Source organism: Crocodylus siamensis, chromosome 2, assembly GCF_052110815.1.
Source record: "Crocodylus siamensis isolate JL-2025a chromosome 2, ASM5211081v1, whole genome shotgun sequence".
NCBI lineage: Eukaryota > Metazoa > Chordata > Crocodylia > Crocodylidae > Crocodylus > Crocodylus siamensis.
Genome location: NC_143396.1, coordinates 170,240,110 through 170,310,398, shown reverse-complemented (window position 1 = coordinate 170,310,398; position 70,289 = coordinate 170,240,110). Strand labels below are relative to the sequence as shown.

Sequence of the window (70,289 nt, the reverse complement as noted above, 5' to 3'; positions counted from 1 at the left end):
GCACCAGAGGGGTGCAGCTACAGGAGACCAAGGGCCCAGCACTAGAGGGACACAGCAGACAAAGTCCAGAGGCCTGGTGATGAGAGGAGATTGATTAGAGATAGTACCACAAAGCCGGGCCTGACACAGTGGGTCTAGGCTAGAAGGTTTAGCTACATAAAAGGGGCCGAGGCTGAGTAGGCTGAGACCCCAACAGAGAAAACAATATTCATGTAACACCTGTGAAGCACAGGGCATGATAAAGGGAAGGTTTTGGAGCCATGCAATTAGCCATAAGGCTTGAGGTGCCCTATGTGGCACAGTACTGAGGAGAGGTCCAACGAAGGGCTGAAGGACCAGTGAGTACTGGTGCCATCCAGCAGACTGAAGCCGTGGGAAAGCCTGTGAGCAGCCCCCAATTTACTTTATGAGGAAGATGTGGCAGGTGAGACAAGAGGGCACCTTCAGGGTGGAGCTGGCATGGTTGCAGAGCCGCCGGGGCATCACAGTTACACTTAGGGATCCTGCCCCCATGACAGTCACCCACTGCCCTGGCTACAAGTGCAGCCTGCTGCTCCATGGCCTTCACTTGCCACTCCTCCAGGGCCGCCAGCTGTGCCCTGGACACCCTGTCCACCCAGTCCCATGCCTCCTCATAGGCCAGGTCCTCCATCCTCCACGTGTCCTACTGGGCCAGATCCTCCGCATACCATGCGCCCTGCCAGGCAACATCCTCCACCTGCCAGGCCCATGAATCCACCAGTCACTCCTCTGATGCTGTCACCAGCCAGTTCAGGAGGAGGGTCCTGTCTTGAGACCTTTTCTGGCAGAGCTGGCTCATCTGCAGGGCCCTGGCCAAGAGCAGTGGTGACCTTGAGCCACCATCCTGCCTGCCAACTGCTGTCTCCCCCCACACACAGCTGTATGACCTGTGGAGCCATGAGAAAAAAACTGTTTGTGAGTGTTTGCAATATTTCTGAGATAAGATGCTCTGTACTAGGGGGCTTTGCACTACCCAGCCTCAAATTGGGGGTCATGCATGCATGGGTGCCCATGGACCATAGTAAGTCGGCTGGGCCTGGTAAGTTGGCCAGCCAAGGAGTCTGCTGCCTGAGCCCTCTGTCCCCACTCCTTAGGAATTAGTGGACTGCTGGGTTCTGGCTGTAGGCAGCCTGTTTCCCCAACCTGTTCCCAGGCTGGGATAAGCCAGGCTCATCTGGGTTCTTTGCAATGCAAGGTAAACAATTATAGATAAAATGTTCTATCTCCTCTCTTACACTGGGCCACCATCCTGCTGCTTCTAGTTTCTCTAGTGTCTTTTCAACCCCAAACTGCCCTTCCCTGTGAGCTATTTCAAGAAACATGAGATATACTAAACATGCTCCATTTTGCTTTGCAATCTGTGGACAGTAAGCCTGACTCTACACATCATACCCTTATTGAAGAGCCAGAATTCCCCTTCCTGTATCCCCTCCATAAATCCTGTCTCATCTCCTTTAATCTTCTTTCATAATTAAGCCTGATTGTGGAACTCTGCTTTGTTCTTCTGCTGGTGAGTATGGTTCTCTCCAAGATCCACCTGCTTAACATGCAGAGTGATTCTCATTATCATTCAGCAATCTGTAAATTGGGGGTAGGGGGCTTCTACACATTGCTCTTTATAGAGCTCTACAGACACAGCTACTCCTAGGTCATCCCATACCAATGCTTATCCAACCTCTTCTTCAACATGTCCCATATTGGGAGTTCCACAACTTCCCTAGGCAGTCTATTTCACTGTCTTGCTATTCTAACAGTGCAGAGACTTTTTCTTATATCAAATCTCAACCTATGTTGCTGAAGATTTTTCTGGCTGGTGCCCTACCTTGGATTCACCACTGGATGCATAGGTTGTGCAACCAGCAATGCAACAGGAGTGACAGGCACTGGTCAACAAACCCGTCTCCCCTTGGGAAGCCCAAATGGCTCCTGGCAGAGGAGTGCCTAAGGGTGGGGTAGTGGAACCCCCTTGGTGAAGGAAATGTCCCCAGAAAAGCATAAGAGCCAGAATTATGTTGGCCTATGGCATAATCAGTCAGGAGTTTAACACGGAATACACCTCACACCATTCAATTTAACTAACATATAACTTTTATTAATACATTAGCTGTTAACTTAATAATTTAGAGAAAGAGAGAGAGAGAAAGAGAGAGAGAGAGAGAGAGAAACACACTTAATCCAGGGGTCTTACCCAATACCAGATGTTACTCTACCTAAGGTCTGATGGCCGGTTAGCTTTCCTGAAAGTAGAGAGTGGTCATCTGTAGGAAGTCTTTTTGGCTGTTGTTCAGTCCAGATGTTATTAGATGACGACACACCCTTAACTTCCTTGTTGCTACCCTTTTACGCTTTTTCTTTAACTTCACTCCTCTCATAACTCTTCATTTCTAGGTACCATTGATTGGTTTCCCTGTAATCATCATGTTGTTCATGCTTTTATCCTGTCAGCATATTCCTTTGTTTCAACAAACCCATCAAATGCACATATCTTAATTTGGTCATTTACCAGTGTCTTAATTTGGGCATACCCCAGACTCCTAATTTGCTATATCGATCAAAACTGGAAATTCCTAGGACTCTGCAGTTGGGCACTGTCCAACTGGTCCCCTTTTATCACCTTTCATTAACATTTCCAATCATGTCATCCCTCTGATTTAGTTGGTTAGTTCTAGGTTCAGGTAATTTGAGCTAATAACAAGGCTGATATTTTGATAGTGCCAGAACATAAGCTTCCTGTGAAAGCAAACTCAAGACTATAGCTAATAGTGCAGACACAAAATGCAAAAGAAAAGTTCAAATAATAATAAGGCTATACAAAAGCTTAAGCAATGGCTAAATAAGGCTGAATATAAAAGAAAAGTTCTAATAATACTATAATTCACCACACAAGCAGGTGCAACTAACACTAAATGTGACAAGCTACCCTAACACAATGGCACCCACACTCCTGCGATCAGACCCATTCAGAAAAGGTGCAGTTGTGGACGCAATAAGGCAGGCGCTTCCTTCAACTCAGAGTGGTGTTCTGGTTAGAAGCTGCAGCAGATCTATACCAATCATCTTGACCTTCATCTTGCCACTGGAGTCCTATAGTCCCTGCTGAGAGAAGTTGGAGGTCCCATGGCAACCCCTTCCTTCTTTGTTTTGCCTAGGCATATGCATCAAAAGTCTGTGCTCGATGGTTGATCATCCTGGTGAAGGACCTAAGTGTTGGGCAGAGGCTCAGCTGTCCAAGCAGCCCTATTTAAAGTAATCATTGCTTGTTGGAATGTTTGCATTATGTTAACTGGACTTAAACTGAATGAATTTTGGAAAACAGCCATAATTGACAGAAAACTCATCAACTGGGCATTGATATTGCAGTTCTAAATGAGACAAGACTTTCAGAAACTGGATCACTAGATGAAGTAAACTACCACTTCTGCTAGTTTGGGAAATCTGACAATAAACCAAAGATACATGGTGTCAGGTTTGCTGTTAAGAAGTCTGTTCTCAGTGCATTTACCCCACTGGTATCTATTAATGAGAGGATCATGTGGCAGAATGTGAACATGAACTCAGTAACCTTGACTCTTCTGTCCAACTACAGACCAAAACTTGACTACTCCAAATGGCAAAAAGCTGAGTTCTATTCTCAACTGGAATAAATGATCAAGAATGTCCTTGCAAGGAACAGCCTCACTGTTCTCAGTGATTTCATCACCTGTGTGGGAAAGGACTGGGTGCACTGGGGACACATCATTGGCCAACACAGCACAGGTAGCCTCAACAAAAATGGCCAGTCTTTGAGCTTTGTGCCTCTTGTGAGCTGATAGTCTTGAACATCTATTTTGCTGACAGCAGCTGCAGCAAGGTCACATGGAAGCACCCCCCTGAGCACATTTGCATCAGCTTGACCTCACTTTGATCCATTGCAGAAACATTTGCAATGTACTGTATTTTCAATGAATGCATAGTGCTGATTGTGATATTGACCATGCCCCTGTCAGGGCCAAGCTCCAATTACACCCTAAAAAGATCCATAATGTGAAGTGAAATGGCAAACCTCACCCCAACATCACTAACATGAAGAACTCTGACACTTGTGCAAAGTTTCAACGTGCACTTGAGCAGGTTTCTGAAAATGATCAACTTGATTCCCCTGATTCTGACAGCTTGTGGGAAAATTTCAAGAACAAGACACTGGCTCTCCCTTTTCAAGTAGTTCCATGAGGGAATGAAGGCAACCATCCAGGATGAAAATGAAACATCATCTGAGTTTAGTATTGATACTGGCACGAAGCAAGGCTGTGTTTTAGCACCTACCAACTTTGGCATTTTTTTCTCTATCCTTCTCAAGTACATGTTTAAAAATGATCAATTTGCTGTACTAATTGAATCAAGGATGGACAGCAACTTGTACAATATCAGATCATTTTAGAGCAAAAGACATGTCATCCAGCTCACTATTGGAGATCAGCTCTTTGTAGATGACACTGCATTCGTATCCAACTCCCCTAATGAATTGTAGATCATGAAGAACAAGTTCTGTGATGCATGCACCAAGTTTGGCATGGCAACCAGTATCAAGAAAACAGCTGTCACGTCACAGGGTGCTAACATTCTACCCAAAATCTACATCAGTAATAAAGCTCTGGATAACATAGATCAGTTCTGCCTATCTTGGCTCAATTCTTACCAATTCACTTAGCCTTGATAGAGAATTTGATGCAAGAATCAGCAAAGCCTCTGTCACCTTTGGCAAATTTAGATCACGTGTCTGGAACAACAACCTGCTAACCCTGAACACAAAGGTGTCCATCTATCAGGCTTGTGTCCTCGGTACCCTACTTTATGGCTATGAAAGCTGGGTCATGTACTCGAAGCAGGAGGGGAGATTGAACAGCTTCCACCTTCATTGTCTGAGAAAAATCCTTGGAGTCATTTTGGGACCAATGGATCACCAACAATGAGATCCTTGGGAGGACTGATCTACAGTCTATGCAGACTACACTGGACACTTGCAGGCTTCACTGGCTGGGACATGTGGAGTGCATGTGTCAAGATCATTTACCAAAGGCTGTGTTCTATGGCCAATTCAAGAACTGCCCATGATGCAGAGGAAGGCCAAAGCTCCAATGACATGATAAAGTCAAGGAAGGTTTCAAGAAATTCAGCATTCCCACTGACATCTGGGAGAACCCTCCCCACAACCGCTCAGTCTGGAACAGCCAGGTCAAGGCTGGTGTAGTCACCATGGAGAGCCATCAGAGAGCCCAGGCTGAGGCCTGCAGGTGAGCCAGGAAGCAGAATGTACATCAGCCTCCATCAGACAAGTGGATCTGTAGTTTCTGTAGGAAGGCTTGCTGCTTGCACATTGGGCTCTTCCCCTACACCACTGCTAAGCAAACTGACTGACTGACTGACTTTGCTGTGTTCCCTTTCATCTGTTAAGATGTTGCGTGGCCGTATAGTTGCTGCAGCTTCAAACTACTGGTCTGCATCCTGCTTTCTGCAGCAAGAAAGGAAAGGTTTTCTCCCTCTTCTTTATGTTATGGCAGCGTAACAGGATGGTCTGTCCCTTTAAGAGGGACCAGACAGACTTGTTGAGAGAACTCAGCTGAAGGACATTTGGATGGAGAGGGGATGTCAGGCTAGGAGCTATGGAAAGCTCCCAGAAGGGGAAGCAGGTGGAGGAAGAAGCAATAGTGATTTCAGTTGCTTGCTGCCAGAAGGAGCCAGAGCCAAAGGGTTCCTCCTTGAATTCCCGGGGTTTGATTTTGTTTGCTGGTGTGTGACTTAAGGACTGTGTTATTTGAAGGACTGGCTGAGGAGCTACTCAGGGACAAAGCCTGCCTGCAAAATCCAGCACACTAGATAACCCAATTACAGCTTACAGGCAGACCTTCAGATATTTGAATATGGGTATCATGTCCTCTCATAATCACATTTTCTGCAAGCTAAACATGCCAGTTTTCTTCAGCCTCTTCTCATATGGCCCTTAATAATTTCTGTCACCCAACTCTGGACACTTCCCCACTTCTCCATATCCTTTTTAAAATGTGGAGCCCAAAACTGCACACAGGGCCAAACCAGTGCGAAAAGGGGAACTATTGCCTCCTGTGTCTTGTACTTAATGCTTCCATTGAGGCAGCCCAAAACCACATTCACCTTTTGTGTGGCTGTATCATACTGCAGACTCCTGTTGAGTCTGTCATCTTTCAAGAGTCCTAGTTCCTTCTCCCTAGTGCTGCCATCCAGCCAGGTGCCACTTTTGTCAGCACTGAACTTCATTCTCTTAGCTCCAGCCTAGTTTTCCAATCTGTTGACATCCTTCTGAATTGGGCTCTTTTCCTCCAGTGTGTATAAGAAGTGCTCATCTCCAAGGGTGGCCATGGTGCCCCTTTGTGGCCATGTTACACATACCTTTGTACTCTGGCTTCCCAATTTGGCCATGCCCTCTTGTCTGCCATACTTTGATGTTTAAGTTAACATATTATTTTAAGAGGCTGCTTTCAGAGAACTGAAGTTTGAGTCTTGGTGCTTTACTCTACCGTGTTCATCATCAGGCTGCCAGCCTGCATGATTCTCACACCCTATCCTGAGTGGGACATGGTCTCATTCTTCTCTGGGGCTGCCTGGCCCTTGCAGGCTTTAGCTCTTCTCCCTAGGTTTTGGCCCCAAGCAACCGACTAGGTTTGAAACCCTGGTAAGGCTCTGCCAGGGCCTTGGCCCCTTACAACACAGAGTGTCTCCTAGGTGCTCCATCTCTGACTTCCTTTAGTTCTGATCACCTTGCACAGGTATTGACACCCTTGGCCTCAGCCCTGCCTGTGCCTGGTTGTCAGCCCCCTTGGCCTCAGCCTCACATGTACTACTTTTTTGGGTCACTTGCCCCTCTAGACCTTCTCCTTTTGCCAGTTCCAGGTTGCCTTTTGGGGTACCTACCCCAGCTCAATGATCTGGGCTGCAGCCCAGGTTGGGCATGTCAGGCCTGAGTCCATAGTCCAAGACACTGGCATGTGCCTTTGGCTTATGCCACTCCCCTTTTTGCTGGGCCCCCAGGCCAGCCTCACTGCAATGGACCCTTGGAACACAGTGAAGGATCCCCAAACTCTAGGGGTACTTTCCTGGCACACTTTGTAATGGTAGCTTCCCTCAGGCATCCATTTGTGGCCTTCTTCTCCCCTTTAAGCCACCCCAAACCTCACGGTAAGCAAACTCAAAACCAAAACATGTAACCTCCCCCTCTGTTCTCTATTTACAGCTCCCCGCAGAGCTCCTGCACTTGTGAAGAACTGAGTCAAATTGGTCTTCTAGCCTTTGGCTGGTTAGGTATATGTATGGAGCAAGCCAAGGGCTATGGTGGCATGTGCGTTAAAGGGCAGAGGAGCTGCAGTGTGTGGAGGAAGTAGAAAAGGAGAAGGGAATTCTGTTTGCATGTGTGTTGGGAGGGCACAATGTAAAATGGCAGGGCTCTGGGCTGCACATGAATAAATGTGTGAAAGGCTGGGGCCACATGCATAGTGTGTGTGTGTGGGATTTCACAAGGATAGGAGCTTTGGGATGTGTATGTAAAGGCCAGGGTACATGCGTGTATGTGTGTGAATGGGCAAGGGCACTCTCTAGTGGTGTTAATGGGATATAAGGAAAGAAGGCTCTGATCCGTGTGCCTGCATGGGTGATAGTGGTGAACTGTATGTGTGTATGTATATGTGTGTAAGAACATTGGGTTCCTGTGTAGAATTGTGTAAGGGCGGGGGGGGGTCTTCTGTGTGTGTAAGCTCAGGGCCCCAAGGACCTGGGGAAACTCAGCTGATAGGGCTTGCACAGAGGCAGGGAACTCAGGCAGCCTTGGCTTGGAGACAGGGACTGTACCTGGCCTTCAGCCAGGGGCAGCCCAGAGGCCTTTTGCTCCCCAGCCCACCAGCTGTGCCCTGAGAGTTACCCTGCTGAGAACACTGCACAGCATCTCTTAATGCTGGGAGAATGCTGTCAGTGCAGCCGGTTTGTCTTGCTGCTGAGGGGATGAGCAGTCCTGCTTAGCCCTGCAGCCAAAGCTCAGATTTACCAGACCTGACTGCCATTCCCCTGCAACTTCCTGACTGCCGCTTCCACCTCAGGAACCCCTGACCCCAGGTCCTTTATAGCAGTGTGCTCCTGGAGACTTTTCCCAATGTGCATCAATACAAGTGGCAGCTGTTCATTCGAAAGAGTAAGGTTTTCTGTTTCTATCTTCAACGATTGCTGTACTATTCCCTGCTCTGGGTAGAAGAGTAGGTAGAATTCCCAACTCCACAGGATACCACCTGCACTGGCTACTGCCTGTCCTGGGCTGGGAAAGGCATATACCTATTGGCATATAGCTGACCCTTCAGTGGGAGATGCTTTCCATGGACTCTGTGAATATGTCTACATGTGCATTTGATCCAGGACCAGTTAACTGGTCCTAGTCAGGCATCTACACATGCAGCAGTTGGCAGCCATCTTTTCGAGGCAGCCCTGCTCTCTGCTCCCTGGCCAGCTGCTTTTCTGGCTAGGGCCAGCACACAGTGGTCCTCTTGCAACAGCCTCTGCCTCTCTGTGCCATGGCTGCTCCAGCCCCTGCCCCTGGAAGTGATGCTCAGCACCCCAGGCTTCTGCTGACCAAGGTGCTGGCCCTGCTGGCCCCAACTTCCAAGGTCCCAGGTGAGTTGCACACCCACCACTGGGGGCCAGGGCACCAGATGCAAGAGGCAGTGGCCGACAACCTCCTCCTGCACTCCCAGCTGTAGTCTGCTTGGACAGCTGCCCACGGAACCCCACCCACTGCCCACCTCCAGCACCATGCTCACTGCAGACGGTTCTCTGCAAAACACTACTGCCCTCACAACAAGCAGACTCCCTCTCCCCACTCTCTTCCCAACACCAGAGCCCCTCCACCACCCACCCCATCCACCACCCACAAAACACCCCCTTCCTCATACAAACTACTTACAAGTGAAGCGTTGTGGTTGTGTGCATGCCCTCCCGGGGTGTGTGACCATGGGATGGCGGTCCCCAGGGGGTGAAGCCTGGGGACAGGTGGCCAGCACCCCAGCACAGGGGTGCGCATACCATGATGAGCTTGGCAGGGGGCGGGATGGGGCTTGCCCATGGGCAACAGCAGCTGCTTCTTCCCTTTCTGGGAGCTGGTGGCCAAGGCCAGCAGGGCTGGCATGCAGTTTTGGTTCTGCTGCAGGCAGCTCCAGCTTCATGGAGCCAGGGTGAACAGCAGACCCAGGTGAGGGGGCTGTGTGGTGCAGGACCCGGGGAGGGAGCCAGGGCAGGGGCTCCTGACCTGTGGGGGTGGTGCCAGACCTCTCCTTAGGCCCACGGAGGTGTCTGCTGCTGGGCAGCAGGAGGCTGCCAGGAGGCAGGCTGTGCTAGGCAGTGAGCCCTGCAAAGCACAAAGGTGAGTGCCAAGGCCAGGACAGTGTCCAGCACCTGATGGTCCTCTTTCATAGCTTCTACTTCTCTGGCTATGAGTGCACCCTGCTTCTGCAGGGCTGCCACGTGCTCCCACTCCAGGGCCAGGAGCTGTTGTCTGAATTATGAGTAAATTTAGGAGTAAATTTGCTATGTGGATTTGCAGGTAGCAAATTTTCTCACAAATAGCAACATTTACCATGCAGTAAGACTGTGCACGTGAAGACATCAACGCTTACTGTGCAGTAAAGTATCTCATGTAGGCTCACCCTGTGAGTTATTTGTGCTATGGATGTACCCAGTGTTCCCACTATATCCCTTGTGCCAGAAGAGATCACCTTGCTGCTAAGAGCCCTTGATCAAAACAGGAAGAAGTGTGGAGGATAAGAGTTATTATCTGTCACTATTCCATGAATGCACAGGCAGGCTAGAGACACAAGCAGGTGCAGTGAGATGCTCAAGGCCACCAGAAGAGTTTGTAATAGAGTCAAGGCCTGAACCAAGGTGTCTTGAGACTCAGTCTAGTGTCATAGCCCAGGACCAGGAGTGTAAAGACCCCTCCTTCCACATAAATGGATAATTACTCTTCCAGGCACAGAAAGCCTCATCAGATGAAGGATTCCACTGAGTTTTGGATGCTTTAAGACCATTAGTATTGGGCTTTTCTCAATGCAGCAGGGACCGGTCATGGGAGACCTTGGCCACCCTGCACTCCATGCCTGATGGGGTGTGGTAATTAGTCTGTAAAGTGATATGAAAATTAAGTCCCAAATTTATTTCCCAGCTCTAGCAGTCCCTAGTAGCATCAGCTCAAACTGCACTGGACCCACCTCCCATGCCAACCCCCTGATCCAGCTCGTGCCCACCAGTGCACTAGGAGGGGCAATAAAGAATGTATCCTTTCCTAGCCTCAGAGTACCTTCCAGCCCCTTGAGGTCTAGACACTTGGATGAGGACATGTGAGAATATGTAGATCACTGGAGCCAGGGAGCATCCAATGGGCCCTAGGCTGGTGAGCTGGGAAACTATGTAGCTCAAACCAGATGCAACTGGCAAGACTCACTGCGCATGTCCTGTTCACGATGAATGGGGTCTTCTGTAGTGTAGGGCCATATGGCAAATCTACAACTGTCCTGTGCTTGTTGGATTGTGTTGTGTCAGGAACTAACTCCACCCACAGAATATGACTGAGCGGCACTGGCAGAGGCCACTAGGGTGCAGCAAGACAGGAATAAAAAAGGTAACGCTACAAGTTGGGACTGAGGGGCATAGACAGAACTGTGCATGCATGGAGCCTGGGCTGAAATAACAGAGGAGGATCAATTAAGAAGTAATCCTTACATTGGAAGACAAGGACGTGTATACCATACTTCATCAATGGAGTGCAGGGACTATATGCAATCTGTTAGAGACCAAAGAGACATGCCAATGATTTTATACTGCTTTATTCTGTTGCTGTTATTGTTACAGGAGGAAAGGGTGAGTCAGGGGTGTAGAAAAGCTTGTGGACATTGAACTAGCAATGAGGTGTGGGATCACCTGACTGATAAACTGTGTTGAGGCTCCGGAAAAGTGGAAACTGTCCAGGGTCAATACTCTGGCACTTTTCCAAAGGAAAGAATTGCGTGCTCACGCCATGGCAGCCAGGCCTATCTGGTTGTTAGCTCTGTCAAAGACAGCGTAGTACAGGCGGATGAAGACATCACCAAGGATCCAGAGCTCTCCGGAATTGGTGGGAACGTCAATACCTTCAAAGCCACTTGTGCAACTGCCTTGTGACTGCATCAGAAAAAATGCAAGGTGACTATCGAGCTTGAGATCCATCAACCCCCTGATTTAGCACTCCAGATGAACTGGATGTGTTGGCACTTTTGCTATCTCATAAGACATCCATTGGGATTGGGCAATGGCATGAATGAGGGATGTCTAAGGTGGGGCTGGAGGCTGAAGAAAATGGTGCTGGTGGGTACAGCATTTCCTCACCCAACCAGATAGTGTTCCTGGGAGCTGTTACAATAGCTCCATTCTTCCCTTACAGTGGGGAAAATGCTTTTATTATGGAAGAAGGCATCTCCAGCCTTTCCCAATACACACTTGTGGAGCACAAGGGGGTGACAATGCTTAATCTAGTTTTCCAGCTGGGGTAGTTGTTTGTTTCACACCTATAACATCCCACCAAGCCCTTCACCTTGGTGATATCATGAGAAAAGAAGCTCTAAGGGCTGCCTCTGTCAGCTACTTTGACATCATCTTCATTCTGGGCTCTCTTGCTCCTGACCCTTTATCCTTACAACCCCCCTGTAGGAAAGGCTCAGTGCATCCCTGGCACTTAGGGCAGACCCTGAACTGCATCTCAGTGCTGCTCCTGAAGCCCTGCAATCTATATTTCCAGGGGGCAGGTATCTGTGTGCTCAGCACAACCATCTGAAGCACAAGCCCTCATGAGGAAATCCCAAGGTGGCTTTCTGCATAGGAAACTCACCTCAATAATGTAGGCACTGGCAGGCACAGGGAAGTCAATGCCATTGATGGTGAAGACGATGCTGGGCAGGCTGTCAATGGCACTGCAACTAATGATGTACTGCAGGGAGGAAGACAATGAACAGAGAAAAGAACCAGTCACTAAAATCCCCTGTGAGTGCCATCAGGCCAAGGGAGGAGGTACAAGGCTAGAAATAGGGTGTGGGTGAGATAGAAGGATCATGGATAATGACCAGATCAAATCACTTCTAAGGAGTGATTCTGGTACCAGAGTATCTAAAACCCCCTGTGGCCAGAGCTAATGGACTGGCTTGATCAGTTCAGAGAGAGGAGACTTGTGAGCCATGGACCATGACCTGGCTTTCACCAGAGAGGAAAAAGCTTGTCCTGTGCTCACATGGGTGACTCACACAGGATGCTGAAAATGTCAGAGTAAGTGATGAAGGGATAGCATCCTGTGGGCAGGTGCACAGGGAAGCAAATTCCCATAGATCCAGGGGGCTCAGTTACATCTGTGCACAGCAGAGCCCTCTGTCTATATCTACCCCTCCCCACTGCACTAACCTGGCCATCGGAGTCCTGGGTGACACCGATGTCGCTCTGGATGTTAGAAATGGCACTAGAGGGCCCAGCCAGCAGAGAGGTGCCAGTGTCAATAACAGCCTGGCAACCAGAGGTACAAGCGATGGTTTGGCCGCCCATGGTGATGCTGCAAGAAAAGAAGTCAGGTGAACACCCCCCACAAGACTTCTGATCTCATACCCCCTCAGCCTTTAATGAGTCCAGTCAGAGGGAGCTGACTCTTGGCTCTGTCTGCCAAGAACTTTCTCTTGCTTTCTCATCCTAGACTTCTTGCTTTGCTTTTGGCTCTTGCTCCTTGTCCTTCCACATTCTGAGACTGAAAAGGGTCGCAAGCAGGTGTAGGTGGATTCTGCAACTAGCCTGGACTCTGCCTATTGCTATGGAAATTTGGGCAAATCAGAGTGGGCTCCTTGTGTGAAAGAGGTTTGGGTCACTGGCCTACCCTTCTAGCTGGACAGCCCTCTGCCCAGAGACCTTTGCTGCTATGCTTTTCCTGTCCCTTCTTTTGTCTGAGCTCCATACATGGAGCTCCCTCTGTCTCCCGGAAGCAACTCATGCCTATTTGCTTGTTGTTTGCAAGAACCCCAGGGGACTCGGTGAGTGGGAAGGACCAAGTGGTGGGAGTTACCTGTCCACAGTGATTTGCCAATAGGTTTCAGCAGATAGAGGAATCCAGTTCAGGCTCCCAGAGTAGTAAGATTGGTCGATGCCTCCAAACATGACGAAGCTCCCTTCCTGGTCATTACTAGAGAAAGGGTAGGGGAGAGTCGTGCAGTTAAGAGAGAGTCTGGTTACAGAGACAATGGCAAATGCCTGGCCTGTTAAAGAAGAACCAGGGCAGTGGAGTGCTGCAACAAAGTCAGAACAGGGCATTTGACAGTGGAGGTAAGCACATCATCATCTCATGTGGAGACAGGGCATGATGGTAGGGGACAGGGGTGCTGCAGTTGAGGATACATTCTTGCTTTGAGTCATAGAGAAGTAGAGCTAGTAGAGACTGCAAGAGGTCACCTAGTCCACTCCCCTGCCCGAGGCAGGATCATCTGTATTCAAACCATTCTATACAATCCCTAATTAAACTCTATATAAGATGACTGCCAACCTTTGCACAACACAGACATAACACCTTAACCTGCCACGGTTGAAGGGGGGAAATTGTGGCAGCTAAAGTCTTGTTTCTATAAAATGTTATCATTCTGCACTCAAGACGTCCCAGGCAGAGGGCCACAACCTCACTATAGAGCAGGACAATAACCCCCACAGTTTTTACAAATCTGGGCAGGGGGTAAAATTTCTTCCTGACCCCAGATATAGGTATCAATCTGCCTCTGAGCAGACAGACAAGACCCTTGAGTCAAGATTCTGCAGCTTTGCTCTTAGTAGGAGCATTAATGTTGCCCTAAAGTGAGATCTTTTCAGATCTCAAGAAAAAAATGGTTGGGCCCCACCACTAATTGAATGGAAGACATGCAGGTAAAACCCAACATTTGCAGCTTGTGGTGCTGGTGATGTAGTATGTGATCTCCCTCAAAGTTAATCCTGAGCAGCTGGTTAAGTCTGGTGTTAACCATTGCAGAGATGCTAGGTTTGATATGAGAGTACTTCTGCCTCTCAGAGTCAGTACATCAGTGACTTAGCATGGCATCAGGCAGGCCTATGAGGCTTTTCTTTACTGTGGCCACATAAAAGAAATAGACCATGATGCTCTGAATTAGCTAGTGCATAGACCTTCCACAGGCATGGGGGAATGACCAGTATATTGACCAAATTCCATTCTGGGGAACTGCTAGAGCTAGAGAAGCACTTTCCATATACATTGTTCTTCTGAGATAACACAGGGTTTTAACATAAACAGTATTACTAAAAGAAAAATGTCCATCTTTCATAGGGCATTCCCTCATCAGCCCCAAATAATAAACAATGGAAAACTATTTTGTCATCAAACTAAGGTGTTTTGATTCAGATATGCCACAATGATGGCTCATTAGAGTTGTATATTAGGGTTTTTTTTCCCCAACCCTTTTCAGTAGGTGGGGCTGACTACTTCCCATTCTGCACCTTAACTACAGTCTCCCACTATGCTATTTCCTTATTTTCCCATGAGGGGAAATAATGTCACACTTTGGAAGATATAACCCAACAAGGGGGAGCAACGGATACACAAGAATGAACGCACAAGGTGTCCAAACTACAATTACTATGCAGCAGAATGACAGCATTTTCAAATGAAAATGTTTTGGTTTGGAATTTTTGCTGGAAAGTCTAAATTTGCCATGAAACAAAACTGGTGAGGTCTAAAACTAGGTTCTTCCTTAAGGAAACTCCCATCTTTGCTTTTCATTGTAAATATTATTACTTTTTCATTGTAGGTATTAACTTCTGCTGCCAACAGTGTGCTTTGCCCCTGCCAGAGAACTGACACGTTCCACCTCAGAGCTGATTGCATTGTGTATTTTCTGAAGAAAACCTCTGACTCCCTTTTTATGACAGGATCTACACAATTGTAACTCTCACTTCTGGCAGAGGAGCTATCTCTAGCCCTGACTTACGAGCTCAGGTAGACAGAGAAGAGGTCCTGGGACACCAGGTCTTGGCTCATCATGTTGTCAAAGACAGGGGTGGCTCCAGAGGAAGAAATGCTGGGGAAGGCCAGACCCAGGATCCCATCGAAGGATGCATATTCAAGGAAGGTGCCGGGCTCAGACTCGCTCAAACCAAAGATCTGGTTGACCACTTGAATACTTCCAACCTTGTGGGAGAGATGGGGAGGATAAGACACAAGCCACCTCCTGGGAAGAGCTGTCCACTCCTTATGGGGCCTTGCAAGCTGGGGAGTTCTCTGCCTTATCTCAGAAGCCACTATTTCCTCCATTCTGCTCTCCACAAAATGAGTATTTACTGTTTCTTGTTAAGGCAGAGAAGACCTTTCTGTTGTGTGGGTATCTTAAGTGCTCTAATATTCATGCACTTACTTGGATTCTCTTTAATTTGCTTTGGGTGGTGCTCCATAGGCTGTGATCCAAATTTTGGGTCCTTCTGAGCAAGAGACCCCAAGACACAGCTCTGTGAGAATGCAGCTTCAAAAGATTCTGCACCCCTTTCTAATCCTTCCTCAAGTGTTCCCTGTCAGTAGAGTTTATCTCAGTTGGTGTGTGGGACTCATTGCCTCTTTTGTGCTGGAGGCAGAATACCAAAAGCCATACTGGAGGAAGAAGTTAGCACTCGACTGAAATGTGGTAAACATACATGCCCTAGTGTGATTGTAGGATACTGTATCTGCATACAGCAAATGTTGTAGATGGCTGAAGCTGTTTCAGATAAGAACCAGGAGGCTATATAGTGTTGCAGGTTGGGAGAGGACAGGGAGCAGAGGAAGGATAGTTAGCAGGGGCTTCAAAACAATGACAAGGACATGTTGCAAAGAACAGTATTCCTGGGAATGGGTGGCAGGGGAGGAGAAAGGAGTTTGGTGCTGTAGAAATGAAAGCAATAGGACACTAGAGCATGACAGCGAGTGGCAGAGACAGAGGGGAGAGACAACTGATCCTCTGTGTCTGGCAGAATCAGAAGGGAAACTCTATTAACAGCTCTCTTGGTTTCATCATATGAGTCTGGATCTGCAAGAGCCCTGAAGGGATCTTGACTTTAAACTTCTTAAAACCAGGAAATATAAATGAAGAGTCAATCCTCAGAAGGAAGAATGAGGGCCTAGTGGGAACCAGGTGGCTTGAGGCACCCTTGGGGAAAACTCCAGGCGTGCAGCGTGGGGCCTGGCCCAGTCTATAGCTCAGGCTCCAGAATCAAGAAAGTGTCACAGTCTATTAGGATACTGCCTGTGATGGGTGTCCACAGCAGTAGAGGGCACCAGAAACAAGGAGTAGGGGTTTTACATGCTAAGGGGTTTCATAGTACTAATGGTTTCATGGGCTGGCTTGACATTTTTCTGGGGAACTTGCAGAACATGGGGGCTGCAAAAGCTGGAGGGAAGTGTGCCTATCTTCCTGTATCTTTAAATTTACTGTAACCAACATGGCACACAACTCTTGGGATGGGGGATAGTTGCTATGCCTGTGATTTCTTTCCTGGCCCAGTCACCACAACTCCCTGCTTCTAATATGCCCTGTGTTTATGAGGAAAAAGGTAACTAAGTGGGCAAAAGTAGGCAAAACACAATAATCCTTGGCTGTCTTTCTCCAACATTCATTCTCTGGCTTCATCCTGTCCCTACCTTCCATCTCTCTTTGCTATTCTTTCGGTTCCACACCTCAGGTGCTCCTCACCAATCCCTATCCTTGGCTAAGGTACTTAACGCCTTCCTTATCATTTACCTCAACAGTGTCATAGGCCAGGAAACCAGTCATGCTGCCAGTGCCATACTGGATGGAGACGCTTTTGTTGGTGGCCTGGTATGTAGAAGAATCGTCTGGGTTGAACTGGTTGTGTTTGCCTGCAAGGAGAGAAGAATTGGATGATTACACACTGGATCCTCCTGGAGCTAAGGACAAGGCAGTGTTAACTGTTGGAAGACCTGGGTGATGAAGTTGTTTAATATTTTGCCACCCAAGGTGGGCATAAAAACCTGTGCTCCTGGTCACAGTCTCTGTTGAATGCTGCTCTGGACACAATGTACTGCCAGCACATTCTACAAGGAGGAAGTCTTTTCTACTGGGCTCTTTGATCTGGGTTGGGCTTCTCACTCCTTGCTCTTCTGGGAGGAAGTTTCATCCTCGGCACTGAATGAGGCAGGTTTTCTAGTGTTACTGAATGGGGCCTTGTTACCTGCTTCATGTAGGTTGCAGATGGTCCTGCTTTGAGCAGGGGGTTGGACTAGATGACCTCCCGAGGTTCCTTCCAACCCTAATTTTCATGATTCTGTGATTCTGTGTCAGAGAGATCATCACATGCATGAGTTGCCAGGCACCCTCACCATTATACAAGGGTTGGCAAAGTCTAAACTGCTTCACAGGCCCCCTCCATCACTACCAAATCAACTGATCAAGCTGCAGGCCTCCCCCAGGATCTCACACCCTTCATAAAGCAGACAGCTGTGACCCAGGATACATCAGCACTCCCCACATGCTGGCTCACAGAAGTGGGCTTCCCAGCATGCCTGGAATGCCCATGGGGAATGTCATATTGGTCCCTCCCCATCTCACTCATCCTGATAGATCTTTTTTTTTTTTGCGGGGGGAGGGTCCAGCTGATATCAGTCATAGGTGCATAGCCTGGGAGTGAGGCAATCTCTAGACAGACAGGACAAAACTGCAGCTCATCTTCAAAGGATGCCTAGTTTTACTTGAGGATGACACCTGTTTCTGATCTCCACAGGAAACTCTCTTCTATCTTGTTTCTGAAAAGTCCATGCCCTATAGGATACTGTAATATGGAACATGCTTGCGTGTGGAAAAGTCCCAGCACTGACCATCTTGGGCTGAGTTGGTCTTTGACATGGCAAGCCTGTGGGAGAACAGTAGAGAGAGACAGCTCTCCAGTGGTCTGAAGCAAGAGGCTTTGCAAGTGACTTACTGCAGGCTGGGCTGGAGCAGTACACAGAGGGCACCCACAGGTTGGAGGAGCCAGTGTCAAAGAGGACGGTGAACTGCTGGGGTGGGGTGCCAATAGAGATGGTCCCATAATACTCCATCTGTAAAAGCAGGAGAATCATATGTTAGCAGGAGGAAAACATTGCCATCCAGGAGTTATAGCCTCCACAGGGATAACCAGGAGTTTCTTCCCCACCTAATTTACACTGTCTGGGGGTCTGAGGTAAAGAGCTCTTGCTATAGACAAAGTCTGAGCTGGCATTTCTCTGGCACTGCATTGTCCAGATCTATTTCTAGTAGTTGCTGACAGTCCAACACTGAGAACCTTCATCCCCATCAGGGTCCGCCTGCGTGAGCGCATGCTGAGAGTAGGTAAACCCAGCAAACTTGTGGTATTCTATGCTGAGTGCCTTACTTCTTCCCTTTCTAAATACCATGGGGCACATAGTGTCTTGGTGCAGGACTGGGATTGTCCCTGGCTTGGTTGGAAGCACTCTATTGAGGAAGTGGGCTGCGGTAATTTCAGGAGAAGAGGAAGAGATGAAGGGTTGTCAGAAGACTGGGAAGGCTGTACAGAGCAGAGGGAGAGCTAAGCAGTTGCAGCGGGACATTTTGGAACCGGGCACCAGCAGGCTCAGCGGCTCACAGGAATGGATGGGAGTGAAGGTGAATGTACCAGAATTTGTCTTCCAAGAAGAGAAGTAGACTCATTAAAGCAACTTCCCTGCCAACATGGGGCACTGTCCTAGTCTGCCAGATGCTGCCTATAGCTGGAAGGAGGGGCTAAATAGTGCAGCCATACAGCCCTGCCATACTCACATCCATGTAGTTTGTCATGGACTCAGTGGCATCCTCATTGATGATGTTGGGAAAATACTTGAAGGCCAGATTGCGTGGATGATCCTTCAAATAATCTTTCAGCTTGCCATGCTCCTTAAGACTCTGCCTCATGGATTTCCCTTTCTTCAGGGGGACCCTAAAGAACAAGAGAACAGAGAGAGACTGCTCAGTCCCTAACATCCCACTTACCTAGAGAGGACAGAGGGACAGTGACTTGTACAAAGATATACCAAGAGCCTCTGGGGAGTTTGGATCAGAGTCCTCAGTGTCTGGGTCACAACCCCATCCTTCCTAGAGTGCATTGCATGGCCAAAGGACAATGTCTCATCTACTGCCCATTCAAGGATGGATAATAGATCAGAGGGAGAGAGAAGGTGTTTTATGAGCTCCTATATTCCTGTAGTGCTGGGCAGAGAGCTGAGCTCAGCAGCCCACAGTCAGGCTTCCCCAATACTCACTTTGTCACCAGGCATTGGGACAGTCCCACCAAGCTCAGGAGCAGAAGCCACTTCATGATGCGCCTTTCTGCCCAGCCCACTGGTAAAGCAAGAAGTGAGTACACTGACCTGCATGCTGCTCCTTATATACCATTATGGCAGAGCCTTTCTTATCTCATTAATAGCTCCGATAAGAAATGAAAACCTTCCCCATAGTTGCTATCAGAAAGTCCGGAAGGGAAACATTGGGAGAAATAATGAAAGTTATCAATTTCCAGCTTCACAGGGCCTGAAAAATGGGGCAGCAATCAGTGAGGAGGAGGTAAACTTCCTGGATGTTTTCTGTGTATGTTTCATATAATAAAGCCTCTACTTAGCTTTAAATAACAACATGGAAGGCACAGAGGTTTTGGAACGGGAGATGGAAATGTTTAGATCTCAGTCATTTGTTTTGATTATTTTATTATATAGATATTATTTATTATATTTTATCATAGAGCATAGGAGCCATACTCTTGTACCAGCACCTGTGGTACAAGGTACTGCACAGACAAGGAATAAAAAGATGATTCACATGCATACAACAAAAATGACATTTATATGTAGAGAGATACCTCAGTGGGATTGGAGAATTGGATAAGGACCCTCCACAACTTCAATATTAATTTCAGTGCAGCTGTGGATTGAAGAATGGGTTTCATGATGGGCATTGGAACTGGACTATATAGGTTTTCCCTGGTGTTACACTGGATCCAAGTCAGGAAACATATGAAGGCACAGGACTGGGAATAGAAAGCAGGGTATCCTTTAGTCATAGTAACTGTTTTTTTTAAGTGCAGTGTCTATAATTTTCCCAATTAAATGAAGAAGTCTCTCTCACCTGGCAGTTCCAGGAGTTAATATGTGGGCTTCCTCTTCCCACTCTAGATGAGGGTTAGGGAGGATGATGCTTGAGGACTTGTTTTGGGAGTTATGGTGGATGAGTGAAATGAGACTGCCCTCAATATATCTGAGAGCAGATCGTAAGTTTTGGTTTTGAGTGAGATTTCTAGCCCTCCTTGGAGAGAGGGGAAGTCATTAGCAATTAGTAGGGGGTGCATATGGGTGCATGTGCACCCCCTGAGATTGGCCGTGTACACCCTGGAAACCCATCACTGCTGGGGGACCCCCCCAGACTCGAGAGGCATCATCAGTTGCCTAGAAGGTCACCATAAAAGATACTGCATGGACCCAAAATGGACCTGGAACAGATTATAGGTTCATATTCCAATGCCATAAATGTATGGGGAGGCCCTGATGCTAAACCCTGACCTTTAAGCAATCAAAGTCCTGGCAGGAGATCATCCAATGGATTGGGGCAGTCCAGGTTCAGACCTGTGTTTGAGGAGCAGCCATTCTGTCTGAAATCACAGGGAGAATCTCATGAGATTAGACAACAGCATTTACTTTCCATTTGGCCCTATCACATTCCTGACCCCACTAGGATGAGATTTTCTACAAGGCTAAGTATGATGTTATATAAAGTAAAAAACAACCATTATAAAGGGGTCTGGCACTGAACTTGTTATGCTGTGTATTAAAAACTCTTTATTCCTTATCTGAGCAAAGCAAGCACAGAGTCATATCTCTTGTCCTGAAAATCACCTTAGTTAGATACCAAAAATAAATGGACACAGGCATTTGCTATTAGATTTGAGATGGAAAAAGTGTATTTTCCGTTCCTTGTTCCAAGTCCTTCAACTGAAAGGGAAGACAAGGTCACAGCTTTGGAGGAGAAAACCCGCAGCTCCCTGCCATTCCAAAATGTAACCTCTTTTTACAAAGTTAGCTGAACATAACTAGTCAAGTTATTCTCTGTAAAGAAATTTGTAGTGGGTATTAGTAATGGTACAATGATAAAACCCCCTACCTGAGAGAAACTCAAGGAGCATCTTGGGGTTGGACTGCAGGGCCCTAGCAGTCAGAGGGTATTATAAAAACTTGCGCTTTTGCTACTACAGCCAGGGGCTCCATGTTATCCAACCAGCAATCAGTCTAATAATTTGAATCTGCATGTCAGAATTACTGGCTTGACACAAAGAGCCTTGAAAAGCATTGTAACCAAGGGAAGTGGCCTGACCTGGCAAGGTTCAGGAACAGGAAGTGGAGTCATTCAGATATTAATTTTATTAATTTCCATCTTGCCATAAGCTGGGGAAACGGCTGGTTCAAGAACAATGGGGTTTCCACAGAGAATCTTCCACCTTTATGCCCTTGGGTTTCATCTAATCCCAGGACACTTGTGGAAAGAGTGGGTAAGGATTGTCCTTCAGTCCAAGAACCTGGTGGGAAAGGGGCCCATATTGCATAACTAACTAATCACAGTTGGCACCTAGTTGATCCCTTTACCTGTAGAGAAGCTAAAGATCAATTCAGTCATAAAGACTAGTCCCTTTCCCTTTCATCTTTAAAGACTAGCCTTCCACATCAGTGCTGGAGCAGGCTGGGGAAACAGGGGGCTAAAGGACTTCTGGGTGCTGGGAATGTTCTCTATCACTGAATTCACCAAGAGAAAGAAGTATTTCCTTCCCTTCAGTTTTTTGTCTGAGTGATGCTGTTTGCATTATATCCACCATCTCACTGGCAAACTTGTTAACACTGAAGACCTAGGAATCTGTTCCAATGACTTGACAGAAAATTAGATGTGGAAGGGACCTCAGGAGGTCATCTAGTCTCTAGTTCAACTCTCTGCTTAAAAAAAACACCCACCGCCACCCAACAAACCACAACCCAAATTGGGACTAATTATTTCTAAATCTTGAACAGGGTTGACAACTACTTATAAATTTACAAACACTTAAAATGCTTGTCCATAAAAGTAATTAAACTGTCTAAAAAACTAAGAAACCATGAACTTGATTGAAGATCCTTTGTCAGAATGAGGCTGGATATGAATGCTGATGGACAGATGTAGCAGAGCAGTGCTACCTTGTATCTGACCAGAAGTGCAGGCTGGCATTCTGCAGGGAGTGCTTCATCAGGACTTTGTGGCTATTAGGAGCCTCCCCTAATTTCTTGGCAGGAGCAGCATATTTTCCCCTAATTCCCCTGAAATTCTTGGCAGGAGCAGGATAAAAAGTTGCAGGGCTGGCTGGCTTTGATAAGTGGCAGTGGGGAAAGCGACAGAGGGAAAAAGGCCAGCCAGAAGTGAAGTACATGAGAAAACAGGGACCTTTTTTTTTTCAATTGTATTTTTCATTACAATCTGAAATAACCAATAAACATTTGCCAGATTAGCACCTGGTGTCTTGTTGAATCATTGCAAGAGAAATTCCATGGATTTTCATGGATTTAAGAGTGAACCCAAGTGGCACCTGGTGGTGAAATTGTTCGAAAGCAGGGAGAATCCCATTTTCGGCCATAAATCAGATACGTGTTGAAAATTTAATACAATAAAAAGACTCTTGTGGAAGAAATTCAGGAGCTAAAAATAAAACGTCAGCGGTGATTTAAATGCTCATGATAAAAAACCCTAAAGTGATAAAGTCAGCTGACAACATGGATCTGCAGATGAGATTTAGCTAACTTAATGATGATTTTTGTCACATGGACACAAGAAAAGCACAACATGGACAAGTGCCCTATATAACTCCCCCCCACCATCCATATGCTGCCACTGTACCCTATCACCATTGCCTGCGCGTAATGGCTGTTCACTTCCAAAGTAGGCAGGACTGCTCAACCCTTGGCAGTCTGAGGCACAGGGCAAGACAGGCATGGGGGGGAGGAATTCATTTTCCTAGGTTTCTGGGTTGGGCCTCAAGTCAGATTTAGAACATTGCTATTAAATCTGTAAACATGAATCCAGCCTCTCTTACTAGCATGCAGGGCCTGGCAAAAGGGCTACATTTACATCGTGTAAAACATTTGTCAGTACAAAAAAAATCCTTGGGTTGGCGATACTGATCTTAGATATTTTTGTTCTCGTTACCAATTTTTACACTAACTTCTTTTTGCTGTGGCCGGTTTAGCTACTGAGGTAGAGCTGCACTTTAGCACCTGTATTTGCTGCTTCTGATGTTTCTCATTCTGAGCAATAGGATGAAGGTGTGTTGTTTTTGTCCAGCCAGCAGCATCCTGGATGACATTTAAATAACAGATGTTGCTTTGCCTCCTATGAGACTTAACTTGCTTTCTTTTTGGAACATGATATTTGCCCGTATTGCAATGTGAGAGGCAGTCTGCCATGTTACCATTCTGCTTGTTTTATTTTTCTAGCTCTTCTGTCACTGTTTCAAAACTAATTGTTTTGCATCAAGAAGCTGTTAGATATTTGCATTCTTTCTCATGAGTCTCTGAACTGGGGATTCTAGTGAAGCCATTGTGATAGTCTAACAATGCTAAGCATTGTTTGAATACAGTAGGATTTTTTAATTACTTTGTCAGTAACTGAAAATGACATTTTTTCTCTCAAAATGATGGCTTTCAATGTCTGAGTGACACCACATCACTGTTCTGGATACCTTTGCATTATGATTGTCTCTTTTTTCACAGATGACAGATCTGGTACCATGTTTATTCTTGCAATCTGTCTTTATCCTAGGAGTACATAATTAGATGAGGTTCAGTCCTCCAGTCATTTATAAAGCAGTTTTCACTGGTCTTGAAAACATGCTCTGTGCTTTGGGAAGTCAAGTTAATTTTTTGAACTAACATTGCTTTGACCTGATTATCAGCTATACCACAAATAATTCAGGCTCTGAGTGATAAGTTAATGTGGTAACTGCCCACATGTATGTGACCTCATGTTATATAATGGTCAGTGGTCTCACATGATGACTTGTTTCTTATAGAGACAAACATGCCTTTCCCAGGTAACAGATCCATGGATCACAGTACATTTGTAATAGCTAAATGCCTGTCCAGCAGTTTGCACTCCGTTATACACCCTCAGTGTAAATCAGGGCTGTCCAACTGGTGACCTGCAAGGCACATCTGGCCCACAGGCGACCACTCTCCCCATTGTTCCTGCTGCTGCGGTGGCCATGGTGGGTGACTTCCCACTGGTGGTGGGAGGGCATACTCATGCTGCTTGGATGGTACCAGCAGCAGGTGCTGGCATGCCAGATTGGTTCTAGCTGCTTGTGCAGCAATAAAGTAGGGGCTCACACTGCTGGTAGGGTGACAGGCAGGGACAGGTTACCTGCACAACACTGGAGGGCTTTGGCAGCAGTGAAGAAGGTGCTTATGTTGCCCATGTGTTAGCAAGAGGGGCCTTGCACTGCCTACATGGAAGGGATCCCAAGAAGCCTGGGCATCATGCAGCCCCCCCCATGGCACGTGGCCTGCAGTGTGTGGCCCCAGGCTGAAGTCAAACAGCCCTGATGCAAATTTTTAGTGTTGCTGGGTCTGGTGCATGGAGCAAGATGGAGTATTTTAAGCTCTGAGTTTTTTCACAGTAACATTTGTTTCCACAGTAATCTGGAAGGAATAGCAGAACACAAGATAACAAAACTTTCCTTGGAGACTGACAGTTGTGGAAGAAATCAAACTTCGCGCTGTGGTTGAATCAGAACTGACAGAGCCAGCTTTTCTTTATTTAAGGCTATACTGTGATCACAGGGAGAATTCCACACAGCAAGGGGAATCACCCTTGTCTGTTTCAAAGGATTTCTCAGACTCTCTAAGTTTACAAGCGTATTTATACTAAAGACAGAGAAAGAGATAAAAAATACACCTTGGAGAAACAAAACAATAGTAAATTACACAGAAACTTAGAACGTTTACTTAAACAACTATCTATGCATAGGGCTATCCCAAGGCATGCAGGAATGCGGATTCCTTATCTCAGAACATTTGAATTAAGCAGTATCAGCACTTCTGGTCTTTGTCTGTTTTTTTTCTAGTCAAGTAAGCCAATTACTTCTACACAGTCAAGGGCTCCATTTTCTTTATTTCTGCCAGAGCTAATTCCTAACTCAGCATAATAAAGATCTAATAGTTATTCTGAGAATACATTTCCTGACTCCCATCATATAGACTGAAGATTATACATATTTTTGTCATACAGCAGAAATCTGTATCCACTGTCTGCAGTGACTATCATCTTATTCTTTTTATTGCCAGGAGGGAGGAGGGGACCTTGGAACCAGTTGTGGGCCATCTTGCCATTGAGAAAAGAACACTACACTCAGATCCTCATCATTCCTTTATTTTCCCTCCTCTTTCCTATCACACCACCATGTACATCAGCCCTTTTTAAAAATCTTTGCTTCCCAAATACATTTTCCTCATGGACACTTTGCCTGAAGCCCTTTGCCTCAAAAGTGAACTTTCTTGCTGATTACTCTCATTGATGATAGAACTGGAGTTGCCAGGAAAAAGTCCAGTTGAAGTTGGCTGTACTGTATAATGGTCGTGCCTACACAAGACGCTTTAAAGCATCACCATCTAGACGTGCAGGCGCTTACTGCACAAATTAGTCTTCTGTGCAGTAAAGCCAAATAGCATTAATTGCATGTGTAGAGCCTAGAGGTGTGCATAGAAGCCTGACAAGTCAGTCAGCACAAAACAACTTTTTAGGGTAATCTAGCTTTACAGGGAATCTCTACTCTGGGACGTCTTTAAAAAAACCCAACAAGAAATGCTGTGAGGAGGCTGGTCTAATGGAAGATGCTAGCTGGGAGGTCATCATCCAGCTTTTGAGAAATAGTGGCAAAAGGGTATAGGCAGGAAAGTGGTAGTATGGGGTTAGGGCGAAATTGGAGGTCTCAGGTTTGGGGAATCCTATCTGTGAGTTATTTGTCCATTGACTGTAACAGAGGACTCAGTATCCGCTGAGCCTTTTGGATAGGGCAGGATATAAATCTAAGCAATAAATAAATAATGGCCTTGTCTGTATTTGCCGATTGCAGCCACCACTGTTTGCTGCAGCTGCACAAACCTCTGATCATAGAGTCAGAGAATTTATGGCTGATCCAATACTACTGTAAATGATAAACCATGAGATTTCATCCAGGTACCCCTGCATTGATCCTATATTTTGTGTCTGAGTAATGCATATATTTCAGAAAGACACTCAATCTTGACCTGAAGATATGCACCACCACTACCTACCTTCCCCTTGTGAGTTCATTCCAGTGGTTTATCACATTCACTGTTAAAAATATCTGCACCTTCTAATTTGAGTTGATTTCATTTCAGGTCCCAGTCATTGGTTTTTGTATTGCCTTTCTCTGCTAAAAAGCCATTTATAGATTCATAGATGCTAGGCTTTAGAAGAAACCTCTCGAGATCATCATGTCCAGCCTCCCTACACTTGGGGAGGAAAGACTGCTGGGATCAGATAACCCCAGCAAGGTGTGATATCCAGAGTAGGAGATTATACCACCTTTGGGGGGAGTCGATTCCAGACCCTGGACACTCACGTTAAAACAAGTTTTTCCTTATTTCTAACCTAAAGCAATCTTCTAGCAATTTATGACTGTTAGTCCTAATGTGGATGAACCCTGGTGAAGAGATGTTTTCCCAGTTCCTGATGTGGGCCCCTTATATACTTATAGGCTGCCACCAAGTCCCCTCTGAGTCTTCTCTTCTCCAGACTGAACATCCCAGGTCTCTCAGCCTCTCATTGTATAGCCTGCTCTCCATACCTCTAACCATATGCGTGGCCTTCCTTTGGACTCTCTCAATCTTCTCCATTTCCTTCTTGAAGTGTTTTTTTTTTTTAAGGTAGCAGGCCATATCCCCTTAACTCTTCCTAACCCAGATGCAACAAGTGACTGTAACACTCTAATCATTCATATCATCCCACCATGTTCCAGGAAGGCTATTATAAAAACATTTCTGTTTATTAATGAGAATTTCCAATTCCTCCTCTTTGGTTACCCAGACTCCTAATAAGATAAGCAGCTGAAGTTTCTTCTTATGCTCCGACACGTCACTACAATTTGTTTATGACATACTAGGTTTGAGTTTGAACTGTGTTTACCTCCTTGATTTCCTGCCATTGCATTGCTAAACTCTTTCCTTTTTGATCTATCTTATCTCCAATGAAGATTAGTTCTTTTCCAGTCTCCTGTTATGGCCTTTCATGCTCCCTACTCTCTGGCTGTGCTCCAGGAAGGGCAGGGAAAGGTGCTGTTGTACAGAGCGAAGCTGATGGAGGACAGCCTGAGTCAATGTAGAGTTGGCCCAATGTAGGCTGCCCATCCCAAATGTTGTGAGAGTCCCTCATGAATCTCAGTCTTCTCAGCTCCTTGCATAAGGGACAGGAAGCATGCCATGTATTTACTGGTAGTAAACAGAGGGAAGAGACAGCCCTCAGCCTGACAGTCATCAGTATTCACAAGCCGTCGATATTAATGAAAATGACAGAACTGCTATTTTCACTGAGATACCCTAGGGTAGGCAGATCCTTTGAAGGGTGCCACAAGGCATGAAAGCGTAAAGAGGTAAGTGGATAAGCGCAGGCTTGTCACTGACTAGCCAAACTCTCACCCTGACTGCCTGGTCTTTCTGCAAGGAAGTAATCTAACTTACATTTTTAAACTCAGATGTCATTCAAGTCACAAAAGTTATGGAGGGGTACTTTGCATTCAAAAAGGTTACGAACTGCTGCTATACATCAATCATGACCTGCAGCACAGATTAATAACATGGCACAGCTACGGAAGGAATCCATTAAGACTCAATTACAGGTTGAATCAATTATGCCAAAGGCAGTCCAGGGAAGGGGGGCTGCCAACTATCAGCAGAGCCCATCATACCAAACGGAGATTGGTAATGGATAAGCCATGTCAACAGCCAATTACAGAAGTTGCAACTGCAGACTGGGGCAGTTTGGGTTCCCAGTGCTTACAGCCTAGAAATCAGGGAAAGGATGTCAGCGGTTCAGCACGGCCACAGACAAAAGGACATCGAGGGAGCAGGGGGGGGAAAAGGCTGAGGAGAATCTGGGCCCATTCACAACTAAAGCGTTACATGCCTCGCGTGCCTCCGCGCTCATACACCTGCCCTACAACCGGCAGGGCCTAGGATGACACAGCAACGTCACTCCTCCAGGGACACATACAGCCTCTCGCCTGCGCGTAATGACGGGGGCAGACAGCCAGGCCCAGGTCGAGAAGGGGCTGCAACACAGCACGTAACTACATGACAGGGGCCCGGCGTGGCGACCTCGCCTGCCGGGCAGGAGTCCATGGCGCCTCTCGCCCCTCCGCCCCCCCGACGAGCGCACAGGCAGGGCCTGCACAACACCGGGACAGCCACCGCTCCGCGCATGCGCACTCCGTTTGGCAGCAAGTCTTCAAGCGCCTGCGCCCGCGCCCCAGCCTCGTTCCGGCGCGGCTGAGCTGCCGCTCCCCGCTCCCCAGAGACTGCTGGCAGGTGTCATCCTGAGCCTCAGCATCATTCCCGCTTCCTTCCCCTCTCCTCCATCCCCATCTCCCACATAATGGTACAGCCACGCTTCCGGCCGGGGACCGGAAGCCGGAAGCGTGGGGTGGAGTGCGGAGCTGCTGCGGGGGTGAGTTTCGGGTGTTTTTTTGATTATTGAGCCCTTATCGTTTAACCCCTTCTCGCGCGGAGTCTCGCGAGAAAAGGAGGGAGGGGGCCGGGCCGGACCATTCCCGCCCTTTCCTGGGGCTTGGGCGCGGGGCGGAAAGCGAGAAGCTCTTGGCGTGCCCTGCGCTGACCCCGCCACCCCTCCCCCACGCTCTCTGCCCCTCCCCCTCCCCCATGCTGAGGGCCCCAGGGCGACTCCTGCCAATGTAGTTGTAGGAGAGCGGGAGCAGCGTGAACAGCCACCCAGGAATGCCTCCTAGACCAGCGGTTTTCAACCTTTTTTGAACCAGGACCCATTTGTAAACATTGATGGCCAGTCCAGGCCCAGTTTCCCTTACTCCTGGCCCACTGCCCCCCGCCAGTGTGTGGGACAGGGGGACCCCAAGCAGCCCCTGGCAAGCTGGGACTCTGCCAGCCTGTCCCGGCCCCCCCCCCCGCAGTTTCCCTTGTTTTTCTCCTTTAAAGGAAAAACCAGTTTTAAAGTTTGTTCCTGACCCTTTTATATATTCTTGCAACCCACTTTTGGGTCACCACCCACAGGTTGAGAAACTCTGACTTGGACAGGCTTATATTGAGTCACAGTGTTGGAGAGTGTGGGTCATGTGTCAGTGCGCCCTGTGCTGCCCCTTTTGGGCTGATGTTTGGCGGTCCACGAAGAGCTGTCCTGTGGGTGGGTGACTGGTGTCTGAGTGGCCAACACAGTTCCTGCGGGTTATTCGTGCCAACAGCAGGCAGTGTGGGTGACTTGTGCTGGTGTGGTTAGTGCTGTCCCCATCTAGGGTACTTGCGCATATATATCTGTCACAAACTAATCTGGGTAAATTGGGCAGTGTTGCACCCCCAGTGTTCGCTGATATCCAGGGCCTGCAAATGTGGGTGCATTTTGCCACTGTTGTCCCCTTGCGTGGGAAATTTTGTCACTGCTGCCCCTGGTGAGTGTCTAAGGCTAACACGGGTGAGTATTATGGCTGATCTGGCAGGCGGTCAGACTCCATTTCCCAGCAGCCCCTGCTTGTGTTGCTGGAGCTGCTTTCCCCAGGAGGGGCAGCACCATGATAGCATGGTGCCAGGGTTTCCAAGTAGACTGGCCCCAGCAGCGCTGGCAAAGTGCCTGGCTGGGTGGGGAGCTGCTCCCAGACTGGGGCTGGGATCTTGTGGCCATGACAGCATTGTTTGAAGCCAGGACAGAGCTGTGATCCATTGCTTGCGCATCCCTGGCATGTGGGCAACAGATTGCAGCTCTGCCCCGGCTCTGGACTATGCTGTCACTGCTGCAAGATCCTGGCCCTGGAGCAGATCCCTGATCAGGTGTGCACCGTGCCAGTGCTGCTGGGGCCAGTCTCCATGGAAACCTTGGCCCTGCACTGCCCCACCTTCAGTCTGCGGGGAAGCTGACTGCAGTGTCGTGGGCAGGGGCTGCTGGGAAATGGAGTCCTCTATGGGCCCAATCTGGCCTGCATACCGGACTTTTCCCTGTCCTGGCCTAACAGAACTAATACCACCTCTAAATTAAGACTCACAGTTGTTGCCATGCAGTGAATTGTGCCAGCATGAGCAGAGGTGACTGGTGTTTCCTGAATCGGGGGGTGGGTGGGGGCTAACAGCCCCATATCCACTTCTATACTTCTGCGTCATGGCAATACACTGCCAGCCCACACAGCAAAAAAACTGCCCCATCCTGAGCTGTGCTGAGTCAGGGGCCAATCTCAGGGTGGCACATGCCCCCCTGTGCCTCCCCTGCCAGTTGCCTGTGCCCATGAGTGGGTGACTTGTGCCAGTTCACTTAGTACCATTGAAGACCTGGCTTGTATGTGACCCATGTCAATGTGGATACTGTTGCCTGTATATGCATGTTCCATGCCAATATTCTTTGTGGGTCTGCCTGCACAAGAAGCCCCTGATCTCCTTGGTGGTGCCACTGTTACTACTGAGTGATTCTCATCAGTCAACAAATAATATAAAAAACCAATAAAGCTTCAGTGAATATGTGCCCTACGCACCATGCTCTATAAGCTGCTGGATCTAGGCTTCTTAGAAGTCACTTGCACCAGTGAACATCCTCTCAAGACTATCCTGATGTTAGAGTAGCCGGGTTATTGGAATTGCTTCCTTTACATTAGAGATTGTATTTCAAGCTACCTCAATTCCCAGTGTTCATTTTGTGAGCCTACCTTATAGGGTAAAAAGAGAACCGTGAGTTTATTGCAGAATCAGCAGTATGGTGAAAGCTGGGAGTGAGTTGGTGGGATTTGTCTTCCGGTTTAGCATGGTGATTAACAGATGGATTTGGCTGTGCCCTAGGTGGAGGGCAATTATGAACTTTGGCTTGACCTAATATGCTGTTTGCAGAGGCCAATGCAACATCCTCAGTGCCATATCTATGAGATATTTCACTTGTATCAGAGGTAGAAGAGCCAGCAGCAGTTAGGATTTGGTTTAAATCCACATTAGTTATCTTTTTGGTGTGTGTCTTTTGTCCCACTTTAGAATGTATCACTCTCTTCTTTCCTGTTTCATTTTTATTCTGCTCACAGGTATTATATATAGTATCTGTCTGACAAAGTGTGACCTTCATACCTAAGAATTGCCAAAAGGTACAAGATAACCAGAGAGAATATGGAATGAGTGATGGAAAACAGAGCTGCAAATGCACTATGCCCTGACTTCAGTGGTATCAATCTTTATTTAGAAAGTTGTCAGTGTTGAATCAAGCTCCTTACATAGAAAAAACTATATGACAGCCTTCATTCATAAAGGCAGTAGCAAAAGATGAAAGAAACTTAGCTACAGCATAAGTAGGAAGAAACTGCATATTGTGAAACTTGATTTATAGAGTTGGAGAGTCAAGGCAGAAAGATATAGAAAGGCTGTTCCAGATGGCAGGAATAGAAGAGAGTGCTTCTGCCAATTCATGTATTATCCCAATGCTAGCCAATTAGAGATATGATATATTAGATTTTTACAAAGCCAGAGTACTAAACAGGTGTCAGGAAAAAGGATCTCCAGCCCTCCAGAGCTTGTCATGGGGCCATTGCCTCAGCAGGCTCCATGGTGCTACCCACTGCACGATCTCAGCAAATTGGGGGATACCAAACAGGTCTGCCTTCAAACAGCCCATCACTGCCAGCTCTACATGCTTATGCTCCTCATGCTTCATCATCTCTTCCTCATGTCTTGCTCAGATACCAGATAATAAGACACCCTCAGCAAGGGTAGGATGAGGGTCCTTTGTGGAAAAGTCTGTACTCCACCCTGATCCCACAAGCCACCAGGGACCTCAGCTGGCAGCTCCTGCTTTATGGACACCTCTGACATATGGCCCTTCTGCCAACAGAGGGAGACTGATGCAAACCTGCCTCAAGTGTCCCAGGTTGCAGCCCCTTTTCTGCCTGCTCCAGAACCTCCCACTGAGGTTCTGGCTGCAGTGCTCCCCACACCTTTTCTTTCATGCACTCCCTCCCTGTCCATGGCCTCATCAAGCCCTGGGACCTCCTGGTCAGTCTCCTTCTGGCTCTTGCCAAGCTGGCCATTGTCGTGGAAAAACACGTGTAGATTTTAGGGTCAGGTCAGTTGAAGCTTTTATTCAGAGCTACAGCTGTAGGAGAGAGCTCAAAGCAACATGGATTCACTAAGCACTCTAGGGAGAACTCCTTCTTCAAGCAGAATGACCTAGTATATATACTTTCAAAACAGCCTTTACACAGGTTGTGATTGCATAGTAAATTTTCTTAGAGCTACAGTCAAGGATAACAAACACGCACTCCCTGTTACCTCAAAACTAATAGACACATACTTCTCTGCTATCTCAAGGCTGCGGGGGGGGGGTAGAACACTTGGGAATACAAAGAACAAATATTTCTTTCTGTCTTTGCTCTAACATGCAGAGCCAGCAATTTCTCACTTAACTGTCATGGTCATTTTACAACTTGCAGTTTAGCTTGACTAAAGTTTAAGGCATCCATTTTGTTTGATTCCATACCATCTACCAGACCAGGAAGGAGTTTCTGGCTGTGGGGAACCTGGGTGAGTGTGGAGCTGTCTTCCTTTCACTCCTTCGCTCACATCTCTGGGTAGAGTTCTACAGGATGGAGTCTATAGCCTTCCTTGGCTTGTTCAGGGAGCAGTAGGTGCTGGCCAGTGTGCTCTGCTCAATGTGTCCTTTCAGCTCCCTTGTTATTGACCTGTGATCTTATTCCCTTCCCTGTTTTTTTTTTTTTATCTCTCCCACATATTTAGTTATGTCTTCAGAGTTCTCCCTTTTTAAGCGGGGCTTATAGTGTTTCCTTGTGGGCATAAGGCCAGGCTTTCCTATGGCATAACAAATAGTCCTGTCTGACAACGGCAGAAGTTGATACTATAGAGGGAGAGTGCTAAACTGGATATCTCTAAAGTAATCTATCCCCTGTGCCATACCTTCCTTGGCACCCACCATTTATTGGTTTAGAGATGCTAGAGGAAATGTCTCCAGCCATTCTGTTCAATAGTCATTCTCTTCAAGCCCAGTCAATCACATATATTACAGTTACAAAACTATAGTCTTAACTTAGGGGGAGTACTCACTCAATCCAATGAAACATGTAATGTGGAACCAGTCAGAAGGCAGTCTCCGGGCCCAGTTGCCATCTGCCACTGGGGTAAAAAGGGCAGCTAGACATCCTACTCAGGGAACTATTTACAAAAATTGTTTACAGTAGAGCCTGCCTATGCAGTAGAGCCCCCAAAAGTGCATGCAGCAATCCAGCTTGCCAAACCTTCTTCACTACAGCAGTATCCTGAAGTAAACAGACAGTCAGCTGTCTGAAAGGCAGGATTATGGAGTTTGGTATGCAGGAGAAGGGTGTTTTCTCCTGCTTAGAAATGCTTTTGTCCTGACATAGAAAAGTAATCTCCTTCCATGTATTGTTTCTGAAGATTGTTGCCAAAAGACAAGTGGTTAGATGCACCTGTTTTGCTTTTCACTTTGTCCTCTCTCCATCTGTATTTGGTTGTCTGAAGTATGACTGAATCCCCGTAACCATCTGGCAGTTTAGTAAAGCCAGCTCTTTTAAGCCTGATACGGGATCAATCAATATTACTTTGTTGTGGTCTCTTTGCTGCTAGCTTTGGGAACCTTATATTTGCCTACTTCCTGTCTCCATCTTTAGGAGGTTACATTCCTCAGAGAGAATGGAGTCGCTAAGGGATCGGTCTGTGGAAGAGCTCCAGGCGCTGCAGGAGAATTCAGAGGAGACAGAGCGTCTGGCATTGGAGTCACATGAGGTACACACTGATATGCCTGTTGGAGCAGGAAATGTGTGTGAATGCAGTTGGGAGGTAGCACCATGCATAAGCTGTGGGCTTGGGTCTCCTCTCTCAGGTCCAGGAACTTCAACTGGAAAGGGAGATGGCCCTTGCCACAAACCGGAGCTTGGCAGAGCAGAATCTGGAGTTCCAGCAGCCCTTGGAGACTGGACGTGCAAACCTTTCCGACAGATATCAAGAACTTCAGAAGCTGACTGAAAGGTGCCAAGAAAAAAAGGCACAACTGGGTATGTTTTTTTTTCAGATTTGCATGCATCTCTGTGTGGCCCAACAGGCTATAATCAAGGCATCTTTCTATTGTTTTGCTTCTCATCGGGGCTGGGTGTACTGATCAGATCGAGGAGCTCTCTGGGAAAGATAAGTCGGCAGAGGGAGGGTGTATTTTAATCTGTCTTCTCCTCCTCCTTGTTTGTGTCCTGGCTGGACCAGAGGTGGTGCTTTGTCAAAAGGGTGGAACACAGTGATAGCCTTGGGTTTCCAGGTTATATGTTCTGAGTTAGGGAAGGTTCCCACCAGGAAGGGAAGGGATTGAACAGAATCATGTGGGAAGGTAACATAGTTTCTACTTCTCTATCTTGTATGTGTCTTGAGTTAAGTCGAGAGCCTGGGGACAGATGACAGGTACCATTTTTGAAGAAAGTGAAAAAAAGTAGTGATCTTGCCTAGTTCTGTATGTCACTTTGTAACCATTGCTTCCATTTCTTCCCAGATAAATTCTCAGCAACAATGCAGCCTCAGACTTTATTAGATCTTCTCCAGGTGGAGAGCCAGAAAATCGAAGAGGAGTCTGAGGTGAGCTTAAGAATTAAATATAGTGGACGTGTGGCAGTCCCTTGAAATCCTGAAATCACCTTCCCGCACCTGACCCCTACGCTAGGGAGCTTCCCCATAAATTGACACCATTGTCCAAAAGAGTGGGATTGTACTTCATTTGTTGTTGTCTAGTTTAATAGTTTCCTATGTGATCTAAGCCATGGCTGAGGACATCGGGTCTAAATTTGGGTTGGGGGAGAAGATTGGAAAAGGTAGCACAGGTTTCAAGAGTGTCTTGTGTTCCAGTCTGTGGCCGAGAAGTTCCTGGCGGGTGAAGTGCCACTGGAGACATTTCTTGAGCAGTTTTCCTCCATGAGGAAGTTATCACACATGCGCCGTGTCAGAGTGGAAAAACTTCAGGAGATATTGAAGAAGTCAGAAACTTCACAGCCGCCATCCAGAGACTCTCAGTTCAACCAGCAGCAGCCTCCTTGTGTAACTTCTGTGCCTGAAAACCAGCAGCAGCCACTACCCTTCCCATCAGGAGCACCATCTTTCCCTTTACCTTATAGTCCAACCCCATGCATGCCTATAGGCCCAACAGCTCATGGAGCTTTCCCTCCTGCTCCTTTCCCTAAAGCACCAGTTTCAGTGGGACTTGTCAGCTCCTGTCAGCCAAGTGCCCAGCCTACATTTCCCTATAAACCACCTCCAGTTTCTGGATACCCACCACCTCAGCCTGGAGACTCAGCACCAGGATATTCTAGGCCTCAGACAGGAGACTCCTCTTCAGTCCCAGGATATTCTTGGTCTCCATCCAGAGGTCCACCCCCTACTCCAGTATTCCATCAACCTCAGGCTGGATCAGGGTACCCTGAGTCGCAGTCTCCATATTTTCCATCAGGAGGGAGACCACAGTGCCCATACCCAAACCAGCCACCATTACCTGCTTTCCCAATTTCCTCCCAGCCTCAATATCTTGCAGGTCCAAACCCTTCCTTTGGGTACCCACCACCTTCACACCCTCAACACCCTGCTTGGCGTGGATACTAATCAGGACTTGAGGAGAGTTGGCTTTGTCATCCTCTTCTGTGTCACAAACAAAGAAATTGGTCCTTGCTGAGAAACAGGCCCAAGAAGAAAGAGCTGTGAATGTCAGACCTGTATGTGTGAGTTTTATATGCATAGGAAGGTGTATTTCTGATCTCATCTCTGCATTAGGCATGAGGTATAAGGCAGAGACACCATAACTTCATCCACAGGCTGCATTTTTTTAGGTTTTGGCTAATGAAATGAAAACCAGCATGTGATGACTGCTCGCTGTCTTTAATGGCCATATATTGATGAGTCAATCCAAGCCATGTTATAATATACAGTGGGCCAGATTCTCAGAGGGTTTAAGTGAGTAAAACATGCACTGATTTGTACCAGCTGAGGACCTGACCCTGCATACTTTATGCTTGTGTGTGTATGTGTGAGAGAACTTTTTCTACCTGTGTGTATAATTTTCTATATATAGAAATATATAGCAGAGAAATTCTAAAGTTTTACACAGGTGCGTGAGATACAGAGTGAGAATCTCTGACAGTATTTCTGACATGAAACCCTCATTTGTTCCCAGGGCCCTTTCCTGGAAAATAGAACAGCAGTGCCATCCAGGCTCATAAACTGATACATAATTTATCTTTGTCAATGAGAAGCCATTAGCTAGCCTGTTGTGGCAGGTCAGGCCTTAATGTGACCCAGGATTTTTATGTCAATGTAACATAACTCCAAATCTAATTCCACTCAAGCTACTCCCAACCCAGTGCAGGACTAAGTTTTCCTTGTTATTGTCTCCATCTGTCTTACTGTATTGGATGTTACCAGGTTTGTGTAAAACAAAGGGATCTCCAGAGCTTACTATGCTCATCTGATTCAGCTGTGCTTGGCCTATTAATAGGGGAAGGCCTCTCTAGTACTGGCTTCTTTTGCATAGTGTATGAAGCATTCTTAGCACACCACTGTGGGATGTGGATTATTGCATACAGAACAGGAGGGCCCTGAAATATCTCTGGAAATGTAACATGTTGAATACTGTTTCTGCCTTGGAAATGAACCAGGATGGCATGATACCTCTGGAGCAGCTGTTAATTTGGAGATAAGGCAGCGTGTTCCTTCACCTATGGAAAACTGGGTGATTGCTCCTTTTTTGTTTCAGTAGTTTCTAGGGTCGGAAGGGACCTGAGCAGATCATCAAGTCCAACCCCCTGCCATGGCAGGAAAGAATACTGGGGTCAAATGACCCCAGCAAGATGTGCATCTAACCTCCTCTTAAACACCCCCAGGGTAGAAGCCAGCACCGCTTCTCTTGGAAGTTGGTTCCAGACCCTAGCCGCCCTGACCGTGAAGTAGTGCCTCCCGATATCTAACCTGAACCTACCCTCTGCCAGCTCGTGACCATTATTCCTGGTCACTCCTGGCGGTGCTTGGGGGAACAGTGACTCCCGCAATGCCTGCTGATCCCCCCTGACTAGTTTATAACAGGCCACTAGATCCCCCCTCAGCCTTCTCTTTTGGAGGCTGAACAGGTTCAGGTCCCATAGCCTCTCCTCATAGGGCCTGCCCTGTTGTCCCCTGATCATACGAGTGGCCCTCCTCTGGACCCTCTCCATGCTGTCCACATCCCTCTTGAAGTGTGGCGCCCAGAACTGTATGCAATACTCCAGCTGCGGTCTGACCAGTGCCGCATAGAGGGGGAGGATCACCTCTTTGGACCTGCTCAAGATGCATCTGTGGATGCATGACAGGGTGCAGCTGGCCTTCCTAACTGCCTCTCCACACTGCTGGCCCATGTTCATCTTGGAGTCAATGATGACCCCCAGATCCTTTTCCGCCTCCGTGCTGACAAGAGGGGAGTTTCCTAACCTGTAGGTATGGTGCCGGTTGTTCCTCCCAAGGTGCATCACCTTGCACGTGTCTGTGTTGAAACCCATCCTATTCTCGTCCGCCCACCCCTGTAACCTGTCTAGGTCTGATTGCAGCCTGTTGCATCCTTCCAGTGTGCCCATGTCCCCCCACATCTTAGTGTCATCAGCAAATTTGAACAGGGTGCTTTTTACCCCCTCGTCCAAATCACTGATGAAGATGTTGAACAGCTCAGGCCCAAGGACCGAGCCCTGTGGAACCCCACTGCCCACGTCCTTCCAGGTTGAGAAGGACCCATCCACTACCACCCTCTGGGTGCGGCCCTCCAGCCAGTTGGCGACCCGTTTGACTGTGTGGGTGTCTACACCACCGCCCTCAAGTTTCTTAATGAGAACGGGGTGAGAGACAGTGTGGGAAATATTGGAACACAATACTGTTATCCATTTGTTCCAATCAGCCTTTGATAGGATTCAGTAAAACACCAAGATACAAAAGATTTCCTGCATTATCCCTTTTTTTCATTGGTAGTGAACTGCAGGAAAGGGAGCACAGACTGGATAAAGAAGAATCCAGTATTCCTCACACCCCTTTGCCTTCAATATTGACCTGAGGAAACACTGGGCACCAACAGAGAAACTGAAAGATTCTTAATGTAAATGGGTTTTTCTTTGCTTAGCACTTTATCTACCAAATTCTGCTTGGGTGCCTGTAAGTTATTTATAAAGATAGATTACTAATGGACTAGACCAGGTTGAATGCTCTTGGAATTTGATGGACACAGTTCCATATTTGTGAGTAATTATGGTAATAAAACTTGATGAATTGCATGTGGGGTCACAGCTGTGATTGTTTTGGGAAATGAAATGGCGTATGGTTGATATTTTTATTGATCATGTTTTTGTCAACTCAGCATCTTTACATTTACTTTCCCCTTGACCATGTCAATAAAACCTCTCACATAACCCATCTTGCACAACCTTGTTCTCTTTATCATCCTTCCTACCCTTTGGTTTGCATCCTGCCCAGGGGGCCCATTTGTGCAATCCTCTTTCCCATCCTTCAGTATCATCACGGTTATCCTCCCCTTTGCTGTGCTGTAATTTCTTTCCTTTATTTCCCCTTAATTACAGTCTCCTCGCTGCCTGTATCTTTGTGAGTGACTTGTTCTGATGATAATAGTATTCCCTTCTCTGTTTAAATTAGTTTTATCCTCTAAATTTCAATTCCTGTTTTGCGAATCTCACACCTGACCTGAACTGAGTCTCTTCTTCAGCTTGAAGGAGTGCATAAATCACTTGCTATTGTGGAAATGTTGCCTTATACACACACACTTGGCTCCCATCACCTCTGTGGTGTTTGGTTTGTTCCATCGGAAGCACAAGCTGTTCTGTTCCATTGCTGCTATGCTGCAGGATATGATCTGATTTTGGTATTGAAAAGTTTTTTCTTTCTGTTCATGAAAATTTCCAGACAGAAAAAGTTCTCCATATATTTCCCCATTGCTCACTGTTTCTTTAACTTCTGGAAAGAAGTGTCAAATATAGCACGTACTTGTCTCTTGTGTTTAAAACAATTTCTATTTAACAAAGTGGGGATTCTTTATTTCATCATTGTGAGAAGAGAATATCTGGTTATTGCCATTAATTCTGCATATGATATCAAAATCCTGCTTGTGATATGGTCATTATAGACATTTACTGGTGTTACCAGGTAGGGATTATGACTTTAAAAAGTCTGCTTGCATTAACTCTGTTTTTTCACACAAAGGTTCATTTAATCAGAGGGATGAAAGAAGCAGAAGCATCTCTAAAAAAAAGAGTTTTTACATTAAAAAAAAATTCTGCAGGGTATCAGTGTATCTTCAGTAGCACCACTCTGGTGCAGGCATTGAAGTGTGTTGCAATAGGAACTCAAGAGAGGCTCTTAAGCAAATAACATATTTTATCTTTCTGGGACCTTGTGTTGTACTCATCACAGTGGTATCCAAATTGAGTAACACTCTTTTAGATTAGTAATATTAAAACATGTTTCTGCCCTGAGAACTGAATTTGTAAAAAAGATATCTCTAGGAAAGATATGAAATAAGAGAAATAAGCATGGCACTCAACAATACCCTTTTTATAGTGGCTTCAGAACCGTCTTATGAGTAAGCTACTTTGCGGTGTGGTCTAAATGCCTCCATCAACACTGGAGATGGGCAAGGCAAGAAAGACTGCATATATAGACAAGAGAAGTATTGTTATCTTCATTTTAGAGATGAGGTAACCTAGTTATAAGGAGACTGTGATTCCATAAATCAGAAGAGTCCTGAACTTGAAGCCAGATATCCTGAATCTCAGTGTCATGCTTTACCAGAAAGCTACACTTTCTCCATTTTTCATAGAGCTGTGTCAATCCTGTTCTGCACTTAGGCACTCTACTTATGAGTTGAAAAAAGGAAACATAACTACTAGGAAAATATTTTATTTCAGCTGTTATTATTGCTTATTAAATATCTCAGTCACATTTGTGTATTTGAATATTATCTCCTTGCCACTCTCAACATATAGCTGCTATATCTCAGTCTTACTTGCGTCTTTACAAACCTGTCTCCTCTCCCCCACACATGTTCACTCAAGCTCCGTTTATGCACATTACCACAGGATAAACACACTCCCGGGCTTCTTCAACCAGACAGACATCTACAGAGTGACAAACACAGCCAACATTCATCATTGCAGCTTCCTAAGTAACACAGTAGACCATTTATTTATAATTTTTTTCCATAATGATCATCATCCTGGTATCTGTACCTCACAGACTTTAACACATTTAGCCTCATAACTCCAGCGCGATGGATGTATTATCCTTATTTTAGGGATGGGGAAACACAGAGTCTAAGCAAATCATTCTTTCAGGGAACAGTACTGCTTTCCAACTCAAGTGGAATACCCAGCTCCTTTATCTACCTGCTTGCCTTTAAGTACATCAGCTTAAAATACATACATATGTATGCCAGTATGGAAAAAGGAAACAAAACTTTAAGCAATGGATGCTAGATAAATGTGTCACAGGAAGGTGTTCAGATATCATGATGATGGTGGAGTAGTAAAATCTGAAAAGAACTGTATGACCCATTTTTAAACAGGTATCCATTGTTCCTGAATGCCTCACATTCTGAATGGCTAGCAGGAGCTGCACAGACCTGATTTTGAGAAGTACTCAGCGACTACAGGGCACATTTGCTTCAGCTGGCACTGTGACTAAGCAACGTGGCTGAAAGCCAGGCTGCAGGGGTCTTCACCTGGGCACCCAAAAACAGACATGTAACATCTGAGGTCACTGTTGAAATGCTGGGTCTAAGTGACTTGCTAAAGGCTACCTGGGAAGTAGTAGGTATCTTGATTCTCCTTGCCCCATCTAGGAAAATGGGGGTGACACGGGGGGCCATATAGATTCCCTCATCTTTTGCCTCTGTGAGTGTAGCAAAAGCCATTATATTTGCATGTAGTAACATGGAAATATTTCCAAGGTGATGAGTGCAGAATTATTTCAGGTATTGTTCTTCTCTTCTCTCAGTTTTTCCATATGCTGGATCCTGCCTCTGTCTACAGGGCAAGAAAATGAATGACAGAAAATCACTCGATATTTTGCCAGAGCTCAAGAAAGTCAGAAAAAGGTGAATACAGCAATTGGCTAAGCCTCTGTGATGTGTCTCACTTCTCACCCTTGGATTACACAATAATGGGATCAGGGATTGCCCCCATCTGGGGATAGAGCATGTGGGCAAGGGAACAGCTTACCTCTCAGAAGGGGGTTATACTCTCCGAGCTGAGTGCAAGTCATAGTCACTGTCAGAGGAGTTGTCTGGAGGGTTGGAAGATCGGATTGCTCCTTCCAGAGCTACAGAAGAAAGAAACTGTCACTTGTTGCTACACAAAATGCTGTGTTGCCCACCAGGGGCAGAGTGCCCACCGTATAGGACTGTATACCGGGGCTTCCCAACCCCAGCACATCTGGTCATACAAAATCATAGTAGGTAATAGCTACGTCTTGTGATGGGGTGTTTTTTATCCAATCTTATAACTTTAGTTATTCCACCTTTACAGATGGAAGAAACGGAAGGATGCCCAGGGAAGTTAACTGACCTGCCTGAGGCTGCACAGCATGTCAGTGGAAACAGATCACCTGGATAAAGAATTGCTCTATAGACAGATCCCTACTCTGCTGTCTGGGTTATCTAGTCTATTGTTGCAAAGCAGGTGTGACCACCTTCCTTCAGTGGACAGCCACTTCACCTGTTGGGGTCCTCTTCTCCACCATTCACTGTGGTTGTGTTTCCTTGGCTGGGCCAAGCCCAGTTAGTTTCTTACCTGGATAGGCTGAAAGGTAGGAATTTTTCTTGGGAGTATGAGAATAGTCATTTTCTTCCCCCTGTGCTCTTGGACCTTCAGCCCTCGGCCGGAGGGTGACAGTGCTATTGCGATGGAACGACACTAGATGGCAGCAAAATGGAGAAGCGTTAATCACTCTACCACAAACAAAACACTTTCAACCATCCCAAAGCATGGAATAAACTCCTCACCCTTATATGTCAGCCACCTCTACCACTACCTATATATAAACAGGCCAGCCTTTGTGAATCAATAGTGGGGTTAGTAAGAATTGCACCCAGCCCATAACGTGGTAGCGAGCTGCTCTGTACCACTGAAAATAGTACTTGCAACTCAACTTTCCTATCTGAGTCAATAGTGAGCCAGTGACTCAGCATGGTCCTGGGTGGGTTATGGCTCCACAGGAAGTGATAGTAGTGACTCAGTACACATCCCACACCCCAGCATGGAGGTAATATAGCCAAATAGGAAATGATCAGTAGGGGGCATACCTCCCTCTGGATGAAAGCATGAGGCGTGTTCGTTAGGCTGGAATTGCCATCTTTTGGTTGAATTATAAAACATCATATGGAGCCACTAAAATTCCTACACCATTTTATTTGGGGAGCAGCATTCTTCTTGCCCAGACCCCTGCAGTTACAAGCAGAGAGATCATCTTTCCCAGCCCCTTCTACAACCTGTTGTGTCATGCTCCTGCTTTCCATTCCAGAGGTGGCTGTTTCAGGGGCTGGTGAATGGCTTTTGGTTATCCAGTCATTAGAGCGCTCTGGGAGCCCAGCAGCCTTTTGAAGGGTGACTTCAAAAACATCTTTTGGCCCAGAGCTCTGTCATTCTTGAGGCCTCAGGCTTACTCTCAACCTCAGATGCATCTTGTGCCTGGGCTGCTTTTTCACCCTGTAGTCAGTGACACCACCTGAATGAAGGTGATGGGATGGTAGGGCTGAAGGGAAACCTCAGCCTCTGAAGCGGTAACAGGTTGTAAACCACTTCCTATAACCATCAGGCTGCAAATAGCCATTCTGGGACAGAGAGCAGAAGTCATAATGCCCCGTGCACTTGAGATCAAACTGACCGCAGTACCACAGCTACTCTCTTCGAAGGAAGCTGGAGAGGGCGAGGGGGGGACGGAAATGACCGGCTTCCCCTTGCCTCAGGCCTGTGCTTTCTGCTTACCATTTTGGTTTAATCCAGTTGGTCCAATCCATTGGCGCTGCTGTTTCTTGGAGACTGCAAGGAGAAAGGTGGAGAGAAACACTGGAGTTAAATGGACACAGGTCTGTCTATCATGTTGTAAACACGCCATGGAAGCCCAGACACTGTGGCGTTTCAGGGAAGGCCCAGCAGGTCATTGTGTCCCAGGACTGACCCTACTATGTATTTTCTTCTAGTGCTTTGTCCATTTGATTTCGAATGACTGAAACCAGCAAAATTCCCTTGGGAGACCTTTTCATGGCCTGACAGATTTCTCTCTCTCGAGAAGTCTTCAACCTCTATTTCCCTTTGTTCTGTTATATGCCCAGTGTTCCTGATGCACAGGCACATGTGCCACACCAACCAAGCCCTCTGTTGCCTCCTGATTAGATGCATCAGGTGCTGGAGAGAGTTTGCAGAACAGAGCCTGCCTGGTTCTTTGCATCTTTTCACTGGTTAATCCTCTCAACAGCAGGACACTGCTGTGCATGGCACTGCCCAAGACAACAGGTCTTCCCCTCTGATTCCTTTCTTATTCTGCCTGCACCATATGGGCTTACGTAATTAGCAATAATTGCTTGTGGTGCCACTGAAGAAAAGAGAAAGGACCAGCTACAAATTCTTCCGAAATACAAAGCCATGGCTGCCAGGAACTGCTGCAAGGGGTCAGTAGGAGAAGTGGGTGTGCATTTCCTGAATCCTCAAAGGAGACACTGTGCAAAGCTTCTGTTATCTAACAGCAAAGCATCAGCTACCACTGCCCTTGAAGTGACCAGCCCAAAAGTGAGGGAGTGGGAAAGAGGCAGACAGGAGGAAATGAAAGGGGAAAAGAGTGGCATTGTAGGAGGAAGAAAGCATGAGAGAACAGGAGAAAATGGGCAAGATAAAATGAGATCACAGTAGAAACTGAGGCTGAAGCTGTTAGGTGGGCTCAGATGTAAGGTAAACAGGCTCTTGGATCTCACAGCCACAGGGACAGTTTGTTACTTACATTTCTTTACTAGTTTCTTGTAGATGAGGGGTCCACAGATGATCAGGAAGACTACAAAGAGGACCAGAGCCAGCAGGATGCTCATGATGGTTCCTGCTCCCACGCCAACTGAAACTGGCTTGAAATCCTGGCCTGAGGAAAAGGAGATGGAGTTACTGTCGATTCTCATTGTTTCCAGACAAACAGCAGTGTATAGAGGAAGTCAATCCACTGCAGGAGGACAGAATCCAGCTCAAACTCCAACCTCTTCTACACCTGGCCCCAAACTCCCTATCTCTATCCACATGCCAAGTCTTTTTCCAGCTTCTAGTCTTTACCCCAGCATCCACTCAACTAACATCTCCAACCTGCGCCATCTATCCAGATCCCGCCGGCACCCATTTGCAAAAGTTCATTGTGGCTCAGTCAAATTTCTGCTCTCCATCTCCTCAGTCCCTTAAGTACCTGTGGGTTTTTATCCCTTTTGAGTAGCTGGGCCATAGAAAGGGTTTAGTGTGCTGCGGCTTCCAGGCCAACTGAAGTGGCCCGTTTTTACATAAGAGGTAGTAGATCCTGGTACCATGTGTTCGACCCCTGTGGACAGCCTGACCACCAAGTCAGAACTAGGGATGTGAAATGTTAAATAGTTAAACTATAATTATATTTATACCATTAATGCATTATGTTTAATGTTTAAAACAGACTATGTTGTATGAATTACCGTGTGGTTTACTGGCACTGCTTTTCCAGATTACCCTTCCCTGAGGCAGCGTAGCCCACTTTTGCACACTGCCTGCCCCTTCCACCAGCAGTTCACGCTGCATAAATCAAAGTGCTGTGGCTGGGGTGCAGGGAAGAGGTGGTGGACCTGAGCTGAGCTAGCCTTCTTCCTGGAGGAGGAGAGGCAGGGAAGGAGAGGTAGGACAGGACACAATGGCTGGCAGAAGGAGATCTGCTTGCTGCCTGTATGTGTCTCACCCTGTGGCAAGCAGAGCTGGCTATTCTGTAGATATGCTTTATTGGTTAAACAGTTAGCTGACATAATTAGAAGAGTTTAAATAGGTAATTTTTAAAATGATATTTACATCCCTAGTCAAAATCCTGTTTTCTGATGGAAAGCAGCAAGTGCTGTTCTAAAACGTTTGGCTATCTGTGGGCTTACACACGATTCTGGTTCTGAAGCAGTTCTTGGTCTTTCTTTGGAAGGCGTGACACAGGTGGAAGCTCCCCTTCTGACAGTGTACTCCCTCTACTTTTTGGTTCTTGACTTCAGCACTGGAGGAGAGGTTCCCACACTGCAGCTCCTTGCAGATCTGTTCTCCTCTACGTTGCCTGTGTTCACTCTTATCGCAAAGGACTTGCCACTTCCCCTCATGGAAGACCTCGATGTTCCCATCACAGGGGCTCTGGCCATCTACAAGCCTTTCCATTGCCTTTGGCTGGGAGCCTGAAAAAAGGACAACAAGGACCGGTAAGACCTTATGGTGGGCTGATTTCTGAATGATTCTTTCTAAAAGCAGTGTGATTCAGTGGGTGTCACACTTTTGCTAATCACATTAAATTTAGTAACTCCATTGTGGGGTACTAGAAAAAGGTACATTGGCCTATTTTAATGCATATTAGCAAAAGTACAGGTTTTTTTATGATGCTTTAATGTTCGTTAAAGTAAGCTAATGTGCATTAAAGTGTGTGTGTAGACACGCCCAGTGTGTATGGGATTCAGGAGACTCAAGTCCAATTCCTATACTGGTTATTTATTTTTCAGGCAATTACGTTGACCTGTTTCACCTGCTATCCTTAGTCTGTCCTGCCTATTTAGGCAGTAAGCTGTCGGGGGCAGAATTTGTCTTCCACTCGGAGCCTATATAGTGCCTAGCGCAACTGAGCCCTCATATAATCTGTGCTCTTTAGATTACACTTTAATACAAATAATAGGAATGAGCAGCCTAATGGTTCATCTTTTTTAGTTAATGTTTTAAGTATTACAGCCATGAAACCACCCCAGGGGCTGCTGCCTTTCACAGGCTTTGGGATCAACTGGCTTTATTCTGCAGCCTTGTATTCTACCCATTCCAGTGACTTTATGGCGTGCTGCTTCCATTGCAGGCTAGGGAACCAGGAGAGCTGGGTTTTAATCTTGACTTATTGCATGACTTGGGGTACCTCACTTGGTGTCTCCAGTCCTGTTCTGTATAACAAGGGGAATCATCCTGCCTCACAGGGAAATTATAAGTATTCTTCAAAACCTGGTTGGAGATAATCCACTTAAAGGTATTAGTGACATACAGGGCACATCTACATATGCAATTAATGTGAAACAATAAACTTTGACTTATTGCACCAGAGTTTATTGCTCCTGGGCATGCTGTTTGAACGTGTGCCTGAGACTGCAACATGTTGAGCTGGGTTGGAGCAGCCCCAGCTGGTGGGGGGCCCTGAGGGATCAGCTTGTTAGCCCAGGGCTGCTCTCCCCTGCTCAACATGCTACAGAGGGGCTGGCTGGGGTACCAGGATGCTCAAGTGTGGGGCTAGCTGGCAGGCAGCCCCCACACTAAAGCATCCTCATGCCCCAGCCAACTGCATCAGTGTCTACACATGCGCTGCTGTGGAGTAAAAAACTCTGCAGCAGGATAGTACTTGTATTTAAATGTACTGTCCTGATGTGGAGCTAATTAATTTACTCCAGCCTAATAGGGGTGCTCATGTAGACGCATGAGATGTTTACTGCAGAGCTAATTAGTTTAGTCCGCAGTCAGGGTTTCATGTAGACACACCCACAGGGTATGATTATTAAAGCTGTATTGTATTGTACTGTATCACAGGAGATGGCAATTCTATGGAACATCATATGGTATTCTATCGCAGAGGATTTGCACTATGCTGCATTTCATCCTGAAGCATATTTCTACAGGATTGTCCTGCACTATTTGCAAAGCCAAAGCAGGAAAATTCTCAGGATAAGAAGTAGTTATTACCAAAAATAAAGCATGAAATGTATTTTTTTTTAAGTTTGAACATAAGCCTAATGCAGGAGGATGCCGTTGTACTGAAAATAATGGCAATCATGGCACTTTCAGATTGGCAGGAATAAAGGATGAAGGAGAAAACGAAAAGATCAAGGTTAAAACTGATGGCAAGCCAAGGACAGAGGTAAGCATGGACAAAGGAAATAGGATTGTTTTTGAAGGGTTGAATTCAGTTCCTTCCATAATTTACATTAACTCTGTACCATAACTCTTTACATATATAACTCTGTTCACTATAGCAATAACTGAGCTGCCAGGATGGTTCAGCCTCTCTGGACAAAAGGTTAAAGAAAGGAAGAGAGGAAAGAAGGGAGGAAAAGGATCTTGGAGTCGTCATTGACTCCACGATGAACATGGGCCAGCAGTGTGGGGAGGCAGTCAAGAAGGCCAACCGTACCCTGTCATGCATCCACAGATGCATCTCGAGCAGGTCCAGGGAGGTGATCCTCCCCCTCTATGTAGCACTGGTCAGGCCGCAGCTGGAGTACTGCGTCCAGTTCTGGGCGCCACACTTCAAGAGGGACGTGGACGATATGGAAAGAGTCCAGAGGAGGGCCACTCGTATGATCAGGGGTCAGCAGGGCAGGCCTTATGAGGAGAGGCTACGGGACCTGAACCTGTTTAGCCTCCACAAGAGAAGGTTAAGGGGGGACCTTGTGGCCTGCTACAAACTGGTCAGGGGGGATCAGCAGGTATTGGGGGAGTCCCTGTTCCCCCATGTGCTGCCAGGAGTGACCAGGAATAATGGTCACAAGCTGGCGGAGGGTAGGTTTAGATTAGATATTAAGAGGCGCTACTTCACAGTCAGGGCGGCTAGGGCCTGGAACAGGCTTCCAGGGGAAGTGGTGCAGGCTCCTAGCCTGGGGATTTTTAAAAGGAAGTTAGATGAGCACCTTGCCGGGGTCATCTGACCCCGGTGCTCTTTCCTGCCAAGGCAGGGGGTCGGACTAGATGATCTACCTAGGTCCCTTCCGACTCTAGCTACTATGAAACTATGAAACTATGAGGGATGTGGGCAGTGGAGTTCCCCAGGGCTCAGTCCTTGGTCCTGTGGTATTCAACTTCTTTATCAGCAACTTGGATGTGGGTGTGGAAAGCACGCTGTCCAAATTTGCTGACACCAAATTGTGGGGCAAGGTGGGCATACTGGAGGGGAGGGACAGAATCCCGCTAGATCTGGACAGGTTACAGAGTGGGCGGATGAGAATAGGATGGAGTTCAACACAGACAGGTACAAGGTGCTGCATCTAGGGAGAAGGAACCAGCAAAACACCTATAGGCTGGGGAACACCTTCTTGTCAACACGGTGGCAGAAAGGGATCTTGGAGTCATTGTTGACTCCAGGATGGACATGAGCTACCAATGTGAGGAAGCTGTCAGTAAGGCTAACCGCACCTTGTCGTGCATCTACAGATGCATCACAAGCAGGTCCAGGGAGGTGATCCTTCCCCTCTATGCGGTGCTGGTCAGGCTGCAGTTGAAGTACTGCATCCAGTTCTGGGCACTGCACTTCAAGAGAGATGTGACTAATCTTGAGAGGGTCCAGAGGAGGGCCACTTGCATGGTCGGGGGCAGCAGGCCAGGCCTTACGAAAATAGACTAAAGGGCCTGAATCTATTCAACCTCCACAAGAGAAGACTGAGAGGGGATCTGGTGGCCATCTATAAACTCACCGGGGGGACCAGCAGAAAATAGGTGAGGTGCTCTGTTCCCCCGGGCACCACCTGAGATAACAAGGAATAAGGGCCACAAATTGATTGAAAGCAGGTTCAGGCTTGATATCAAGAGGCATTACTTTACGGTTAGGGCTGCCAGGCTCTGGAATGGGCTCCCAAGGGAGGTAGTGCTCTCCACTACCTTGGGGGTCTTCAAGAGGACATTGAATAGATATCTGGCTGGGGTATTATGATCCCAGCACTCGTTCCTACCCAGGGCAGGGCGTTGGACTTGATGATCTGTTCAGGTCCCTTCTGACCCTAGAAACTATGAAACTATGAAAACAAAAAGGAACATTACTCCACTGTCCTGAGATCATCTCACTCACCAGAGCAAAAGACGGAGGCTGGCTTTTTGTTCAAAGAGGGTCTGGTTTTGTTGAAACACTCCCAAATAGAGTCCACACTGCAAGGTGTCATCAAAGTCCAATGCACAGGTAAATGCTGGCTTGCCACTTTCAACTCTTCAACTTCGTTTAAGGGATCTCCACAGCCCAATTTTGAGCAGGTGAGCTTGGCTAGCTCTTCCTGGTCTTCTGGACGTGACTCCACTGTTCCCCAGTGACCTTCCTTGTACAGCTCCACAATTCCTGAGCAGGTGAACTTACCCTCTGCCAGCCGCAGTTTGGGAGTGCCTGGAGAAGAACAGAGATGGAAGAGTCACCACAGCATGTAACTTACTTACATTGTCGTCATGCCTTTCCACTGCTGTCTTCAGACCCCAGCTGTCAATTGAGAGAAGTACCCCAGCAGACCACAGCCGTGGAGATCTCCATGAAGACCTTAGGAGAGGACAAACCCTGGGTTTGCAGTGCAGTGAATCTGCACTGAGAGCAGATTTCCTCCCCACCACCTTCCTCATTACAACATCTCAGCTACACAACACCCATTGGGAATATCAGCTGTGTTCTCCACCTATCATCTGGAGGTGCTGCTCTGTCCCAGTTGAGTAATATAGCTGTCAACCAGAATTTTCATATGTAATTAAAAGTGTACATTTAATTGAAAATATCTATCTGTCTGTCTGTCCATTTGATTGGGCATCATTGCAGATATAAGGAATGATCATAAGACCATCCATTCCTCTTAAAAAACCTGCCACATTGTTTGACTCCACGTCCTCCTGCACTAGCAAGTTTCACCAGTTGTCATCTTTCTTTACAAAGTGTTTGCTTTGATGTGATTCATGTTAATTTCACTCAGGGCTGTCTGATTTCCTGCAGCTTCTTGCCTAACAATCAGCTTCAACTGTGGTAGATTAAAACCAACTCTCTCTGCAGAATGGAAGTCAATCCAAACGGGTTATAGGAAACTGGATGTATGGAGTTTTCTTACCTGTGGGTTCTGGCGTAGTTAGTGATGGAGTCGGTGGTGAAGTATTGATTTTTTCTGGTCCTAAAATGATAAGGATTCCCAGAATATTTTAGCAGGGAGAATACCCAGTCACAGGCAAAAGTTCTAAGTGATAAGGATGGGTCATACTTACTACTGCAAATAACAAACACATATTGATGTTGAGAGCAGTTGGATTTCTGTAGTTTGCAGTCTTTCAGAGCATTTGCATTATATAAACAGGACATAGCAATCGCTGGTCCTATTCCAGAAGTTGAAACATAAGCTTTTGAGAGCTCATAAGGAGGGAAGCCACAGCCCAGCTGTCTGCAGACCAGTTCATCATTTTTCCAATTCCACGGGCTGGCACAAACTCTCTCCCAGCTGCTCGTATTTTTAAACTCGAGCAGCCCCGAACAATTGTCACCAGTGCCGATGAGTCTCACATCCAGCTCTACTGAGAAAACAAAGATGCGTTAGCCAAAAGCACACTTGTTGGTATCTATCTCTCATATACACACTCCTTGTTGCCTGCTTCACTTTTTTTTATTTCATCTTCACTGCCAAAAAAGGCATGGTTTTTTTACATGTAGATAATATACACCAACACCAAGAGTGAAATGTTGACCTTATTTAACTACTCCATGGCAAAAGTGACAGAGCTGTTTTTCCCCTAGGATTTCAGAATAGGCTTGTTATTACAGTATGGTTAACACACTGTGACTAACATGTATTTTGTGCAGTGAGGACAGCCTGTGTGCTCACTCTGTCTCCTTTCTGGCCCTTTTGCTCCAGCCCTATCTGAAATACCAGAGGCTCTTTTGTGAAATAAAGCAGGAAGGAAATGGAGCTCATTTTGTTTGCGTGTTAGAAATGTGTAGAAATCAATGAGTGTCTGAGTGGGTATGCACACTTGTGTGGATAGAAGTGTGTCCATGTCTGTGTGAGTCGCGCCTTGTCCACACTAAGGAAATATTGCTAATTCTCTTTCAGCTCCATGAAGTTAGTGACGTTGAGAGCCCCAGGGTAAATGGCTTGCCCCACTGCTGCTGGTGTTTGAAGTACCGTGTTCATTACAACTGCCTGTCAAGACATGACACTAAAAGCCCCCAGAGCACCTAGCAGTACCAGCAACTTAATAAAAGGGTGGAGTGCAACCAGGGTAGCAAAATAGCTGCTGCCGTAGTGGCAGCTGACTACACTATCACCCTCGCCCCTCTGCCCTCTCAAATAGTCCGTGTTGTTCCCGTGCGTCACAACTCCCCCTGGGCACAGGGCTGCCTCACTACGCCTCGGAATGGTATATCTGTGTTAAGGCTCCCAATACTGCTAACCTCAGTGTAACTGAATTAATAATTGCAAAGGTGGGGAACTTTGGCAAAACTTCCCTTACATAGGCAAAATGTGTGTGCTGTGGGTGGTGCAGGGTGTGTATAGTCATCAGATTCCAGACTCCTTGGCCAATCCCCCACCCCCAAAGGTTTCTCAAGTACAAGGAGGCCCTGGGCCCTTTGAGGGCCATGAGTAGGGGTGGATAGATTGGCTAGTTAGACCTTATTGCAAAATAATCCTGCAGACGTCAATACGCCAGGGCCAGGAATCAAACACAAGTCTCCCATATGGTAGCCAAGAGCATTAAGCCTGTTATGTCTGGTGCTGACAAGCTAATTAAACTGACGGCTGCCTAATTGGATTTTATTCCACACCAGAGATCAACATGGCCTAAAAGAAGCTTTGACAGATGCACTGACCTGTGGGGATCTTGCCTTCTCCACCATGACCAAAAAGCACTGCAAAGAGAAGAGAACAATGAGGTGGGCAACCATGGCTTTGTGTTAAACCTGCTTCTCTCGAGGCAGCTACTGTTGCTCTCTTTCCCCTTGGCATCTGGTTCTCAGTGTTGTTCATGCTGAGATCTGTTTCCTTCCAGAAGTACCTCCACTGCACATTCTGTTTTCCTTCTCTGTAACATTTTTAGTGGAGCCTCTATTATTCTCTGATGACAATATCCAAATGCAAAGTGCACTCTCCAAACAGAGCTGGTTGAGAATCCACATGACTCAGACACAAAGGGACTCTAATAGGTCATACCACATCCCCTCTTTTTATTAAGATCAGCACAACTTCATTCTTTTACCAGGTCCACGTCAGTTGTCCTAAATGCTGAAGCTGGCAATGATACCATTTAGCCCTCTGCTCCACTATTATTATTATTTACTGTGATCTTATTAATTAGCAGAATGGTAGGGTGATAGAAGAGTGGTGAAAGCATCTTGCTGCATCTACAGAGCTGTGAGCTCAAGCTGTGAATTGGATGTGTGCCGAGGGGTACCCCCAGCTGACAACCATACATAGGTACCTGGTCATTCAGGTTGGGAAGTCAGAAGTGTTGGATGTGATGCCGACCAAGTCACTCCCCTGAGTGCCCCTGGCTACAGAAACTGCTGTGCCTTAGCCACACTAGCCTAAGGCTGTTAGGCATGGATGGATCTTCAGATCAATTATCTGTGTGAAAAAAAAACCTGGATGCCACCATAGAGATACCTCTTTTAATAGCCTTTGCATACAAGAATAGGTATAAGTGTCTGTATATCACAATGGCTATTTAGTCTTTGCTAGTGGAGTTGTGCTGTTTCACCTATACCAGTATAGTTCAAATGATGACCCTATTTCACTGAGGAGCATATGGGCACATCCAGATGAATGCGCACGTGCCTGGTTGCCAGGGGCACTCAGGTGAGTGACTTGGTCGGCATCACATCCAACCAGTTTGAGATGCCGCAAGAGATGCACTAAGAATGAAAAAATGTTCCCTGCACTATATATTTGCAGCATGGGCTCTAAATTTGATACCTGGATTTCTGGGTATCAAAAAAAAAAACACACAGAAAAAAGCGGTGCAGGGCATAGTCCTGCAGCGTGTCCTGAGGCAACCAGAGACTGAGTCCTCCAAAGACACTCTGGCATCTGACCAGAGCATCTCTATGGTACCCATGCTGCCCCAGCACTCTGCCTCAGTGCGCTGGGGCAAACAGGAGCGGGGCAAGGCTGTGGTGTGACTCAGATCCAGGCTGTGTCCCAGGTAAGCAGGGACTGGGGGTGGAGGGGCTGTGTGGTTTCTGGTGGGGTTTGTGGGTGTGGGGTGTATGGGTGAGTGTATGGCAGGGGGAGGTTGTGTGTGTGTGGAAGTTAGGTGTGTAGGGCTTGTCAGGAGGCTGCCACATGCCCATCCCCTCTGCAGCGCACAGGCCCAACCCACCCCGACCTGGCCTGCCCCACCAGTGCGCCTTTAGACAGGACCGGAATGGCTCCTGTCACCACCTACAGCCACTGTCCAAAGATGTATGCTAGTAGGGCAGGCTGGGCTGGGTTGGGTTGGGCCAGGCCTGTTCTCCTTGATGGTCAGGCTGTGATGCGCGGCCATGGGGCTGTGCCTATGGCGGGCCGTGACCGCTCTGATGCCCTGACGGCCTGGTTGGCTGCTGCTGCCAGCGCTGGAGGCTGTGCACCGTAGGGGGGTGGGGAGTGGGCATGTGGTGGCCCCCCCTTGAATCCCTTCACAAACCCCACATCCCCCCACACCTACCCACAGACCCCACATTACCCCCCCACACACCCATCCCCCCATACCCACCCACACCCCTTCCCATCCCACTCCTGCAAACCCCACATCCCCCGATCACACACCCAGTTTGCCCAGCTGCCAGACAGGATAAGACCTGCTGGCAGGAGCTGTGGCTGCAGGGGCAGCTGTCCCCACATCCTGGTTAGTGAAGGGGTCAGAGGGAGCTCTGATTTTTCTAAGATAAGAAAACCAAAAACAAACATCAAAGCATATAGATATTTAGAATTTATTTTATTAGATAGAGGCACTGGTAGGCTTCCAAATTGTTTTAAAATTGTAAATATATCAATAAAACATTACCCAACTGATCTCTCTCTCTCTCTCTCTCTTCCTATATGCTCCGTATGTGTATATATATATAGGGAGAGAGAGAGAGAGAGAGAGTGAGTGGTCTTTTGTTTTAATTGTGGAAAAACATGGATTTTGGGGAGTTTTAAAGAGTGAATTTGGGATTTATTTTATCAGAGAATTTGCAGTTTTAAATAGAGAACACTAGGATTCCTGCTAGTGAGGCAAGTGGCAGGATCCAGGCAGAGGAGCCTGCTTAGGGCCAGGAGGACATGCTTTGACAGTTCAAAGCAGGCCACCACACTGCGGACATCTTCTAGGTGATAGTTGCCTAGATAGCAGGGTGTGAGCACACATGGCAGCAGTGCCACACAAAGGCCAACTGTGCAGCCACAGCCCACTGGCAGCTGACCCAGAGGTGCAGATGGATCTGCTACAGTGCCCATGCCACAGCCCAGGTGGCCATGAGGTTCCCATCCAGGTCTGGCAGGTGTGCAGATATGGGACTGCAGCGCCAAGTGGGCAGATGCTGTCACAGGTGGCAGAAGGTCACAGCCAGGCAGCAGCCCCCACTGCCAGACTGCTGCAGTGGGTAGAGGGTACAGGGGCCACTGTAGGTCAAAGCTGCTGCAGCAGTCCAGCTGGCATGGGCAGGCTAGTGTCCCCATATGTCAACTGTCTGGGTCTTAGAAGCTCCCAAAAGCAAGCGACTCTGAGCTGCTAGCCAGGACAGCTTTTTATACTGCTGAGGACAGCACAGGTGTTGGCCCCAGCCTTCAGCTCCCCCTGGCTGCAGATGTGGGAGGATCAGGGAAGGGTCAGTTTGTCCCAAGTGGCACAACTTGCTTGTGCATGTTCAGGCATGTGTGCTGAGGCAAAAATCTCCAGCACAAATTTGTGCTGCTCCTATTTGAGCTGCTGCAAGCACATGTGTCTGCATGTGTGGATGTGCTCTATGGCCACATCCAGACATGCATGGACATTTGGTTCCCTGAGGACAAGTAGCAGTGGTGCATCTTACGCCGCTGCTACTTGTCCCTGGGGAATGCCCATGCCATGCACACTTTGGCATGCAGCAAGTTACCCTGGGTGAGGTAACAGAGGCTGGGGCCAGCACTGGGGCCGCAGCCCGGCTGGCAGCTGCAGTGCAGCTCTGCTCTACTTTTCAGCAGCGTGCGCTGCTCCGTTTGTAAATTTTTTCTGTGTTTTTTTATTTTTACCCCTGGAAATCCAGGGGTCAAAAAACACTGCAGAAAAAAATATGGAGCACTACATGCTTGGGCAGCCAGCCCTTGCAGCACAGAGAACACTGGACCATGTGGTCTATGGTACTGCTACATACCACACAACCACGCTTGTCTGGACGTGCTCTATGAGCACATGGCAAGAGACCGGTTCTGTTCCAAAGAGCCCTCACCATAAACAGACAAGGCAAACAGAGAGATAGAAGGACAGAGAGTTGAAGTGACTGTCAGAGCTGGCAGAGGTAGCCGCTCATATGCTTAGGGCTGAAGATCCTAAGTTCAAATCTCGCTGTTTTCTCCCCACCGTGGACCCAAAGACACTAACACCAAGCTAAATTCCCATTGAAAAAGGTGAACTCAACTGTAGCTTGCTCAAAAACATTCAATGTGAGATGGCAGCAACATGAGTGCTTTCAGCATATGTTGTCTTGTGGTCAACTGAAAGTAGACCAGGGTACAGAGAAGTTAATTGCTTTCTTAGTGTCGTTCTATGCTAATGAAGATGGTTGGCAAGGCATACAGCGGTGGACAGGGGAGGGAGGGAGGGAGAAGGATTCCTATCTTCAAGGCTTTTAATGGGAAATGATGGGGCTGTCCAGAGGGAGTGGGCAGCAAGACAAGGGAATGGCTCGAAGCCAGTTTGAAGAAAGTCAGCAGGGGCGGGCAAGGGCCTCCAGAAGGCTCTAAACCACTTATCAGGATATTGGGCTGGCAGAGAAGGACACTGATCCTGATCAATGTATGCTACAAGGAGTGTTCCAAGCATCTCACATGGCCTGATTCTTTTGCTGACCAGAGGCTATTTTGATCAAGGGTCAGTAAAAGGTCTATCTAATAGTTTCCTGCTGAAGTCACAAGGGGGATTTATGCATGTTGCAGTTATGGGCCCCTAACTCCAAGTGGGATTGGCTTTTCCAGCCTTCAGTGTAATTGCTGTCACCAGGCACCCAGAGTATAGAACTAGAAAGGAGCTGGCAATTGTGTTGCTAATGGGGGAGTCAGAACAGAACTATGGCCAGCCTTCATCCGGCTGTGCAGGGCCTAGAGGACAAGACCAATGCAAAGATGTGAGGAAGGGGCCACTTTTCCATGCACTTTTCAGATCATGTCACACTTGAGCACTAAACTCTTAAGATTTTTTTTAAATGACAGATGAACAAAGTGGCACAGCTCCATCCTAGTCAAGGGACCAGACCCCTAGCTAGCGTGAACCACTGTAGCTCCATTAGAATAGCTGAGGCTATGCTCATTTGTATCAGGTGAAGATCTGAACTATAATCTCCTTAACATGGGTTTTAAAAAGGTTGTAGCACCTTGGGCTATCTCTTTGTAATAGTGTGACTTACCATAGAAGAGCTCTGTGAATGGATCTATTTCAAGGAGAAGCAATGATGAAATGATTTGCTTCTTTAGACTTGCCGGCAAAGATTTTCAGTGAGGCTAGTAATTTGGGTTTCTTACAGGAGATGACTTCGAGGGGCTTAATTTTCAGAAAAGTCTGAGAATTCATTGTTTGGAAACCTGGTCCTTTTTAAAGTATTTCAGGTTGGTCAACCAAAGATCAAGGCATGCAAAACCACTGCGGGAATCTTATCCAGTGGGTCCTCTTTGGTAAGCTATAAGTCAAGGGACTACCTCAGGGTGGAAATGGTCTTGGTGTCTTCTGCCAAATCAGTCTGGTCTGAGTTAACTAGTCTGACATGCTTGATATTCTGTCTGTGTCAAAACAATACAAAATAACGGACACTCGGTTGAAAGTCGAGGGAGAGAGATGAAGACAAAACATATTAGAAAGACCAAATATCAGAACAAGACCTGGAGCACAACATCCAAATTTGATTGTCTTCCTGCAAGAAAGACAGTGCTAAGATAGGAAACATTCAGAGAATGCAACAAAGATGAGTTAGTTTGTGCGATACTTCAGATACATAGGGTCCTAAGTAGTTATGTCATCATCATCTCCATTACCTATAGCAACAACAATGATAATAATAATAATTATTATTATTATTACTATACTTCCAAGGGTGGATTCAAAGGGGATGAGGCAATGTGGCTGCTCCTCCGTTTACCGGTGCTGCACATGAGCTCTCGCCATGAGGTCTAGCCACAGCTTCTGTTTTCACAAAGCTTTGAAGCCCAGGAGCACTGCTGTTATTGTGCATTTCCTTCTTTCCCCTGCTACTGTATTCAGTGGGGAGGGAGAGCAAGAAGCAGGGAGAACAGCAGCAGCTTTCACTCCCTGGGCTCTGAAAGCAGGGGCTCCAACCAGACCCAATCCCATCAACTGGTCAGTTCAGAGCTCACTGTTCATGCAGGGCACTTGTACATGTGACAATATCATGATGTACACATGATGAAAATTTCCCTTTGTGTAGCTTAATGGCATCACACATTACACATATCCGAGTTTTGGGGGTTTTAAATGAGTTTGCATTGTTGAGTTTGCAACATTGCAATTAGAACGTTGCAGCCATTAGTCAGCTTGTCACCCGGCTGCAGGAGAGGTGGGCAGGCTCTGCAGAAAAAAGGATTGGGCCCCTTGCCACTTCTGCCTTCAGCAGGCTTCTGCGGCTGGCAGCATGCTTGGGGCTGCCCAGGAATAGGCTGGTTTGCCCCTGGGGTAGGGTGGGAATGCGGCATGAGGGTAGCTGGATTTGTTGGTGGCCAGAGAAAGTGGCTGGGATGGTGCGCATGGGATGGAGCTCCCTAGGCAAGCTGCTAGCTGGCCAGGTGCTGCCCCAGCTTGGAGGTGCCGGATTCAATGCTTTCTCGAGCCCGTCTGGGCTTCCAGCATCCCATGCTCTGTCCCTACCACCTTCTCCAGCTGCCAGCACACCCAGCTTGCCCCTGAGACAGCATAGGGAGGTAGCAGGAGGGTGGCTAGGTGTGCTGGTGGCTGGAGAAGGTGGCAGGGACAGTGCATGGAGCACTGGAAGCCTGTGCAGGCTCAGGGAAGTGTTGTATCGGGTGCCTCCGAGCTGGGGCAGCACCCTGCCAGCTAGCAGCCTGCCCAGGAGGCCCCACACTCTGTGTACCATCCCCACCACTTTCTCCAGCTGCCAGCAAACCCAGCTGACCTGTAACCTCTTTGCACTGCTCCAAAGGCAAGCCAGCCTGTTCCTGGGCGGCCCCAGATGTCCTGCTAGCTGTAGGAGCCACTGAAGACAGAAGCAGTGAGTGGCCCGATCCTTTTGGGTTTTTTTCGACAGAGCCTGCTTACCTCTCCTGCAGCCAGGGGCCAAGATGACAGATTAATGGCCTCCTGGCTGTGGGAGAGGTGGGTAGGCTCTGTCAAAAAAAAAAAAGGATCGGGCCCCTCACCGTTTCTGCCTTCAGCAGGCAGCTGTGGCCACCAGGACAATCATGTATATACAGCAATGGGGTAGGTTTTAATTAAAAACTCGCCGTTTCAATTTAGGGAGCATAAAATGCAACCTGCAGGATTAAACCTCCGTTGCATGTACAAGCGCCTATGGAGGGCAGAAGCCCATGCTGATCAGGCAGTGAGTGCAGAGCTCGCTGTGCATGTGCAGCACAGCCAAAATGTGTCTAGCGGGACGGGGAGCCTCCTTACTCCATTCTTGGATCTGCTACTGGCAATTTCAGAAGGAAAAGTCATGAATGCATGTCTAGCTAAGCAAAAGCATCCATGAATTTAAAATGTTACCATCTTCCTCAGCATATTAGAGGTGTCTATAAGTGCTGCTTTCTGGAGGACCCAGGGTCCGATAATAGATCCAATTCCTATTTACACATTGCTTTTTTGATATCTCCAGTGCACCACACACTGTTGGTATTATGGTTAGGCTTTTCATGCCACAGGTTTTCTTTAATTTCTACCCTTACTGATTGTCAGTCTTTTCTTGCATTTCCAACAGACCATTCTTACCGAATGGCTAAGTGGTGTTCATAACAAAACACTCATCCCTCCTGTTTTTTACAGAACCTGGTTTATGCACACCGATGTCTAAAAAAGTCCCATTATGCGCTTATTTGTTGCAATTTTGTCTGGCTTATGATGGTAATGCTTCCTTCCTATTCACAGTCTTTACTTCCTGCAGAACACCCAACACACAATGCTACCAGCTTTGTTATATTGTACTTTATGCTCATCTCTGATCAAGTTGATAAATGTCCTTATGATATGACTGAGAGTCTCTGAGCCCTGGCTACTCATCCTGCATTCTGAACTTACATTTTCCTTCTATCTGTCCTTGCTGGAATGTATTTTGTGTGAATAACCTGATCCTGCCTGACTGTAGCTAGATCCTCAGCTTCTCTTTTCAGCCCTCCTTTAGCGAACAACTTAGAATCGGCTACGTTTCCTGAGTTTTTCTACAAATGTCTCCGGGGAGTTATTTTTACACCCATTGCTACCTAAGCATCTCGTGTTGCTGCCTGTCCAATGACTTACACTCAGTTACAGTTGATTCCTTATTTAGTTTGGAAGCTGATCCAAGATCCAGAGAGTCTATTTTTAGTCTCTCATGTAGTTTGCTATTGTCTCACACACCCAGTCCGTAACATCCTTGAATGCTCTCAGTCCTTTTCTTCCACCCTTTCTGTCAAGCTAGGGCTTTTCCACTTTTGAGTTTGTTCTTTACTTTACACTGTGCTACCTTCCTCTTTGTTCTCCTGCTCGCTTTCAGTTGAAGTGAATCCTTGCCCAATTTAGTACAGCACCAGAATGATAATAGAGGGAATGGCATGTGTGTTTCTTGTCTTAACTATATTTTGCTTATTGAACTTTGCTTTAAAAACTGTTGTTAATCCCAAAACGCTCATTCTTCAACATTTTACTCACTTCTTCATCACACACCTTTTCCTTTTGAAGAATTCCTAAATACCTGTAATATCCAATGCTACTGATACCTTCTATCACACTGTTTTCCAATTCTGTCCCCTGTGACATTTTATAGTGCCTTCTAGCATTTAAGCTGTGCATATGTTTAAACCTAATCCCATTCCTTTAACTTTCCTCCACAAATTTCTATAGTTTAAAGAAGTTAGTTTTCTGTGATCAGTGCCATACCAAGGGGGGGCGGGTGAGGGGCATCAGGGAGACTACCCCAGGTGCTGAAGTGAAGGGGGGCCAACAGGTACTGCCCAGTCGGGGTGGGGTGTGGGATGGAGCCGCAAATGGCTTGTTGGGGGGGACGGGAGTGGGGATGGGGGGAGGGTGACTCCTGCCACTGTGTGCACTCCTGGGCGAGCATTGGCGGGGGTGGTCCTGGATCTGTGTGCAGGGCAAGGGTGGGCTACTGCTGCGGGCTTTGCCCCAGGTGCCAAACTTTGTTGTCATGGTACTGTCTGTGATTCATGTCATGGTCTGCCAGGCTGGTATGAGGGTCTATGAGCTGGCAATATTTCACCCTAAGGTTGGAGTCAGCTGGATTCTTGGAGGTCTAGTTGGTGTTTCAATATGCAAGATGCTTTCAAGATAACCTTCTTGGAGATAACTGTTACTTTTAGGTTCACAGCATGTTCTGGTGCACGTGCAGAACATGGCAGTCCATAAACAGCCAAATCCTGTCTGTTATGCCTGATCACTCGCAGAGTGATGATCGTAATGATGATTGTCTTTCAGGCCAGACAGGAGTACCAAGACCATCTAATGTAACACAGGCCATGAAATTTCACCCGAGTTCTGCATCAAGTCTATATCCTGTGGCTGAACTATCATGCATTTTTAAACCATTCTGAGCCTATTCTATTACTGTTGCTGTTGGGCTTAAATAGACCATGTAGAGATTGAGACCACATTATGCTATGCATTTCATTCATGCCACATGCGTAGCTATTGCCTTAGAGACTGTCCAGGGTGCACCGTCAGCTCACAAAAACTGTGTCACTTTATTTATGTTGGTGTAGTTAAAGCAGCACATCCCTACTAGTGCAGACATTGTCATGTCAGTATAAAGACACTAATAGCTATATGACTATAATATATGATGACAGTTATATAGCTATATATGTATAACAGCCATACTAGTGTAGCTACTCCTGTAGGGAAAGAGTAATAACATATATTGATAAGAGACAGATCTTCTGTGTACTTTGAGCTCTACACTGTGTAAAGGCTAGATATTTATGATGTTGCTGCTGCTGATAAGGCTTCTCTTCCCATCACCTGTGAAATTTATTAGTATTAATGTTAGCATTAGTATTGCTATTAGTGTTACTACTGTGTTTAAATGAATATAAGATGACCCCCCAATTAGATTCTATATATGGAAAAAAATACATTTGTTATAATTGTTCAGGTATAGAATCTAAGTTTTGGAGGTTTGCCTTGAATTTGTCCCTCCCAGTCACTGCTAGAGCAGGGAAAATAAATGGGGGAGGAGTCAGGTAGCCCCCTTGCCTTCTCCTTATTTTCAGACCCTGCTCTCCCAAAACACATGGAAATGAAGGGCAAATTTCAAAATACTGATTTTGAAATAAACATACCTTTATTAATTAATTTGCATATAGACAAATTATTGGAGGCACCCGTAGAATTAGTTCATACAGAACTGATGCACTTATTGTACCAGAGTTTATTGCCCTTGGGCATGCCGTTTGAATGTGTGCCTGGGACTGAAGCACATTGAGCCGTATTGGAGCAGCCCCGCCTGGCAGGAGGCCCCAGGACTCAGTCTGCCAGCCCAAGGCTGCTCCAACCTGGCTCAGTGTGCTGTGGAGAGGACGGCTAGGACCCAAGGGAACTTCAGTGCAGGGCTGCCTGCTTACTGAGGGGCTAGCCATCAGGCAGCCCTTCAGTGAAGTATCCTCATACCCCGGCATCTACATGCGTGCTGCTGTAGAATAAAAAACTCCACGGCAGGATAGTACTTGTATATACAAGTACTACTCTCCTTCAGAGTTTATTAGTTTACTCCAGTCCAGTGTCATAGCAAGGGGGGGGCAAGTGCGGTGACTGCCTCAGGCACCAAAGTGAAGGGGTGACAACAGGTGCTGCCCAGCTGCAGCGGGGTGCAGGATGGAACTGCGAGTGGCTCATTTAGGGGTGCACGGGGATGGGGGGAGGGCGGCTACCTCTACTGCATACACTCTCGGGCAAGCATGGGGGGTGTGCCCCCCAGATCTGTGAGTGGGGAGAGGGCAGGCTGCCACTGCGGGCTTTGCCCTGGGTGCCAAACTTCCTTGCCATGATACTGCTCCAGCTTAATAGCTCTGCACGTATAGACACAAGATATTTACTGCAGAGCTAATTAGTCGACTCTACAGTAAACATCTTGTGTAGACATGCCTATTTAAAGCTTGTGAAGAAACAGGAATCACTGGAAATGAGAAAGAAAAGGACAGCTCATCTGTGGGAGTAAAGAGGAAATCAAAATACATGGGGACTGAGCCCAATGGGCATTTTATCTTGTTCAGATGGGTTGTAATGACCTATCCTTGTGGTAGGTTCCCATCAGCACTTTTGCTACCAGGGGAGGGTGTTTGGAGCTTGCTCCAGCATTTCCAAATGTTGGCTTGGTATTACAGTACCTCCATGCCCAGTGCTTGTTCACTCCTGGGGAGCAGCTGCTATTTTTTTTAGGGACACACATATGGTTTCCATCAGCATATTTACTGAATATGGCCCATGCATTTTACAGACATGCTCAGTGTTGGCTGCATCTAATCAACTTTATAGTAGGTTTCTGTTACTGAGCACATGTTGCTTCTGGCACCAGTTTTATGATAGATGATGTATTGAATGAAGTTTTCTTGTATGCAATTGTAAGATGAAGGGCTTTTTTTCCCCCATGCTGATGTGGGGGACAACCTCATATTAGACTTGATTAAACACTGTAATATCATTACCATATATTATTCTGTAATAATTTTTTACACTGTTTTACAACTTCACTGCATGGGATAAGATGACTTGGTTACGTGGGGTTACCACTCCCTGAAGATAAAACCCTTGTTGCATTGCTATTATTTTTACTGCATCCATACTTGAGATTGTACTGGTACAGCAACATCGGTAAAAAACATCACTCCTAACTGCCACAGCTCTGCTTGTTTGCAGGGCAGACATAAACTGGTAAGTTCTTAGTGTAGGAACCATCTCTTTTTTAAGTGAGTATGTGTACGATGCTTCACACAATACGGCTGTAATCCCCTCTACACAACAGAAGAATCAACAGACAAACAGGTGACCTTGCATGGTGGTGATCATTACTATTCTTATTTATTCTATTAATGCAGCTGTGAAGATTTTGGCGCCTCTTAGGACAGCAATTTTGCGTTGCTTTGTTTGGAGGGGAGGAACGCAATATAATTGCTATTTTTCTTTCATTAGCATCTGCGAAGGCAATGAGCAAATTTGGTGCCTGGTCTAGAAAATCTTCCTGCTGGGTTTTGCAAGGCTGTCTTAAGGGCATGTTAGAATTAGGCATTAAGAGCTGCTTGCATTACTCGTACAAGGAGAGATCTATAGACTCCCTTAGACACTTCTCAGGGGGAGGGCAGAATCTGATCCTAGGCTGAATGACTGCAGCAACAGGGTTATTTTTTTAGCCCTGGTGGATACAAAGCTTGTGCAAGGTGATGCTGAGGCAGTGACCTGTCCCATCCCTCCTCTGTGCCCAGGCCTGCATGGGTTTGACCCCACTTTCTGAGACAGCTTATCCTGGGCCATAAGGAGATTAGAGCTCTAGTTGTGTGTTTAAGTATTATGGGGAGGGCAAATGGAGGAATGTCATATGGGAAAGTGGCTTGCCTTCCCTAGAGGTCTTGGCTACTGGCTGCAGAGTGGGTGGACCAAGGGGGTGCTTGAGTTTAGCTATTTTTATCTAGTCGTACGTCTCGCACCCAAGCCTGCCTTGTCTGCATCAGATGAAATATTTCTTCTATCTTCTCCAGCTGAGGTGTAGCTGGGAGAAGTTTTTTGATTGCCCTGAAATCCTTACTCCATTCCTACTGCGGAAAAATTCCCACTGAAGTCTGTTGGCTACCTCCTGACTGGTGTGGAGCTACAATATTTTGATTCACACTCAATCAATGGCGATTCTACCTCAGCAGGGACTGAATAATGACATATCTGTTCAGTGCCGTAACAAGGGTGGGGTGAGCGGGTCAACCCCTCCCCCCCACCCTCCCGGGTCCCGAAGCGAAGGGGCGCCAACAAGTCCTGCCCAACCAGGGCGGGTGCAGGACAGAGCCACAAGTGGCTCATTTTGGTGGGGGAAAGGATGGCTCCTGCCGCTGCATGCACTCCTGGGCAAGCTTGTGGGGGGGTGTATCCCCTGGATCTGTGCATGGGGCGAGGGCGGGCTGCCACTGCAGGCTTTGAACCAGGTGCCAAACTTAGTTGTTACAGGACTGTATGTGTTGGTTCTGGAGATGGAAAAGACCTATTTGTTCACCTCTTGTCCAAGCACCCCTTCGTCTACCTTCTGGGGGCAGGGTAGGATTCATTTCCCAGGTACTACTTTCAGTGATGCTGTTCACTAGGCGTATATTAAACCCTGGCAGCACAATCAGCCCTACCCAAAGCATATAGTAATATATGTTCCCTTACCTAAGGCATTTATTATTTGAATTAGACTGGTGTTTGGGACACAATACATTGGTGATGTGAGGAAGAGGAAAGCCAATTTACCTATGGTGCTGTTGTGGACATGGAGTGTCTTGGAGCACTTCATTGATGGAAAGGAGTAAGGTGTCTCCCAAAAGCTCTTGAGAAGCATGTTCAAACCTTGTTCTTGTTTTATGCCAAAGACGGGTACATGGGTACCTGGACATTAAGGCTGAGGAGTCAAAGGTAGCTGGACATGACACTGGCCACATCATTGCTCGGCCTGCCACTGGCGACAGAAACTGGCCCATCTTAACTACGCTAGCCAGATGGACCCTTAGGCTTGGGACAACCTTTGACCTTACATTGTATTTTGTTAATACTGCGTGTTGGCCTGGCTATGGGGATGGCATTTTCTGTATGAATGTTCAGCCTTATCTGCTTCTCACCAAGGTTAGGCTGGAAGGAGGAGGTGGCTCAAGATGGTTACTTATCAGCCTCCATTTAAGAGTCATGAAGGGTCAAATCCCAGAACAAGAAGTTCAGAAGACAGACTGTCTCCAAGAACATGGGACAAGTTTAACTAGAAGGGGTTGATGTCTGTGCCCTTCCACCCCCCCACCCCACCACCCCGGTTTCAGCCTCCTGGAAGAACCCTGGCATCACATGGAAAGGATTGCTTTGGGGATGCAGGGGCAAATCAGACCATGGCAAGCTCAGACACAAGGATCTGTGTGGGAGGCAGGAGGACCCAGGCCTGCCTGGCCAGTCATTATGGGACAGCAGGACTTCAGGAGCTGGTTTCTACCTGTCCTTCAAAGAGGGCCAACACGTTGCTTTATTCAGGAATTCAGCTTTAAATAATTATAGCTGTTCTGGAATAAATCCATGGATACACAAACCCCAAAGCAGACATACTCAAAGCCTGTTGATCCAAAATCCCTTTCTTTAAGTAGTTTGTTCTAACTGCTAAATAAAATACGCTATGCTACGGCAATGGTCCCCAAGCATGAAGTGACACAGGTGCCTCAGGGTCCCGAGGTACTGCCCACACAGCGATAAGCAGGGTGGTTTAACTCCTTTATGTGGGGGGGAATAATCACAATCCCATCCCAAGACACAAAGGGCAAGAGGTGCAAACCCTGATGGATGCGCTCAGAACCCAGAAAGCTGGCCAAGTCACAAAACCCATGCCAAGGGGTTTCTCCTCTCTCATCAGTATGTTCCAAACAGTCTTGTCCTATCCAGTATAAAACAAATCTAGAGAAACTCATTTCACTTTTCCATATCTCAAATTTGGCTTCCGCCCTCTTTCCAAAGCTCACAATATACTATATAATACTATATTAAACCTTTGTATCACAGCGGGTCTGGTTTTACACTGTAATTGTTCATGTCCCTTCTCTTTACTCAAACGCTGGGCTAAACCATAACTGTAATACAGCAGGGACTCTTGTCCAGCTCAGGGCCCCTGCGATAGGAGCTATAAGGCCTGGTCATTGATTAAGGCCTGTTGTGTTAAGCACCGTGCAAATAAGAAGAGTCCCTGTCCCAGAGACTCTCAATCTAGGATTTTAAAAGGGTGGAACAGGTGGATAAACGGAGGGACACGGGGAGAAAAGGACAAGGTCTCAGGGAGGATGGGGACATGGGATAAATCTGCTTCTTGCACCTGCTTCTCAACTGATCTACATTTGTCGAGCACCAGTGAAATCAGTGCCAATTTAAATCTGCCCATCAACATTATTACTTCAAAAGTCTATGAACCCAGTTTATTTCAAAAGGTGCACTGCCGGATAACAGGTTGGTTTCACTGACAGCGCTACACTCATTTGAAAGGTTGGGGTTCTTAACCTATATGGTTTCTTTTGTTCTGGCCTTTTAATCTTTATCTATCTACTGGTAAATCATAAAGCTTATCTGGTTGGCCTATAAATAAGACGTATCGTCCCTATCATGGCACACAACAAAGCAAAGGAGTTGATCGAGTCAATGGTTGGTAAGAAGCAGTAAATGTTCTTTAGGCCTAATCCTCAGCAGCAAACAACATGTACGGAGCCAGACAGATTTTCCCCATCTGGGTATCCAGCCCTTTTTCTGGTACAGCAAAAGCTGCTTTACACCAGCTAGGGAGAGCTGCTTTGTTTTTTAATTTTAATTGCTGAACACCAAAGCTCTGACAAGGTAGACCTCTTCATTGCCCAGCAGGCAGCTCCATGCCTGTGCCCCACTTCAGAAGAGCGCAAAGCCTTGGAGATGAGTGAGTCCCTCACAGCCCCAGTCCAGCATTTCTGAGGGAACTCCAGCAGCGAAGCGTGGCTCAGTTCAAGTACTCACCCTGCAACCCCAACAAGACCAATGGGGCAAAGGCCGGATGCTGGACTCCCATCAGGACTGGTTGCTTCCTCTTCCACCCTGGTCTTGAGCCGTGAGTGAGAGGCTGAATGAAAGGGCGTTTGTGGAACGGGAAGGGAAGAGAAAGCGGGGGGGAGGAGGTAAGGCTAGGAGGAACAGCATGTTTTTCCTCCCTCTGTGGTTTTCTGCGTCATTGTCTCACTCGTTTGAAGCCCAACCTGCTAGCTTCCTCACCGGATCATGCAGACTATGAGAGCAGTGCAGAGAGCTCGCTGTGTAATTCGTGCTCATGTCTCTTCGCAGCCAGGGGGTCCCAGGCCCCAGCAAGTGCATTCCTATAACTGGGACAGGGTGGGGGTGATCACTGGAGGTGCTGTAGGGTTGAGGGAAGCTTGCTAGGGAGACTAAACTCCCCTCCAAGCTCTGAGGAATGGTCCCCTCATCAGAGGGCTGGGATCAGAGAAGAAGGAGCAGGGCATAACGCAGTCCAAGACTGAATAAATATGGAGGCAGGACCTACCACTAGGAGACTGCCCCTTTTCCCCCAGGGCAGGAGCTAAGGTGATCAATGCATACAATGCACGAAATGAACCTCCACCTGAGACTAACTCCTTCTCAGATCTGAGGGAGGATGGATCTGTGCCCAGCCAGAGTTAGGATCCTCTTGAGCCGGGCGTGCCCGTGGGCTCCTATACACGTGCAGCGAGGCTGCTTCAACATGCTGGCATTACAGCGCATCCGAGCAGGCTTGATTAATCAAGTGTGCTGGAGCGTGGTAATTACCATGCTCCAGCAGACTCCAGCGTCACGTGTATCAGGGTCATGGGTGATACTGGAGAGGGGGAAGGGCCAGGGGAGATTAGAGAATTAAATAGCCAAGTCCCTGGCTAGTGTAAATCAGCCATGACTCCTTGGGGGTAGGGTAAAAGGGCAGGATGCCAAGCTGGGGTCACTCCACCAGATCTAATCAACCAGATCCTCAGTTGGGGTAAATCAGGGTCACTCAGTGGGAACCCAGGGGCCACACACCCAGCTGGCATAAACTGATGTATCGCCAGCCGTGGGTCTTGCCCTAGTTGTCAGGGAAGGAGTGACTACTGTAGGGATATGATGTGGCTGTTACGTAATGCCTGTCCCTGACAGAAATAGCTCAACCTGTTTCAATAATAACCTCCTTTTTACTCTTGTGTGTGCACTTGTGTGTTTTTTTTCTCCCCTTCTATATTTACTTTCTTATCTTCTCCTGTGGTCGCTGTTTGAGGTGAGAAAGTTTTCTGCTTGGTGGCAGGAAATTTGCAACCAAGTGCTCTGTGCAGCAAAAAGGCTTCTGACAAGTGAAGCGAGCTGCAGCACTGGCTGCATTGCACCCGCGAGCAGCAGAGTCTCTCAGCCAGAGGAGGACCCCACAGGTACGCACAGGAACACCAGCACTGTTATCAGAGCACAGCCATGCGTCAAGCATGGGCCACGTGTAGCAGCAGTTTAGTTTCATCTAGATAATGGCGCGCTGATCCCCTGCCCTGTGCCTACCAAAATGTCACCAATGCGACACTTTGATTGGCTCCAGGAACTGACTTTCATGTCATTGTTATACTGAGAAACAAACGTTTCCTGTCTTCCATTCAAGGAAAAAGCTCCCTCTCCCCTCCAACCCCCGTCAGTTGAGGGGAGTGGGCAGCTCCTGAAAATGTTTAAGCAGAACCACATGAAGTCAGGGGGCTGCATGCACCTGGTCTCAGCTATTTGTCTCCAGACAGCTTTTCTGCTGGCATGGATCAGCTCAGGCCCCAAGGAGGAACAAGCTAATTTACACCAACCAAGGCTCTGGCCCACTGGCTCCAATAAAGCAATGCCCCCTTAACCTCAGCTAGGGACTTGGCCTGCTGACTCCCATGAAGCTCTGCTGATTTACAGCCACTGGGGGTTCTGGCCTCTGCTTATTTGAATCGATCGATGCTCATCGATGCTGGCAGGGGATTTGGCTCCAAGAGTACACTAATGAAGTGCAGCCGGTGGGGAATTGGCTCACAGGCCTTGATGGAGATCAATGCCCATTGACACCCATTGGAGATCTGACCTGGGGGGCTCCAATAACATGCTGCCCATTGACATCCCTTGGAAACCTGGCCCATTGTTTGCAGTGGACAGAAGCTGACTTGCACCAGCTGATGATGTGTCCTTAGTGCCACACTGGAGAGGCCACCAGGGATGAGGGGAGGGAGTTCACTGTCTCCATGGCCAGTTCAGCCCTTGGTTACCCTGGGAGAGCTGTCAGCCCCAGTGCACAACCAAGTCCCCCTAGGCCCAGTGCTGTTCTTCTCATGGACTTCAGTAGCATGTGGGCCTGCCTCTTCATGCCAGTCAGGGCAACACAGCAGGACCAGGCCTGGAACTGATTCTCCCACCCCAGAGACCTCCACCTCCACATGTTACACTCCCAGAAGGGCTCTCATAGCTCTGATCTGCACAGAAATGAATAGAAGGGGCTAGTTAATGGTTCCTAATTAATTTGTCGGTAGATTTAGCTCAAGCTAAGGTTGTTTTCTGTCTACTTGGCAGGGCTTCCATGAAGAGGAGAGTCCCCTGTTTGTTTCTGGGTGCAAAAGCCCCTGGGAGGGGGGTTCAGCTTCTCTGAGGAGCCCTCCCACTGTCTGAAGTGGCAGGAACATGCACCTCAAATGAGTGAGGGCAGGTTTTGTTCTTTGGCTGTTTGTGAGTTAACACCCATTTGCTTTCAGCTCTCTCTCTCCTCACCTCCCTTCACCCAGCTTTTGCTTCTGCCAGTGTCTGCAAGAGGCTTTTGAGTTCTTAGCCCTTTACCC

The 70,289-nt window shown here is 47.1% G+C and overlaps 3 protein-coding genes across 7 annotated transcripts; 1 reads left to right on the top strand and 2 right to left on the bottom strand.

Annotated features, from left to right (window-relative positions):
* Positions 1-11,073: 11,073 nt before the first annotated feature.
* On the bottom strand, positions 11,074-19,404 carry LOC149871281 (pepsin A-like). Its single transcript, XM_090034902.1, has 9 exons — positions 19,349-19,404; positions 18,870-19,026; positions 18,034-18,151; positions 16,836-16,954; positions 15,057-15,256; positions 13,136-13,252; positions 12,490-12,634; positions 11,927-12,025; positions 11,074-11,223 (listed from the first exon to the last, which is right to left on the bottom strand). The coding sequence occupies exons 1-9, from the start codon at positions 19,402-19,404 to the stop codon at positions 11,074-11,076; spliced, it is 1,161 nt and encodes a 386-aa protein (XP_089891028.1).
* A 7,916-nt stretch (positions 19,405-27,320) lies between these two features.
* On the top strand, positions 27,321-45,776 carry VPS37C (VPS37C subunit of ESCRT-I). Of its 4 annotated transcripts, none has more exons than XM_090032230.1 (7): positions 27,321-28,832; positions 34,015-34,129; positions 34,227-34,398; positions 34,881-34,963; positions 41,390-41,489; positions 41,920-42,199; positions 45,639-45,776. In XM_090032230.1, the coding sequence occupies exons 2-5, from the start codon at positions 34,037-34,039 to the stop codon at positions 41,435-41,437; spliced, it is 396 nt and encodes a 131-aa protein (XP_089888356.1). In that variant the 5' UTR covers positions 27,321-28,832; positions 34,015-34,036; the 3' UTR covers positions 41,438-41,489; positions 41,920-42,199; positions 45,639-45,776. The 4 variants fall into 4 exon arrangements, with proteins under 4 accessions (XP_089888356.1, XP_089888357.1, XP_089888358.1 ...); XM_090032231.1 differs by having other exon boundaries at positions 45,572-45,707; XM_090032232.1 differs by lacking the exon at positions 45,639-45,776 and adding an exon at positions 45,572-45,601 and having other exon boundaries at positions 41,920-41,979.
* CD5 (CD5 molecule) lies at positions 39,573-67,547 on the bottom strand. Of its 2 annotated transcripts, none has more exons than XM_090032227.1 (11): positions 67,450-67,547; positions 52,190-52,228; positions 50,593-50,892; positions 50,442-50,501; positions 49,436-49,741; positions 45,528-45,812; positions 44,387-44,518; positions 43,378-43,431; positions 42,184-42,306; positions 41,614-41,713; positions 39,573-41,418 (listed from the first exon to the last, which is right to left on the bottom strand). In XM_090032227.1, exons 1-10 carry the CDS (start codon positions 67,499-67,501, stop codon positions 41,628-41,630), a joined length of 1,437 nt encoding a protein of 478 aa, XP_089888353.1. In that variant the 5' UTR covers positions 67,502-67,547; the 3' UTR covers positions 39,573-41,418; positions 41,614-41,627. The 2 variants fall into 2 exon arrangements, with proteins under 2 accessions (XP_089888353.1, XP_089888354.1); XM_090032228.1 differs by having other exon boundaries at positions 39,573-40,512.
* Between the last annotated feature and the right edge of the window lie 2,742 nt (positions 67,548-70,289).

Coding starts and splice junctions, on each gene's coding strand:
- VPS37C (XM_090032229.1), top strand. CDS start 34,037: ATGGAGTCGCTAAGGGATCGGTCTGTGGAAGAGCTCCAGGCGCTGCAG. Junction 34,130..34,226: donor TGGCATTGGAGTCACATGAG/GTACACACTGAT, acceptor CTCCTCTCTCAG/GTCCAGGAACTTCAACTGGA. Junction 34,964..35,230: donor AAATCGAAGAGGAGTCTGAG/GTGAGCTTAAGA, acceptor CTTGTGTTCCAG/TCTGTGGCCGAGAAGTTCCT.
- LOC149871281 (XM_090034902.1), bottom strand. CDS start 19,404: ATGAAGTGGCTTCTGCTCCTGAGCTTGGTGGGACTGTCCCAATGCCTG. Junction 12,635..13,135: donor TGGCAAATCACTGTGGACAG/GTAACTCCCACC, acceptor CTTTTCTTGCAG/CATCACCATGGGCGGCCAAA. Junction 11,224..11,926: donor CCAGTGCCTACATTATTGAG/GTGAGTTTCCTA, acceptor TTTCTGATGCAG/TCACAAGGCAGTTGCACAAG.
- CD5 (XM_090032227.1), bottom strand. CDS start 67,501: ATGGGAGTCCAGCATCCGGCCTTTGCCCCATTGGTCTTGTTGGGGTTG. Junction 50,502..50,592: donor TGTGTTTGTTATTTGCAGTA/GTAAGTATGACC, acceptor TTATCATTTTAG/GACCAGAAAAAATCAATACT. Junction 49,742..50,441: donor AACTACGCCAGAACCCACAG/GTAAGAAAACTC, acceptor GTTCTTCTCCAG/GCACTCCCAAACTGCGGCTG.